Source organism: Corvus hawaiiensis, chromosome 18 (genome assembly GCF_020740725.1).
Source record: "Corvus hawaiiensis isolate bCorHaw1 chromosome 18, bCorHaw1.pri.cur, whole genome shotgun sequence".
NCBI classification, from domain to species: Eukaryota; Metazoa; Chordata; class Aves; order Passeriformes; family Corvidae; genus Corvus; species Corvus hawaiiensis.
The window spans coordinates 465,122-534,836 of NC_063230.1; the positions used below are offsets into that span (position 1 = coordinate 465,122).

At 55.6% G+C, this 69,715-nt stretch overlaps 1 protein-coding gene across 1 annotated transcript; it reads right to left on the reverse strand.

The window, feature by feature from the left end:
• Positions 1–8,171: 8,171 nt before the first annotated feature.
• Positions 8,172–58,901, reverse strand: RBM19 (RNA binding motif protein 19). Its single transcript, XM_048322855.1, has 25 exons — positions 58,792–58,901; positions 57,931–58,113; positions 57,357–57,488; positions 57,103–57,141; positions 56,412–56,616; positions 55,189–55,448; positions 54,646–54,714; positions 54,317–54,395; positions 53,549–53,620; positions 52,781–52,981; positions 52,067–52,197; positions 51,591–51,712; positions 50,759–50,855; positions 50,216–50,326; positions 49,546–49,746; positions 49,014–49,131; positions 48,634–48,779; positions 47,611–47,671; positions 46,162–46,241; positions 45,702–45,757; positions 44,263–44,379; positions 25,786–25,891; positions 20,348–20,468; positions 15,506–15,619; positions 8,172–8,566 (listed from the first exon to the last, which is right to left on the reverse strand). Exons 1-24 carry the CDS (start codon positions 58,825–58,827, stop codon positions 15,528–15,530), a joined length of 2,835 nt encoding a protein of 944 aa, XP_048178812.1. The 5' UTR covers positions 58,828–58,901; the 3' UTR covers positions 8,172–8,566; positions 15,506–15,527.
• Positions 58,902–69,715: the final 10,814 nt, after the last annotated feature.

Consider the following 69,715-nt stretch of genomic DNA (forward strand, 5'->3'; position numbering starts at 1 on the left):
CCTCCGGAGATGTCACAGGCCAGGAGGAGCTCACAGCCTTTAGCGCCTCAGGGATGGTGCAGACACAGAGCTGCTGCCAGTCACTGGCCCCAGCAGCAGCCCCTGGCTCCCTGCTTTGCTCAAAGCCTTCCCAGAAGCAGAGCTGGGCCCTCTCATCTCTGCCAGGGAGGCTGGCAGATTGGGGGCTCAGAAATCATGGAATGGTTTGGGTTGGAAGGGACCCTAAAGCTCATCCCATTCCACCTGTCCCAGGCTGCTCCAAGCCCCAATGTCCAGCCTGGCCTTGGGCACTGCCAGGGATCCAGGGGCAGCCACAGCTGCTCTGGGCACCCTGTGCCAGGGCCTGCCCACCCTCCCAGGGAACAATTCCTTCCCAATATCCCATCCAGCCCTGCCCTCTGGCAGTGTGAGGCCATTCCCCCATGTCCTTTATCAGCAGTTCCTCTCCTGTTTTCTCCAGTGAAAACCAGGGAACAGCACCATCCCTCAGCCACCTGTGACCCTTCCCAAAGATCAGCTTTTCCTAAGGCCACCACACCCAGCAGCTCCCCTTTCCATTGCCAGGAGGTTTGTGATAAAAACAAAGGCACTGACTTTCCCAGCTCCCTGCACAGGTATTTTCCCAGTGGGAAAATCCTCTCCACACCCAGCCAGGTGCTGCAGGCCTCAGCTGAGGTGCAAACACAGCTTTTCCCCTCTCTTTCAGGCAGGGAAAAGGGAGAAGCTGGTGCCAGGGATGTGACAAGGGCAGCCTTTCCCACAGAAGGATGCTCCAGTCCTGGGTGGGTATTTCAAATATCAAACTGAAAAGCTGAAAGGAAATAAAGAGATGTTCCCAGGAGTGCTGGAGTGGCTGCTGTGACACTCCTGCTGGAACATTAATATTTGCCAAAAATAATTTGTCTTTAATCAGACACAGCCATATATTGAGTTTTATGTCCGTTCTGGATCACTCTTTATTACCTTGGGCCGCTTCAGCTCCTCGATGCTCTGCCAGGGATCAGCATCCAGGAGGACGCAGGAGCTGGGGCAGGCGGCACCCAGGGGAGCGTCCCCAGGGCCGCTCTGTGCAGGGCGAGCCCCAAAGCAAAGCGCTGCTGGAGAACAACAACAACAACAACAACAACAACGAGCAGTTCTGCCTTTCTGTGAAGCGGCTCAGAGCTGGGGCTGGCTCAGGTGGAGGCCGCGGTTAATTCACGGCTGATCTGGAGCAAACCCCGTCAGTTTTTCCTCCTGGCCCCACCCACGAGTGTCACGTTCTGTCCATGCAGCGCTGCAGGACACCTTCCCAGGCGATGACAAGCCCGTTCCTGCCATGGGTTTGCACTTCCAGCTCGTGCCAATTAACGAGGTGTCACTGACAGCAGCCCGAGCCGGCCCCGCGCGGCCCCTCCTGCCCACACCTCACCCGCCTGCGAGGCTCAGCCAGCCCCTCTCCCCAAATGGGGGTGCCCAAATCCCAAAGGATGGGCTGGAGGAGGAAGATCCAGCCCCAAACCCCAAGTTCCAACCCTCTGGCTCCGCTGCCCAGGTTCCTGCCAGGAGAGAGGCTCCAAAGCTGAGCACAGCACCTTTAATTCAAATGCTGCTCCAGCACAGTGAGGAACAGCCCTGCTCTGCCCTGGAAGCTGGCGGGACCTTGCCCACGGAGTCTCCTGCTCCAAACCCATTTCCAGAGGCAGAGCTGTGAAAGGAGGGCTCCAGCTGAGCGGGTTGCTGTGGTCCTGTCTGACCTCCCTGCAGCCCTGAGCTGGGCTGGCTCTGCAGCCACACACAAGCACAGGAGCAGCGATTTTGGGCTGGCAGAGCCCCCAGCCTGCTGGGGTACTCTGGAGAGCAGCTCCAACCCCGCCCTGCCCGAGTGAGAGCCGAGCTGCTCCCTGAAGGAAAACCTTCCCACCACCCCAAACGTAACATCTGTCAATAAACCGACAGACACAGCCCAGTGCAGCGCCCCAGAGCTGGCTGGAGACACCACAGGTGATTTCGCAATCATGGAGATACTCAGCAAAACCACCCAGAGGTGGCCAGCAGCCTCTTCCAGCCCCCAAGCCCAGCCCTGTGTCTCCCTCACCCAAAAACACATGCACACCCAGAACCTGCATCACTTAAGGCTTCTCCTCCCGCCCAGCTCATCCTCCAGACACGCAGAGAGTCCATCTGAGCTGAAAGACCGCCAGAAGTGGGGAATTCTACAGCAGAGCTCAGAGCTTGCAAGACAAGGCCAGGCTGGAGGGGCTTGGAGCACCCTGCTCTGGTGGAAGGTGTCCCACCACGGGGGCTGCAATGGGATGAGCTCCAAGGTCCCTCCCAGCCCAAACCTTTCAGTGACTGTAAGACCCAGGCTCCCCTTGGTTGAATTGTTCCCCCAGCCCCACAGCTGAATGTACAGGGTGGCCACAGGCACGAAACAAAACTCGGAATATTCATGGCCAAGGCTCCCGCCCAGAGCAGTCGGGAGAGGTTTGTTGAATACATTCAGATAATTAATACATACAAGAACATTGCAATTCCCCTCCTTGCTGGTCCACAAACAGAAAGGAGCTAAATTCATTAGATTAATATTTGTTGAGACTTATTAGTTTAGCTCTAATTTCATGATCAGATGGCATTTCCAGGGAGTTGAAAAGCAAGCTCTAAAGATTCACGGGATCTAAACCATGGCACTAAAGAGCAAGGAATTTTAGCATTTTCCAGGAAAAGAGCCCGTGCCCCGTTGCTGCTTTGCTTCTAACACCATTCTCCCACCAGCCGGGCAATCCGGCACTCCGCTCCTCACTCAGTCTCAGCCCGGGACTCCGGCTTGGTGCTATCACAGCAAACAAACAGCTTCTCCAGCTGCCCAGCCTCCCCACAACGGGGTGGCCTCCTGGCCCTGGTGGTGCCACCACCCATGAGACCTCAGAATAAGGTCCAGATGCCTTAAAGTCATCTTCTACCTGAACGGGGTGATGACAGCCGGGCTGACTGGGGTGGTGTCCCCACCAGCACCAGAGTGACCCCAACCCCTTCGTGCTGCAGCCACGCGGAGACCTTGCCCCGAGATGAGGCTGTCCTGCATCCCATTACCTGGAACCCTCACCCCACAAACCCAGCGGTTGCGGTTTGGGCCTGACAGGAACATAAACCACGGCTGCCGACCCTGGCTCTGGCTGCGTCGCTCCATGCGTGGAGTCCTGCGAGCCCCCGGAGCCAGGGGGATGTATTTCATCCCAAAGAAGGCTTTGTACAGCACAAAAGGGCTTCACTGTGTGCACCAGGGAGCTGGAAGGAGCAAGGAGTGCTCAGGTTGTCCAGCAAAATTCCTGCCCGCAAGCAGCTCTGGATGCCGGAGAATTTCCCGGGCCGTGGTCTGGAGGTGGTGGGGAAAACCCGGACACGTCCCCGGAGGCAGCCTGGGGAAGGGCACTTCCCTTGGAGGTGACCCCGCGCTTCATCCCTGCTCCTGAAGGAAACTTTCAGGGAGGCAGAGCTGGCTCTGAGGGGCTGTTTTCTCCATCGGAGCACTGGAAAGGCCGAGGCTCTCGGCTGGTGGAAGCCACGGCAGAGCTTTGGTGGCTTTGCCCCGGCTGGGGAGACCCCAAAGCTCAGGGGACACTGCCGAGGTGCCAGGTCCAGGTGCCAGCTCCACTGCCGGGGCTCAGAGGCACCGTCCTCCTCCCGTGCCGTGTTTGCTGCGGCCAGGAGCTCCCTCTGGTCCCGGCCGGCCGGAGGGGTCAGCGCCGGCCGGGGCAGGTCCGTGCCGGGGTGACCCCTCGGGCCGGTCCCCGCGCTGGCAGCTGCCGGGTGGGTGACCCCCGCGGGTCCCCGCGCTGACAAAAGGCCTATCTTCTCTCCGCCTAAATGATTTAAATTCTAATCAAACATCATTTATAGCACATCTCGGAGCCGTCTCCCGGGAGCTGGTCCCACGTGAGCCGTTGCCAGGGCAACCGGGGGGTCTCATTTCAGAAATGTCAGATTGCATTATTGTCTTCACACTTCTCTGATAACCCGGTGTCTCTCCCTCTCCTGCCACCACCCCCCTCCCCGCCAGCCAGCCCCCACTCCCCGCCCTGCCCCGAGGAAATCACCGGCTCCGTTTCATTCCCTGCCCTGCCAGCACCACCCTCCCAGCGCGGCGTCCCCGCGGGCGCTGCTGCCGGCTCCCTGTTTGTTCGCGACGGGAGGGAAAAGCAGGACTGGGATTGTGTTGACCGTGCTGGGATGTGGAGCTGCACGGGGCTCCTTGCTGGCTCCCAAAAAATTAAGGGCAGAAGGGGTGGACAGAGCTCAGAGCAAGATTTTGCTCTGTCCAGGTGAGCTCCGCTCTCCTGCAGCCTTCACAAGGCATCTCCCGGCACATCCAGAGCAGGATCCAGCCCTGAGGGGACGCTGCAGCTTCTCCTGCCACGGCAGGGTGAGCACCAGGGCCCAGCCAGGTGAGGGGTGGTCCCATGGGCACCTGCTGGAGCACGGCTGCTCCTCTGGTCCTTGGTTTTCCCTTCCCCCCTTCCAGGGGAAGCTGTCCCTGTCCAGGGCGGGGGGGGGGGGGGGGGGGGAGGGGGGGGTGGAATCACCGGGTCTTTAGGGTCCCTTCCAACCCAAACACAAACTCCAGCTTCTCCTCATTCCCACATCTTCTGGAGGCAGAGCTGAGCTGCTCTGGCCCCCTCCACGACTCCAAGGATCCCCCCAGAGGTCCTCCTTTCCAGGTCCCAAAGGCCAGCCTGGAGCAGTGACACCACTGCTGAACCTTCAGTGAGGTCCTGCACTGCCCTGAGACATCCAACCCAGCAGAGCCGGGGCTGGCACAGCTGCTGGGAATGACATCCCGGGGGAAACCAGCCCTGGCAAAGCTGTGGCCAGGAACCAGTGATGGTCTCGTGACTCCAGGGACAAACTGAGGCGTTTTTATGATTATTCTGCCACAGCTTAGGGGAGCTGGGTGCTTAAACTGCGCCTGGTGGTGTGTTTCAGGCTGTTCCCTCCAGGAGCTGTCCCTGCTCGTCTCCCACACCATCCCCACAGCCCCAGTTCCGCTATTTTTAACCCTGTGTCCTGCTGGAGGGTGACAGAGCAGTGGTGGTCCCCAGGCACCGTCACGAGCCCACATGTGCTGTCCCACGTCCCTCCATTGCTCCCTCCATCCGCTTGATCAACCCCTGATGAACCTCCCAACTCTGCCTCTTCCCAAAGAACAAACCAGCCCTGGCCCAGGCGGTTAATATTTAACTGAATAAGGGCCATAAATATGGAAAATGGGACTTTTAATTAAATAAGCAGCTTTTAAAAGGGCCCTTGGGCCGAAGAGGCTTTTGTTTAAATATGATTGATTTGACACGTCCTTTCCCTCCCGCTTTCTCCCGCTCGCTCCCTCTCCTGCTCGGTGCAGGGATGGGAGGGAGGCTGCAGCATGGTCCTGCTGCAGGACCCTCCTCCTGCCTGCTCCCAGCCAGGCTGCAGCCCCCAAAACCTGCCCACAGCCTCGGGCACACAGCTCCGAGAGGGTGGGAGCCCTGGGATGGGCACCAAGCAAGGCCAGCTCACTCCAGCTCATCTGATTGTGAGCTCTAACTGGGAGCAGAAGGTTTTCCCTGGCTGCTGAGCCACCCTGGGCCACCTCAGCTGGTGAATCCAGGGATACTGGTGATACCTTGCACCCCCCGGGGCAGGATGTGGCCCCCCTCACACAACTCTGTGCTTTCCCCATGGTGGGTCCCTTACAGAGGCGATGGAAGGGAAACTGAGGCAGGGAGCAGGGAAAAACTGAGGGGAAGGGACTTCTCCCAGTGCTTTGGGGCTGGATTCAGCCCCCCCAAAATCTCCTCACGCACACACAGACTCTGGGAGCACACACAGAGTAAAAACAGGTCTTAGTAACTCTGCTGTTCCCTGACGTTTGGGCATTGCCTGCTGGAGCAAGTGGCACTAATTCCTCCTTCCTAACCCAGGCACGAGGGGAGCAGGGGGTTCATGGAGTGCCAGGGGCACCGGCGTGTTTCCAGACCTGGCGAAACCCCGGGGAGGTGCTGGGGTGCGGGCGGCCCTGCCCAGAGCAGCCCTGTCACCCCTGAGCAGGCTGAGCGATGGTGGTGGCCCCTGCGGCTCCCCTGGCTGCTGGGAGCATCGTCCGGCCTGGCTCTGTGAGAAACAGGAGTGGGGTGAAGTCATGGCAGGCTGAAGGTCAGGAATCACTGGGAAAAGATGGGAAAAGGACCACGGGATAGACCAGAGCTGCAGGGGAGGATGCAGTGCCCATCCCTGGCTCCAGTGGGGCACAGAGAAGCTGGGAGAGGGCACAAAGGATGTCCCCAGAATGGAATGGCCTCGGGCTGAGGGACCAGGAGAAGAGGCAGCCCAGCGAGGGTCGCTCTCAGCTGGTTCCTCCTGAGTGTTTCCCCCCCCGTGGTTCTCCCAGTCCGCCCCCACGGACGGCCCAGGCCCTGGGCTGCCTTCCCTCAGCGCTGCCCTGGCAGGTGTCAGCTGAGAACTCAGTTAATTCTCTCCACAAACAACTCGGGGCAAGCAAAGCACTCCCTGGGCCCAGACCTGTTGCTTCGATGGGATTCCATGAGTGAAGATGTGAAAACGGGGAAAAAAAGAGGAAAGCACTAATTTGGAAAAGAGCAGGTAAGGATTCACATCATTGTGGGTATCCTTGGGTGTGAAAATGCCCAGCACGAGATGCCCAGAGCCAGACTGTGCTGCTGAGGGGCCTCGTCCCACGGAAATGTCACCGAAACCCCCTCGGGCTGGGGGGGTCCAGTGCTTGAGCTTCTCCCTGGGGCTGAGCACCCTCCATGGTGACACAGCTCAGGGATGTGCCCAAGTCTGCTCATGCTGGGGTCCCCAAAGGTCTCTGGGACCAGTGCCCAGCAGTGGCAGCACAGGGAGAGCTGCTGGCACTGCCGGACACTTCCAGGCACCCTGGAGTGACTCCAGGTCCTAATCCTTCAAACCCCTCACTAAACTTCTTGTATTTCCCCTTTAAAGCACCCAAGCACTGCCTGGATGAGTTGGTGATGAGCTGCCCCCTCCCAGGGCTCCTCTCCTCCCAACCCCCTCTGGCACCCCCGGTTTTGGGTGCCCATTCCGAGGCACTGCAGGGGCCTCATTTCTCTCCCTCTGAAATCTGGGCACGTCTCAGCCCTGGGGTGCGGCTTCTGAGCAGCGAAACACCCACGAATCCTGGTGTTCCCTTCGTCCTTGGTGCTTAAACCTTCTCCCAGCCCTTCCCTCGGGGTGCCAGGGACATATTTGGGAAGGGAGGCTCGGGAGATGGAGCCTGGGGACAACCCTGGCTAGGGGTTTCTCAGCTCTGCTCATCTGCTGGAGCCCCCTGAGGGTTTTAAGACAGTTTGAAAAGCAAATCCTAAACCTATCCCAGCTTGCATCCAGCTGGAGATGGCAGAAATCCACAGCCCATGGGCTGGGAAGGGTGTCCTGGACGTCCCTGAGCTGCTGAGTCCATCACACGTGCTGTGGCTCCCTGCCTGGCCCTCAGCAGCTCGAGGGCATCACTCTGAGCCCCGCTGACCTCCAGGGTGCTGATGCCGAGGGCTCCCAAAATCTCCCACCCCAAACCCCGAGCCAGCCCAGCTGAAGTGCTCAGCCCTGATGGAATCAGAGGCACTTTCATGGATTCAGGCTCAAATTAACCTCAGTGAGAAACAAGCGCGGCCAGAGGCTGCGCGCAGGGGGTCTGATGCCACCAGCACGGGGCTGCTCGGGGGGCTCGAGGCGAAAGGCAGAGCTCCTCCTGGCAGTGCCGAGATATTTATTTAGTTCTTTTTAAAGAAAAAAGCAAAAGGAGGGGAAGGGGGTAAAAAAAGGCCCCGTGTTTGCAGCCAACACGTGTAATCTGTTGCAGCCCTTGTCAGACAAAACAGTTTTGCCGTAAGACAGCGATTCCCAGAGGGGAAAGGGGCGAAGTGAAAATACTTTATCAGCTGCCTACATATGTAAAGCAGTACCCTGGTTGAAAAGCAAAGCCTCTTTCCCTTTGAAAGCTGGGAAGGGAGAGACGGGAGGCGACTGCCTAGGAGCGGGGACAGGAGTGACACAGGCACAAAGCCCAGCACAGCAAACCCCAGGCCTCCCCCCTAAAATGCTCTTATCTCCCTGTCGGCCCCAAAAACTACCTGGCTGTGGAGAAGGAACAAAGCCAAACAAAGCCCAGACGTGGCTCAGTTTGGCAAACTTAAATAGGGTTTTTAATGTACAGAATGTGGTTTTTAATGTACAGAAGTGATTTAATTCAGATGTCAAGAGTGGGTTCTGTCGGAGTCCCCGGGTCAGCAGGAAAGTGTCCATTGCTCCAGGCTCCTCTTCCCCCAGGTTGGGCTGAGATGAAGGCAATCACATCCCTGCCTGGATTTAAGAAGCGATGCCCAGGAGCTGCCAGCAGACAAGAGTTTCCTTCCTCTCTGAAGTTAAAGCCTGTTTCAAAGGCTGGGAATTCCGGGACCTGGACACACGGCGTAAATCAGCCCTTGGGCTCACAGGACGAGTGGACTCTGCTGGCAACAAGTGGGCTGACTCCTCATGGAGGCTTCTCCTGCTCCATCCATCAGCCAGAGACCTGAGAAGATGGGGAAAAAAAAATTAATTCCATGTAGCAGCTCCCTCAGCAAGGCAGCGAGGGGACACGAGGGGACACAGCCCTGGATGGAGGTGCCCAGGGGGGCTGAGATCCATGGATACGGATGCACAGAGGCAGGAGGGAGGTAAGAAATGGGATGGGGGAGGAAGGGGAGCAAAGAAAGGAGGGAAGGAGGAGAAGGGCGGGCAGGGAAGCGGCGGCGGGGGGAGAGGGAAGGAGCCCGCGTGTGCCCATCTGGGCGATGCATCACATTGAAATTGTCCCGCATTAAAAATTCACCAGCCAGTGAATTTTCAAGGGATTTGTAGTAATTAGATGACAAAATGCTGGCAAATCTCAGGCTTGCCAAAGATGTTACTCAGGGGTCAAAGACTCGACACTTTTGGCTGGGTAATTTGTAAGCGTCAATCACACTCAGCCATCAGAGGGAAATGGGAGATCCAGCGGCTGCATCCTAACGAAGTCCAAGGCTCTGCCTGCTGTGACCCCTCCCGCCGCCCCCGGGCCCGCAGACACCCAGCTGACACCGCACTGGGGTGACTTGGTTCCTCATTTTTTAACTTAAAATCAGAAACTTCCAGGTCTGGTTTTCTAGCAGGGATCCCTGGCGGGAGGAGCTCCCGCTCTGCGCTGCAGTGCCTGGGGTGAGGAGCTGCCCTGTTCATCCTGCTGGGGGCACAACGGGCTGCAACCCCTGGGTGATGCCTCTGCAGCCCCGCACCGGTTCTGCCACGGGGCTGGGATTGCTCCCGGGACAGTCCAGGATGGGACACTCCACCCTCCTGCTTCCTGGGGCTGACACACTGGGCTGAGTTCGGCTGAAAATGGAATTAAAGCAGCTCCTGCCCATAATCTGCCCGTTCCTGCCTCCCCAGCGGGTGTCACGGAGACCTCGGAGCCACCAGAGCCACCCCATGGGTTGTCTCTGCCTGTGCTGGCTCTGTTGAAAAGCCCAGGTTACTTTAGATCCAGCAGGACACTCCCAGCCCTGCGCTGAACCCCAGCTCACCCCACACACCCACCCAGAGCGTGGGGGAGAAATTAAAAGGTTTTCTATGTCATCAGCTTAAAACCAGACCTCAACACACAAAAATTAATGCTTTGCCCAAAACACCAGAGAGATCCCTGCCCCAGCCAGGTGCGAAGGCTCCAGTGTGGGCTCAGCCTTGCTGAGGCTGAGGTTAAGCCTGGGCTTTGCTGCCAGGTTTTGTGGGCAGAGGATGGCTCTGAGGGGATGGCTGCCTACCCAAGATCTCTCCTTGGAGACATTTTTGCCTTTTGTGGTCTGGTTTCTAAGCTGATGAAGTAGAAAAGCTCTGGACTTCTCAAGGGGAGAAAAAAGCTCTGGACTTCTCAACAGGGGCTACAAATCTCCAAAAAGATTTGGGGTCACCACATGTGTGAGAGGCAGGAGCCTGCTTTTCTCTCCACCTCTCATACCTTATAAAGCTGTCCTGGTTACCCCTGCTGAATCCCAGCTCCAGTTTTGGGCTGTGGGGGATGATTTAAGCTGTGGGGAAGGCACAGGGAGGTGCCACCCATCAACTCTGAGGTGCTGAGGCATCGAACAGCACCCATCACACCCCAAGGGAAAGTACTGCCCATCCCAAAGCCTCTTCCCACCTAAAGAAGCCAAGTATGGGGAAAAGGAAGCTGAAGGAGGTTTGTTGGCCCCATCCCTCCCAGGGTGCTGGGAGCATCCTTAATCCAGTGGTGTGGGGATGGGAGAGAGGGGGAGAGGGCGGGAGAGGGCAGGAGGGGAATCGCCTTTGGACAGAGCTGCTGTGGTTTGGTTGACTCCAGAGCCATTCCTTGCTGCAGGACTGGGAGAGCTGGAAAGGGAGCCAAGCAGCAGCGTGGGGCTCCCCAGCCGCCCCATAGAGGGGAGCTGAGGGGACCGGAGGGTGGCTGGAGGCCCCTCCTCAATTTCAAGTCATTTAGCAGCTGTGAACACCTTGCAGGGGCAGCCTTCCTCCAGCTCCCCATCAGCGGCACTTCCAGCTCCTACTCCACGTACTCCAGTAGCCCAGACCATGGGCTGAGGTCTGCAGAGGGGCTTTTCCAGGGTTTTGTCTTCACTCGCTCCAAGAGGGCCTTCAGGTGCTGCTGGAGGAGCATTTGCTGGGAAGCAGCAGGGAAGGGCTCTGTCACTGCTCTGTGCAGTGCTGAGCACTTGGCAGCCATTCCCTGCTCACAGGGGCGTCCATGGGATGCTTCCTCCCCGTCAGACAAAGCCCCCCAGCCCCACCCCACTGCACCTGAACACAGCTCCCACCACAGCCCCGCTCGCTCCTGCAGGAGAAAAGTAAACAGAAAATGCCAAATTTTAGTGAACGTGAAGAAAACCTTTCCTCCCCCAGATCACCTCTCCTGACACACACCACAGCCCCCATCACCCCTCTGCCCCAGCAGCTTTGCTAAACCCCGAGCTGGGGATGATGTCACACGTGGGGACACTGGCTCTGTACCCCCTGGCCCACCACGCTCCTGGGGCTGGAACAGAGAGACAAACCTAATTACATGGCACTAATTGTGGCCCATGGAACACAAGGACCGTGCTCCTGCAGGTCCCAGGGGAGGTGAGGCACTCCCTTCTCCAGGGTCCTTCCCACCTCCCTGCTCCTGTGCTGGCATCACTTTCCGTTGTCACCGGTTCAGGTGACACTGCGCACACCCCCCCAGCCAACGCCTGCTCCTGCTCTCTCTGCCTCCCTTCCCAGCTCCAGTTTGGGGTGAAAGCCTCCCTTATTAGCCAGTCTGGATCCCTATTTACTGTGAGTTACTGAGCCTGATTATTATTCATGGCTGGCGAAGGCTGAGCTCTCAAGCCCGGCCATGCAAAGATTTCTCTTCCTCTCCAATGCATGTATTTAGAGAAAACAGGAAGCAGAGTGCCTCAGCCAGGGAAGCTGCACGCTACCTCCTCCTCCTGCTCTATTTCCTGCTGAGGAAGGTGCTGGTGGCTGCTGGAATGTGGTGGTGGACGCTGGAATGTGGTGCCAAACACTGGCAGAGCTGTGAGCCAGGGTAAAGTCCAGATGTGTTGGAATATTGGTCTCTTCCAACTCAGCTTCTTCTGGGATTCTGTGATTAAGGAGAAGCTCCCCCAATCTCCAGCCAGCATCCAAGCCAACTCTCTCAATTTGCATTTGCAAATTCTTCCTGAAGTCCAACCTGGACCTCCCTCTGGAGATTCCAGGGCTCCTGGAGTGAGCAGCAGGCAGGACACAGGGGATGCGAGATCTTCCTGCAGCCCTGGCAAAGGGTGTGTGAGTTGCATTCACGATGCTTGCTTGGCCCCTGGGAGGAAGCCCAGGCAAGGTGGGACTAAAGGAATGAGAAAAGCTGGAATTCCTGAGCTGTAGGCAGGGGCAGTGCAGTGGTGATGAAAAGAAACCACAAGAGCTCAGAGATGCTGCCTGCCCATCCCTGCCAGCTCTCCTGCCTCCTCCCCTGGGACAGGGAGGAAAACACAGACTGGTCAGGAGTTTTCCAAAGGGAACGAGTCACTTTGGGCACTCACAGGGCACTGTGGCACAGCAGAGGGGCTGGCAGTGCCCAGCAAACCCAGGATCCCTGGAGATCCTCCATGCCCTGCCTTGCTTTGCCGGCCGTCCCCGTAAGGAGATAAAAGCCCACACAGGCCTCTGGCAACAGGCAGCAGTGAGGGAGAGCTGCTTCTACATTAAAACCCCTTAACCCTCCCATTCAGTGAAAAAGCTGCATTTGAATAATATCCTAATCCAATTGCAGAGCTGGCCCTGGGGAGGCGGATCTGGAGGGTGCCTGGGGAGCAGCTGCAGCCGCTGCAGCTCCGGCTCTCGTCCAGCTCGCCGGGGTCTCACCCTGGATGGAGCTGTCACAGCCTGACAGAAACTCGGGGACAGAGCGCTTCAGCCTGGGCTCTGCAGGCCCCACAGGCAGAACTGAGTGTAAACCACTGCTTTCAGCTCTCTGGTGGGGAGAGCAGGGGCTGAGCACAGCCCAGACGCCCCAGAGCCCAGCTGGGCTGGCTGAACCCCAGCTCCTGTCTGCAGGGCCAGGGCTGATGAGTGACTCAGGCTTGGAGCTGCTCATCCTCTCTGCCACCAGCACAGCCTGGGGACAGCCAGACTCCCACCCCAAAAGGGACACCCAGATGAGCGTCACCCCCTCCCTGTGCCCAGCTCTGCCCAGGGCAGCTGAGGGGTGACAGGCACACATGGTGACAACGACCTTGGGGTGTCAAGAGCCAGAAAAGAGGGGGACAGGGCTGCAGCTGATCCCAGCCCCGTTACAACAAGCAGTGTGCAATCATCAGGTACGGACAAAACCTTCCTGAGTAACAGAAAAGAAACTCTTCCCCCTCCCAAACCAAACAAGAGCATTGCAGCAGCACTGCCGAGGTTAAGGACCAGAGGGAGGCTGTTCCCAGCTTCAGCTACGTGGACAGGTAAGAGAGTTTGCGTTATTTTATCGTTAGGATTGTTTCAGATCGGGGGAAGAAGAAACCCCAGGCAGTGGGGGAGTGCTGAATTTCTGTAGAACTACTGAAGCGATCATTTGAATTCAGGGTAATTAGCAGGTGTGTGCTCGTTCTCAGAGAATTGCTGCTGTAATTTTAGGGGTGCAATGTGTGGGATTCTCAACATGTAACCAAGAAGGGGAGCAAGAGTTAACTCCAACTGTTCTCCAGAGCTGGGATCAGCACTTCCATAATTAATGTCCAGGCACACATGTATCTGTACACACATACACAGCCCCCCCCGCTCACATCAAACAGATTTCCTTGATACCAAATTGCCTGAAAAATTAACCAATGTCAAACTGCTCCACAAGATAAGTATCATTAAGGGAAAAAGAAAATCTTCATTATGTTTGAAGGTACAGGGGAAAAAAAAACCTTCATGAATGTTTTCCAGCCTGTTCCCAGCCTGGGAAATAACATGTTTTAAAACATATCAAAGGGTTAAATTAATTTTCATTAAAATTTAAATTTGAGAAGGCTCCCCCTCTTCTTTCCTCCCTCCTCCCCCTTTGAACGTTTGACTGGCAACCATTTCATATTTCAATCTCGGCAGAACAAATTGAATTAGATGTTGAAACCAAACTCTGCTCTGTTCTCTAAAGCCTACATGCTCTGCTTGTGCTAATCCTTTTCGTCGCCGCTGCAGACCTCAGAGACACTCAGCAAGAAACCTGCCCTGCCACAAAAGACAATGAAGGGAAAGAGGGGAAAAAAAAAACCAAACCAGGATGAAAAAAAACCCCACAGGAAAATCCAAGCCCAACCTGCAGCACTGCAGAGCTTTGCTGAAACCATGAGCTGGGTGATGCTGGAGGGGACCCTGCCCGGCTGCTCTGTCCCCTGTGCTGGGCCTGGGCTGGTCCTTCAGAGCCAGGGTGGTAAAACATCCCTGCTAAATCGGATTTAACTCAGCCAAGGCTGAAGTTCCCCCTGCAGTGACCCCCGGGTGCTGAGCTGTGCCAGTGCTGGAGCAGGTGCTGGCAGCAGTGGGAGCAGGGGCGGGAATGCCACTCACCAATGCCAAGCAAGAAAAGGGGGATGGAGCTTGTCACCACTTCAGGTGACACTGCCACCCCCTCTGGCAGCGCTGCTTCCACACCCGAGCCTCTGTCCCCACCTGCTGCAGGGCTGCTCTGCTCTACAGGACGAGGGTTTTACACAGAGACATCCCAAATGGGTATCCTTGAATTCTGCTCTGTCCCCTGAGCCAGCCCTGCCAGGTCCTGGCAGGAGTGGCTGGGGTTGGGTCTGGGAAGCCTCTCCATGGCAGCAGCAGGGCTCTGGAGCTGCAGCACAGTTTGGGGCAGCAGCAAGGGGTGTCACAGCTCAGGTCCCTGAGCAGGAGCTCAGCCTGCTCCTGGGACTGCACCCAGGGCTGTGCAGCCTCAGGCCCAGCAGTGCTGAGCCCTGTTTTGGGGATGGACACGTCTGTGAGCACAGGGCTGGGCTCCGAGCAGCGCCGTGGGTCCTGTCCCTCCTCGGGCTGGAGAAGGGGTTCACAGCACACACACCTGGGGGCATCCCGGCATCAGAGCTGCTCCAAAGGGACAGATGTGATCTCAAAGCCCTGGCACTGCATGGAGCCGGCAGGGATGGATTAATGCAGCTCAGATGCTGTGGCTGGTGAACAGGATTCCTATCAGACATCCAGGCTTTCCACCGTGGCCACAAACACACGCAAGGGACACCACCAGCCCATCTCACCTCTCTTGAACCCGCACAGGGTGAGCTCGGGGCTCTCAAAGAGATGTGAGGGGCCGCCAGGGCTGCAGGGTTTGACCTCAGGGAGACATTTCATCCTGGCTCCCTCCTGCTGTCCCATATTTTCCAGCCTTGAGATGCCACTCCAAGGCACACCAAGGAGGAGCAATGCCAGCCAGGACTCACAGACCTCGGAGTGAGGTGCCTTTGGAGGGAGAGAAGCCATGGAGGTTTTGGTGCTGGCAGGGAAAAGGCCTTTGCCAAACTGTCCGTGACATGGTGGCAGCTGCAGGGTGGTGTCCAAACGGGCACTTTGATTTTTGGCAGCCCAGCTGCTGTCCCCCAGCCACAGGGAGGGACAGTTCACACCCTGACAGCAATTCCTGCTGCAGCAAGCAGCAATGCTGCTGCCTTCCCCCATGGGGATGCCAACAGCCAGGGGAGCTCACAGAGCACACCCAGGGCATGCCCTCACCTCAGCATGGGGCCCAAACCGAGCCCAGATCCGGGCTGGAACTGCTGGGACCACAGCCTTGAGCCTGTGGGGTGACGGGGGAGAGGCAAAGGGTAGGATCCCTTCCTGGAGGCTGCTGAGCCTCTGGAATTGCACCTTCTCCTGCCTCTGGTGCTACCGACCCTGCAGCAAGCCAGGGCATTGTGACCCTTAAGGCCAGCTGTGCCCAGCCTGGCCCCACTGCCCCAGGACCCACCTCACCAGACCCCAGGCAGCTGTTAGATGTCCTCATCTTTGTTATCTTCCTCCTCTTCCAGGTGCTCCATGATTTCATTCAAAACCTCCGATCGTTTCTTCTTCTTCGGGGAGTCTGTCCAGGCCCGGGTGGGGGCGAAAGGGGGAAGAAGAAAAGCAAAAATCACAACCTGGACCCACACACAAGTGCCTAGGAGGGGCTGAGGGGGCTGGAGGCAGCAGGACACCCTTCCAGGTGAAGGCATAATCTACTCCTCCTCCCCAGCCAGGTCCTGGCAGGAGCTGGGATTCCAACACCTCCCACCCGTGCTTCAGTTTGGGAGCAAACAGCACCCAAACAGTGCTGGTGATGCCAGCCCTTCCTGTCGACCCCAATTCACTGTGGAATTCACAAGTTCCCTGTGGAAAAGTGGCTGCAGGACTAACCAGGGGTTCATTCAGGCTCTTGGCAGGACACAGCCCCACCAAGATCCTTGCTGAGACCACCCCATTCCAGCAGCCCAGCCCTCATCCCTCACGTCAGGCGGTGATGTCCCTGCTTTGGCCCTCGTGCCCCACACCACAGCACTGCCCTGTGACTCCTGTGGGACACAGCACCATGCACACACCCTTCCCAATGGATGCAGGAGAGCGGGGAACCCTGCCAGCACCTGTCACCTGGCACCAAGGTGACAAAGCCATTTGGTCCCTGCTCTGAGGCTGGCACCCTCCTTTACGCTGGGCAGGCAGTGCCCTCCTGGCAGGAGCCATGGCACAGCCCCCTCTCCCCCCCGGCTCCCCAGCAGCACATGGTGAACAGCTGTTTAAATCCTGCTTTCAGACATCAAAAGCCTCGCCGGGTTTCTCAAACAAACAAACGTACCATAGGACTAAAGAAAAGGTGTAAAATAAATAAATGGAACAAGCTGTGCATTTTCTTTTAGTATTACAGCTGCTGCGGGAGATAAACAACAAGTAAATGTCACAAAACATCAATACAGAAGAAATTAACCTGACAAAAGCTCACATCCCCCCCCTCCACCTCCCCCCAACTCCCAACAATTTTGCATTTCTGGAGTTCCCATCTAATGATTTTATTTTTCAATTAATTCCTTGACAGCGAGCCAGAACCTGCCTCCCTTCTCCCTGGGGGCTGTGGGGATGGGCAGCGGGATGAGGGTGCTGAAGGACCCGCTGCCCTCCCAGCACCCACCCCACTGAGCTCAGGGGGACACAAGGTGCCACCCCAAGACCCTCCAGCAGCTCTTCCCAGTTGGGTCACCCAAAGGCACAAGGGATAACCCACCCTGGAGGAAGGTGCCAGCTCAGCAGTTCTCCCTCTCCTTTACTCTGCTCCCAGCTCTCTTGCTTTGGAATGGCATCGAACACGGTCTGATCTCCCGAATCCACTGTAGGAGCTGTGTCCTGCACCTGCCACCCCTTCCCAACCAGACCCTGGCAGGCCCCACACGGAGATCCCGCGTGAGGGATCCCAGCCTGTGAGGCTGCACAGCCGAGGAAGAGCTGGATACAGGATGCTGTGCACAGGGAGCATCCCTCAGCAGAGCGGGACCTGCCGTGGCATGGGCAGGGGGCTGGCAGGGAAAATCCCCCCCTGCACCCTCAGATGCCACGGGGGGCACCAGGAGCATCCCCCTCTTGTCTGACAAGGGGAAAATAAAAACCCAGGAGGGCGGGGAAGCGAACTGGGAATTGGTTCGACTTCCGTTCTGCTGCTCCAAGCTGGTTAAGGTTTGCCCGCTAACGATCCCATTTGCTTCCTTTAAACAATGGGCAAAACCGGCGGGGGTGGGCCGGGAGGGGGATTACCACGGGATTAGAACGTGGCAGGGTTGCGGATGCCACGCTAATCCTGCAGGGTTTTACTCTCCGGCTCCGGCATGTGTTTGCATTAGTTACAGATGCTCTCAGAAAAAAAAAAGAAATTAAAAAAAAAGGAAAGGAGAAAGGAGAAAAAAGGGAGCCCAGGGGCTGGGAGGTGAGGGAGAAGGAAAGCGGGGGGTCTGCGGCCAAAGCAGGAGCGATGTGACAAAGGCGATGGCAGCAGGGAAGACTTTCCCACCCCGCCAGGAGGACCAGCACCGTGCCTCCCCTGGCAAACCCTGCTGCCAGCAGCAACTGCAAATAACCGGGGAGGAGCCACAGCGGGGCTCGGCCGCTTCACCGCCACCCACAGCCCCCCACGACTGAACCCCCTCCTCACACACCTCCCTCCCTAGAAACCCCCCCGCAAGCCGCTCCTCGCCCTCCCGGCGTGGCGAAATTCCCCATCTGTCAATTTAATTCTTTGATCGATGGCGAGGAGCAGGACGAGCGGCCCGGCACAGCTGGCTGCCCACGTTAGCCCCGGCAGGGCGCACGAACACGAGTCGATGCCAATTTAGAGCGATTGGGAGCCAGCGCCGGCCCCGCACGGCCCCGGGCCCCGGAGGCCGCGCAGGGCGGGGCGAGTGCTCGCCCAGCCGCCCCCAGCTCGCCGCTCCTCCAGAAACCCGGGCAGGAACGGGGGCGCGGCTGCTCCAGGCCTTTGGGGAGCCGCGGTTCCGTGCTTTGGGGACTCGGGAGAGGCGCAGGGGCGAGCCTGGAGCGCTCCTCCTGCACAGGGCACAGACGCATGGCTGCCCCCGCCCCAGGGCTGGCAAACGCAGCTGCAGGGCAGCGGGGTGCCTTGGTCACAGAGCCACAACAGCCACCCTGCCGGTTTCAATGGCATCAGCGACCCTTGTTTTCCAAAGGGAGGATCCCCTGCCCGAGCCGGGGCCAAGATGCTGCTGCTGGCAGGGTTTGTCACCTGTCCCCGCCCTGCTGCGGCATTCGCCACAACCCTGCTCCAGCTTAGGGGCTGCTCTAGAGGATCCAGCTACAACTGCGGGCCAACCTTTCCCTGGCTTCTCCTTCTCATTTTAAGAGTCACTAAATTTATCCTGAGCAGCATCAAAGCCTCCCCTGTCCCTGTCCCAGCTCTTGGGCTCTGCAGCCACCTTGCAGCAGTGGGTTCCCCAAATGAAAAGTGGGGTGCAAACAAAACTCAAGGTGTTTTTTTTTTTCTAATGTAAGACCTTCCTGCCCCAGGATGAAGAGCAGATACTCTCAGAAATGAGCCAAAAGCCTTAAACCTTGCCCAGACTGTGCTGGGAGCCGGCACGGAGTGCAGGGCTGAGGTCCCAGGCCTCAGGGCTGGGCTGTGGCTTCACTCCTGATAGAACTACTGAGCCCACCCGTGGCAGTCCGTGACCACTCCTGGGCTCCTTGCTTCCCCCTGGAACATTACAAAGCCTCAGAACAAGCCATAAAGAATGACCTGAAAACTACACGAAATGAGAAGGAAGCCTATTCCATTTTATTGCATCTATTAGACCTATTGAAAAGATGGCTCAGAAGTGGCTTGATTGCCATGACAAACGCCTGCATAGAGAAAAGATTTGGGAGAGCAGACCTCTCCTTCACAAATAACAGCGGAGACCTGGAACTGGGAGCCCAATCTCTCTAAATGGCCTCTGGAAATAAGGTGCATAATTGTAGCAGAGAGCAGTCAGTGGCAGGACACGTCTGTCACAGCCCAGGTCGGGACTTGGAAATACAGTGACAAAGATGATGGGGCTGACACTGGGGCTGGGGACATCACAGACCTCGGTCTTGATTGTTTCCTGAGCCCTGAAGACCCCAAATTATCTTTTCTTTCCCATTCCCAGCTCGGTCCCCAGAGGGGCCTGGCCACTGGGGCCTGCAAAGCTGTGGGAAGACCCTCACAGTTCACCTGCACTGTGCTGGGAGAGGAGAACTCATGGGACAGCCACAAACAGCACGGGGATGTCTGAGCTGCTCCTGTGCCTTGTGGGAAGAGGAGGAGAGTGGGGAAACGGGTATCAGTAAGAAAAAGCCTGGTTCTGGTCTGTGTCACCAGTGAGAAGAGATGCGTGGTCCCAGCCTGGCTGTTGGGTGCTGTGTGTGCTCTGCGTCCTCTCCATCCCTGCTCCGTGTGGGAAAACCAGCCTCCAGCTATGGCAGGGAGGAAAGCTGAAGGAGCATCCCCCTTCCAGGGGGCTGGAGGCAGAGTGCTGGCAGCCTTTTTTCCCCTCTCTATCCCTCTGCACACCCACAGAAGGGACAGGGGGCAGCTCCCTCCTCACCTCGGAGCCACGTTCCTGTGAGCAAGCACGACGAGTCCTCGCTGCAGTGCTGGGTTCTGGGTTGGCACATCCCCCCTCAGCCCTGCCAGCACCCAACTGCAGCTTCCCCTGCCTGCAACAACCAGCCCTGGGCTATTTCAGGAGCAGGCGGATCACTGGATCAGTCAGGATCACTGAACAACCGGGATGTGCTGCTCCTGCCAAAGCCTCGGGCCACAGGCACGTGCTGATGGAGAGGATGCAGGAGGAAGAGCATTGATCTCCAGCTTAGCCCTGCAGCCCAGGGGAGCCCTTCCTACATAAATATTTGCCAAGCAATGCATTTGTGCCTGTCGATGGCTGTCGATAGGAGCCTGCAGTGCTGTCATCTGCGGAGCCGTCACTCCCAGCAGCCTGAGCCAAGCAGCCCCTTCTGCATCCCAACCCATCACCACACGATTTGTCCTTCTGAACCCGCGTGCTGCCTGCACAGAGCCTGTCCCCAGCTCGGGAGCACCCAGGGGAGGGAGCCAAGGCGCTGTGGCTGGCAGGTGGCACACGCAGAGTTAACAGCTCACAGGCAGAGCTGTCAGACAAAGCCCTGGCCTGGCTGCCTCCTGCCTCCCCCCACATCCTCAGGCTCCAGCATCTACCTGCCAGCCCGCAGCACGTGCCAGGCAGGGCAGTGCCAGGCGGGGCAGGGCCAGGGCAGCAGGAGTTACAGCAGGAGTTACCGTGGAAGTGCTCGGCGGTTCTGCGGCGCAGGGCCTCCAGCGTCTCCTCCGTGTCTGCCCACTCCAGCACCAGCCTGCGGCCGTACAGGTGAGTGCTGTGGCACAGGGCGTTGAAGGCTTTCTGCAGAATCAAAAAAAGAAAAAAAAAATATTAAAGGAGAAAATAAGAAAAGGCTTATGGGAGGAAAGGCAAAATTGTCCCTCCCTCTGCCCTGGAGTGGAAAGGCCACCGGAGAACATCCTGCTCTGAGTGCTCTGCTCTGATGGGGCAGGATCCATCTCCATCAGAGGCTTTGACTCGGTCATTTATCTTCTCTGTGCTTGCAGCAGAGCAAATTCCCATCACCCTTCCGGCAGGCTGCTGCTCGTGCGGGAGCGGGCTGGAATCAGCACCCTAAGCTGGGAATGCTGCAGCCTCTGGAGCCTTGGAGTAGCACTGGGTGGGTCAACAGCAAACCAGGACCCTCATGGGCAACCTCACAACCCTCTAGCACCCTGCTCTCTGCTGGAACACAGGAAAGCACAGCTCAGGTGTGAGAGAGAAGCTCCTTTCTGCTCTGGAAGCAAGTTGGAAAACTGCCTTCCTCCTGCCAACCAGTTGGTGACTTGGCCATGGTGGCAGCAAATGTGGCAGAGCAGAAGCCAACCCAGAAGTCCTCTGCTCTTTGTGCCTGTGGTGGTTTGCCGTGATGCAGAAATCCAGATTTCCTCGTGTCAGATCCTGTTTGACAACACCCATACAGCTGTAATCTCTGCGTGATGTTGACTACAAACATGCCAGCCAGCCCAGAGCTCAGGTGGCTTTCTCTGTCTGCAGGCAACCAGCAGGGACACCCAGAAAACAGTGGCTCAGTCCAGGCAAGCTTGATTTTGCCTTTGTTTCCCACAGGATTTCAAGGAAACTCAGGACTGAGCAGGATTGGGCCCACAGTGCAAATACACAAACACGCTGGCCAAAGATTTTTATCCCCAGGGGCCCACAAAGTGCTCCACAGGAAAGGCTGGGCACAGGCAGAGAGAAATGCCCAAAATGCTCTTTTAAGAACCCCAGCTAAGGCTCTGGGCAGAGGGACTTGTCCTGCTTTGCTGCCCACAGCTGCTCCTCAGGACGCTCCTGGAGCTGCTGGGCTCCAGCACATAAAACCACATTTAAAACCCCCCATTTCAGTAACCAGCACCCAGCAACCTGAGTGTTCCTCTCCTCCCAAAGTCCTGTCACTCACAGAACCCTCGTGCTATAAAACAGAGCTGACGAGCACCAGCTTCCCCTGCTCCATGGCCTGGGTGGAATTCCCACTATCCCACCACCCCCAGCTCCCGGGGTGACCCCAGCAGGGCAGAGTGCCCCCTTTTCCAGGGGCACATTCCTCCTGGAAGGGCTGCAAGCTACAGCTGATTTTATTTGCTGCTGCTGCTGTGTTTTCAAGGCCTATCTCCCAATTAGCAGAGCAATGTGTTGGCTTAAACAAACACCCTGGGGGAGGGAGTTGTAAGGGCTGTTTGCATTGGCACCAGGAGCCTTTTGCAAAGCCTGGCACACAACCCACAGCTCTAAACACTGCATTTCCTTTGTTAATTCCTAGTTCTGAATTTCTCCTTCCCACAGCAGCAGGAAGAGGAAGGTTGGGTGACAGCACACAGCCCATCCGCGCTCCACAGGTCACGGAGGAGGGCAGACCATGATGAGCGTGGCACTTGGTGGGCTCCGCTCCTCCGAGCCACTGCTCTGCCACCACCACCTCCTCCTCATGGGATTGCCACCCTCTGGTTTTGCTGGCAGCCCTGGGAAGGGTCATGGAGCAACAGGGAAGGCAGATGCTGCCATCAAGTTGTGTTGTGTGCAAGTAGCCCACTGGGTGAGGCACATCTGCCACCAGCTCGGTGACATTGGCCCTTCCTGGCCAAACACATCCCCAAAAGGAGCTCGTTTGCACCCAGGATGAAGGAGAGCTCCAGCCTGGACTGGGATCTCTGCTCCCTGTCTTCCAGCTGGGAAGGCAGAAGAGAAGCTGCACACTTCAGGTGACAAACACAAGGATGTCACTTCTTTGGAAACGAGCTAAAAGACAAAACATAGCTCTTCACTGCTCTGAGAGGAATTAAGACTTTTTCAGGGGGAAAAAAAAAAAGAGAAACCACTGATGATTTAAAAGACAAAGGGATGAAGGGGAGATATGCCCTCCCCATACATCCACACTGCTGGAAATCTTCCAGGGAGAGGAAGAAATCTGCCACTGCTGCTATTGCAAATGAAAAGATAGGTAGGGAAAAAATATTTTAATTAGGTGACAAGTACGAAATGAGGAGAAGCAGGCTGGCTTTCACAGAAAGCAGGAGCTATTTTTGGGGTGCAGCTCCTCTACCTGAGCATCTGCCTTCCCAGGACGCCTCTTTGGAGGAACAAAGGGGCCAGAGGTTTGTGGAATTGTATCCAAATGAGGGATAAAGGGAGGTGTGGTGTCTGCCCATCCAAGGGAGAGACTCCCCACAGAAGACCTCCAATTGCCAGGGCTTCACATCCTCCAACACCTTTAAGGGGCCACAAAAAGCTCCTTTTTAAATGCCCAAAGCCGATTCTGATGAAACGGCTGCATTTGGTAACCCAGCCTCTGCCAGGCCACACCAAAGCCTGAAGATCCCTGGCAAATCTTCTCCCGGACCTCATTTGCTTTCCAGATGCTTCAGGGGTTGCATGAAAAGCCTGTGGACTTCTCCTCCTGGAGAATAGGATGTGAGCATGCTTAAAAATGCCATTTCTGGGCGTTTTTTGTGAAGTTTGGTTCAAGCTGAATGTTATGGCTCAGCGTGGTGGGAAAAAGTGGGGAGAGGAAAGGGAGAGGCTGGAACAGCAGCTTAAAAACGTCTGTGGGATTCAGAAAGGGAATTTCCAAGTGAAGAGGTGGCTGATAAACCCCCATGAAAGCCAGGCTGCTGGGATGAGGCAGCCAGAGCTCTGAAGCAGAGCCTGCTGAGCCGGGAAGGCCGGGAGCAGCGTCTGTCAGCCCTGGGTGTGACAGCTCCAGCCCCGGCCGCTGCGCTCATCTGAGGACAGCGCTGCTCTGCCTCCAGATTCCCCCTTGCCCTATTAAATACTCACACCAAAGAGCCTCCAGGCTGGAATCATTAGAGGGACAAAGGGTCAACAACATTAGGAGATTGATAAATATCCCTCCCTCGCAAGAGCCAGTCCCAGCTGAGGATGCTCTCCGCGATGCCAGCTGCACGCAAGGATTTTTCCTTCTGTGTGTGTGCGCATTTTGAAAACGTTGGCTGCCTCTCCCAAATGGGCAATTTCTATTTGGAGACCAGATGTATTTTTATATCAACAGGGGAGAAAAGTGGGAACTCGGCTTCCAGTTAATAGTTCAAAAATAAAAACAATTCCGCAACAATTCTGCACAGGGAACGTCAGGAAATGGTGAGTGCTTCCTTAGCTGGAGTTAATTTGGTAATGCCAGTGGGTCTGAGTTCCAGGGGAGGCTGAGAAGATCAAACCAAGCCTGATGGGGCAGATCTGCAGGCACAGCCTTGGGGAGATGGGAGGGGGAGCCCCCCATCTCCGTGCTGGCTGTGGAAAATCTCCATGTGTGCTCCCACAGCAGCCGTGGTTGTTCAGAGAAAAAGACAAACAGGGGAGGTCACAGGCTTTAAATGCCCAACAAAGCCAGCCTAACTATTCTATTACAAACCCATCATGTTTTATAAGATGCTTATAAGCAATTTCCAGATTACCACTCTGAGCAAAAGCGTCACTGCCAGTCAGAGCTATTCAGCTCAGAGGTCTCCAGGCCCACTCCCCTCCTCTCTCATTTCACTCAGCAATAAACTCTAAGCCAATTATGAGCGTGTTTACAATATTCAGGATCCTATTCATCAATACACTGTGCATCCTTTTCCAGACGGCCAGTGGAGTGTACTTGATGTGCCACTTGTGAGACAATTAAATCCCTCAAAGAGATGAGGGTGGAAAAAAAAGATGAAGAAGGAAGAAGAGCTGCTTTGCTGGGAAAGAAGAAAACCCCGCTGAGAGCTCTTCCACAGGGCAGCTCTCTCCCTGCACGCTCCCCTCCATGAGCTTGGGGAGCAGTGCCCTGATCCAGAGCCCTGCCTGGCCCTCTCCCCTCACCAGAGATGGGCTCCTGTCACTGAGATTCCCATTTGTCCAGTGCAGCTGCAATCAGTCCCTGAGGGATGGAAAGGGACGGGAGGCAAACACTGAGCCTGTGCCTGTTTCCCCCAGAAAGCAGCAGAAAAGTGGGTGCTGCCTCACACCCCCCACAGCCAGGTCCCTCTGTGCACCTTTCCATCAAAAGCCTCCAGTTTCTCTGGGAAAAGATTAATTCAAACCCCAGGAACAAAGCCTGAACGACCGTGGAGCGAAGCAGAGGTGAAAGCAAAGCTGCTTTGAGCAGAGCCACGGGCACAGCTCGAGGTACAGGGAGAGGAACCAGGCTCCTGGGGGGATCCCTGCACCCCCAACTGACCCCCAGGGGGAGGAGGGAAGCTGAGCACAGGGAAGTTTGAATTAGGATCAATACAGGACTAACAAAGAAACTCCATGTACTGTGTTATACAGGAGGTCAGGCTGGAAGGGATGATCTAATAGTCCCTTGTGATCCTGGATCAATGAATGCTGTCTAAAAACATAAACACAGGCTCTGGCTGGCTCCCCCTCCTCTCTTCCTCATCTCTGCTCACAGCCTTGAAAATCTGGAGTTTTGGGGGGTCACGTGGTGCCTTCCCTTCAGCAGTAACATCGTGGGTGTTGTGCTTGCGACCACTCCCTTCCAGACCCTGCACAGATCACCAGGAACCAGCAGCAGGATGGAATGCACCCTGCTCCAGAAACTCTGGCAAAGGGTAAGAGCAGGATACTGTCAGGCTGCAATCCCCTTGCTTCTGCTAAAAGCATAGAACTTAAATATACAGGAAAGCTTCCAAAAATAAATGAACTGGGCCAAGTCATAACTACTGTTCCTCTGGTACAGTCACTGGGAAAGCACCAGCGCAGCCCCTGCTCCCAGGGCGCTCTCAAACCACACAGAAGAACTGGTGAACACGAGCCTTGCCCAGGTTACAAACTAGGAAACAGCCACAATACCCAAAACTGCCCTGATGTCAAGGCGGTGGCGGAGGTGGGACATGCACAGAGGTTTCCTGGTATGTTAATGTTGGGTCAAAACCATCCTGTCTCACCTTGCTGCTGACAAACCTGAAAAAGAAGCTCCTGTCCTTCTGTATTACAAGAAATTTGAGTTATTTTACCAGTTGCACTGAAATTATCCCCATTATGGCTTGGGTTGTGGGTTTTGTTGCTGCCCACACAGCCTGAGTGCAGCTTTCCTGGGGAATGGCACCAGCCTGCCCCAAATCGGGGGGGACAGAGCCCCCTTCCCCCCCGGCTGGGGCAGTGCCAGCGGGGCAGCAGCACAGCTCACCTTGGCATCCTGCTTGGTGACGAAATCCACGAAGCCAAAGCCCCGGTGGGATCCTGTTCCTGCCATTTTCTTGGGCAGCCGGACAGTCTTGAGCTCTCCAAAGGTGCTGTGAATCCAAGGAAAAGCAGAGACAGCGTGAGGTGAAGGGAAGAACCACCCCTTTCCCACACACCTCGGCAGTGCCCGCTGCAGACCCACACTGAGTGGGTCTCTCCCATCGGGTGAGTCCTGCTCCAGGTGTCCTGCAGCCACTCTGCCTCCCTGCAAGCCCCATTTCCCAAGCAAATACCACCAGCTAAAACCTCAGCTTGCATTTCAAGGATCACTCTGGATATAAACCTTAACAAGACAAAAACCTTCTTCACTGTAACTGCTTTGCTTCTCCTGCCCTCAGGAGATCCAGCCAGAATGCCAGGCCCTGCTCAGGGCGGGCAAAGAGCATCTCCAGGTTACCAGGGCCGCTCCAAATCCCACCCAAACAGATTTATTTGCACCTTTAAAGAGGGGCTGGAGTGCACAGGATACAGGCAGGACACAGAGCGTGGTCCCACAGGGAATTGTTGTTTCAAGAATAGCTCCTCCATCCCCAGAGGTGTCACCCCTCCCCTCCAGGGATCCTGGGCATTTTTTATGACTGGATTTCCTCGCTCTAACCCTCCAGCCTGTCCCCTCTTGCAGCCTCTGGGCTGGAATAAACTGGTTTTATTTAAGCTTTCTGGATGCACAAAGGGAAACAGGCGAAAACTCCATATCCAACAGCATTTCAGGCAAGTTTTGGAGTGTCAGTGGAATGGGGAGGTAAAGGGGTTCCTGTCCCAGAGAAGGAACTTGTGGCTGGAGCACCAAAGCACGCAGCCATCCCACTTTGCCCAAAAAGCCTGGAAGCAGACCCAAAGGCAGCACGTGCCGGCCACCCCTCTCCAGTACCAACCCCTGGAGGAATTCCAGGACAAAGCCGACGCTTCCCCTGCTGCCGAGCTTCTGCTTCCCCTTCTCCTCCCCTCCCCTCCCACCCATTTATCTAACACATATGCACAAACTGCAGGCAATAAATATTTAACGTGGCCCAGGTCTGAAGAGATGTGTTATTTTATTTGAAAATCTCCACACAGGCGTGCATACACAAAAGGAGCCTGGGATACGGCGGTGCCAAAGAGCACCCGGGAATAAACGCAGTAAAGGCCATAAACGCTCTCGTGAAATGATATAAGCTAAATCCTGGGAGTTAACCTGCTGCACTGGCAGCATGACCAGGCATTCATCCACCCAATTTCCTTAGGCAACGTGGTGTGTAAATGCACCATTATGAAGCTTCGAAATGAATCCGCACGTCTCGCGCTCGGTGCTTTCCCTCCCGCTCTCCCTCCTGCCCCCTCCGAGCTGGAGCTCCGCAAACAAACAAACAAACGCGAGCGCAGGAGAGGGAGCAGCCTCAGCTGGGGGCAACGCTCAGAGCCGGGAGCAGCAGGAGCACCCTGTGGCTTCCAGAGGTCCTCCTGCAAGGGTGGGGGTGACAGGGACTGCCAAGGTCCCTGGAGCATCTCAAAGGCCGCAGTTGGGCGAAGGGAGAGGCAGCGAGAGCTCCTGAGCCATGGAGGTGCCCATCTAGCCAGGAAAAATGGGGGGCAGGAGCCATGGGCATGCTCCAGTATCTCTACCTCTCTCTCTCTCCATGAAAAATATCCAGGGCATTGCCTGGGGCAGCAGAGTACCTGCTGAAGGAACAGGAGCAGAGCATTTGCTCCAGGGGAGGGCTCAGACAGCGCTCAGTCCGTGCACTGGAACACCAACGTGGCCTTTGGACACCAAGAGCCAACACACAGGACGGGCTGAGAGCAGGATGGCTCTGGATCCAGGGCGCCAGGGAAGCTGTGCTGACCCACAGCAGCCACGACAGAGCTGGGAGAAAGTGGCTCTTCCTTCCTCCCCAGCCACCCAGACTGGGAGAGGTGTGGAGGCAGTGGAGACCTGATCCAGATCCAGAGCAGAACTGGCGACCAGCTTTTCCTGGGCAGTGGGAGCCAGCAGGGGCTTCCAGAGGGATGGATCCAGGGGTGAGGGGACAGGGCTGACCCCGGTGGGGCCGTGCAGTGGAGCAGAGTCCCCCCCACTGCGGTGCTAATTAGAAACCACAACACAGCAATTACCAGCCCAGGAGCTGCGAATGAAGCGCAGAGCTCCGGCCTTTAATGTTCTCCTCTCCGGTGCCAGGCACAGACTCACACCTCTCTTTTCCAATTATTGCTTCTGGATCTGGGGGGAGAGAGGGGCAGAGGCAGAAGGAAACCCAATTACCCCCCGCCGTGCCAGGCTCCCGTGCCCAGGGAAGCCAGAGGGAAGCCAGAGGGAAGCCAGGTGCTGATGCGCTCGCTCCCACTCCAGCTGCACCCAGGCTCCAGCACGGCCATCCACGGGTTGTGCCACGGGCAAAGGCACGGGAGCGGGGATGGGAGGAGGAAAAGGAGGGAGCACCTCACCCCAGTGACACCGGAGCAGAGTGACAAGGGAGGGGAGAAAGCAGCGTTTCTGTAAGATCCCACTGAGCTGTCTGAAATGGGCTCCCAGGGGCTGGCATGGCTCTGGAGGCGGGGGGAGCACAGCAAGTCACGGCTGGTGTCACTGCCAGCTCCTTCCCCTTCCAGCACAGATGGAGAGAAAAAAACCACAGGCGCCCCAGGGTGGGGGTTCCCCTGGGTGCTGGTGCCTCTCTCCTCTCAAACTGGGCACAGATCAGCGACCCTGCTGCCAGCACGGAGCACGGCACCAGGCCAGGCTCCTTCCCTCAAGCAGGATGGCTCACAGGGACGTTTCCTGCATCAGTGAGGGTGAAACCAGAGTGGCTTCTGGATTTACACTCACCCACCCATCCATACCTTCTCCAAGTGCTCCTGAGCCCCTGCACTGGGCCTGAAGGACCTGCTGGCTGTGGGAGAAAAGCCCTTTCAATCTCGAGACACTGACTTGTTTGCAGTCAGCCTGGCTTAACTTTGCACAAGACTTAACCTCAGTCCCTGTGAGCCCACCAGACCCCCAGGGCCGGCCTGGGGCTGGATTTCTGGCAGGACAGCCCCGCAGCTCCTGGTGGCACCACACCGGGATGGGATTTCACCTGTAATGAGTGTGGCCAAGGTGTGCAGCAATCCCAAATCTCTTGTGAAACGACCCCCCTGCCCATGCAGCTGCTCACAATTAATACAGGAAGGTTTGGGGGGGCCAAAAGCAAAGAGTTTTGCCACAGAGGCAGCAGGACTGCAGAGCCCCTGGTGACCTGCCATGCACATGGCTGCTCCAGCCCCTCCCGGCTTCCTGCCCGTCGATCCATGAAAAATGGTGTCCAACTATTTCAGAGCTATTCTCTGAAATCCCAAGAGGAATCAGGACCAGGAGGGCAGGGCAGAGGTGTGGGTGGGTGCAGAGGACGTGGCTGTGCCCGGGCTCCCGTGGCCCTGCCTGCCTGGCAGATCTGTCCTCACACCTCGCTCTCCCAGGCCTGGCACGGCTTCCTGCTGCTGGCTGGGAGGGATGACAGCCTCAACAAACACTGCAACTCCTCTTTCCTAAATGAGAACCTTTGTTTTGTGCCCATCCAGATTTGCTGGGAAACCAGAAAAAGCCTGTGCTGGCCCTGGCTGAGCCACGATGCACAGGGCTGCAGAACAGACAGCCAGAAGCTGACACATCACCCATTCCAAGCTCGGCAGGAACACAGGGTGCATCCCAGAGGTGCCGAAGGGACATCCCCTCCCTCCCACCACAAGAGGAGCAGCATTTCTCCACGGCATTGCTGGCTATCAGCTACTCTCCCGCTGCTTTGGCAGCTCTTCCAGCTGCCATCCTGCTCCCCTGGCTGAACACAGGGAGGAGAAGGAGATTTCTGCTCCTCACTGCAAGCTGGCTGCAGGTCAGAGGAACATCACTCCTTGGGCTTGTAATGACATCCTTCTGGCATGGGCCAGCTGGGAGGCAAGTCCTTTGCCTGCTAATTATAGGCTATAATATTGCTATTAAACAGCACATTCCAGCTCGGGGACAACACACAGCTCACGTGGCTTTGCCTGCTCACCAGAAGGTGCCTGCACAGCCATGGGACACAGGAGCATGGGGATACAGGTGGGCTCCAGAAAACCTCTTCCCTCCCCTTTCTTCTTCCCTGGTCTCCAGAAAACCCCACAGCCTCAGGCAGCCCTGACAGCCACTCGTTCACGGGACAGGGACCTCTGGATCAGGGCAAACGTGGAATGAGAGTGGTTTGGTTGGAAGAAACCTTAAAGCCCATCCAGTTCCTCCTCCTGCCACAGCTTCCACTGTCCCAGGCTGCTCCAAGCCCCGTCCAGCCCGGCCTTGGGCACTGCCAGGGATCCAGGGGCAGCCACAGCTGCTCTGGGCACCCTGTGCCAGGGCCTGCCCACCCTCCCAGGGAACAGTTTCTTCCAAAGAATTTCTTCCTAGTAAACATCTCTCCAGTTGGGAAGTGTTCCCTCCATTTCAATGCCTTTGCTGCCCCAAAGAGCAGCATTTAAACTGCCAGGTCCTCAGGACAAGCCCCGTCCATCACTGAGGGATATTTTCAAGCCCCAAACACACAGATGTGTTCATCACACTGATCTCGGTGCACCCCAAGCCCTGAGCTGATCAAGGACTCTTGGGCTGCCAAGTTCTGAGGGGGAAAGCACAACTGACACCACGAATGTGGCCACTGCCCAAACCACAGAACATCCTGGAAAACAGCCACAAAAATGACCCTCAGCATTCTGCAGATGTGCACAGAGAGCCCACTGCACAGAGCTGTCCTCAATCCCCCTCTCTGGCTTATACTCCTTCAAGAAAAACTAAACAGCAAAACCACGTTGAAAAACTGACGATGAAAACCTTTATCAAGGCTGCCAACCTTCTCCTGGGTTGCCATGTACTGCCACCATCTCCTCCTCCTCTCCTCGCCGCCCTCCCATCCCGAGCCCTGCCCAAATCCGCCCTTGTGACTGCAGGCAGCCCCAGGCCGGAGCTCAGGTGGCTGAGCTGGCAGCGTGCCCGCTCATCCCAAACGGCTCTGGGCAGGGATGGCAGCCCAAAAGAGACACAAGTCCTGCCCTCCCCTCCCTGCACAGCCTCAGCCCCGGGAGCAGGCTGCAGCCACACGGAATTCACTCAGTCCCTTTGCAGTGCTCCTCTTCATTTTATTCTTTGTCCTCCCTCGCCCCCAAACAGGACCTTCCCTGCCCCCAAAAACGATGGCCCTGCCCGTCTCTGCCTCTGCACCCATTCGCTAATGATAAGGGGGAGGGAAAAAAAATACAATGATGGTCCTTTTTTTCCTTTCTTCCTCCTTGAGGAAGGCAGGACCCTGGCAAATGGTTTTGCCCCTGGGCTGAGCCATGGCCAGTTCCACCTCCTGCATGAGGGAGTTAATGGAATATGCAGCAGAAGGGCCCTCCCGCCTCCCGCTCCAGGACTTCAGCTGACTCCAGGACGGCTAATCCCATTACAAGAAAATAACGTGGATAATTCAAGCTAATGAAATCGTTACAAGAATGTGGACAGCCAGGGGTGGACATTCAGAGCCAATTTAACACTCCTTGGTGTTGTTATCCCCAGCACAGGAAATATCTGAAAGGAGGAGGGGAAAGGGAAGGAGGGAGGAAAAAAGCCTTCCTCTCTTGTTAGCTTAAATCCTGTTAGAGAGTTCAGGAACTAATCTGGCACCCATCTCCCCTATTACCCATTATCATCATCATCATCATCAATAACGTCTTCTTCACCTCTGCAAACCAGCAAATGAAGGCACAGAAAGACCAGGTGGGAGGGAAATCTCTGGATTCTGGAGCCAAGCCAAACTGCGGCACCCTCCAGCTCCGGTGGAGCCAGGGGTGCAGGGATTTGGCAGCAGAGCAGGGGTCCCAGTGTCCCCCCAGCCCAGGGCTGAAGTGACAGCAGGAAGCAGGTCCCTGGTGCAAAGCTGATCCTTCATTCTCTGTCCTGCTGGATGATCACAGCCCCTGCGCCATCCATGTGACGAGCCAGCGGGACAGCCACGGCTGCGCCTTCTTTACTCCACAGACCCGCAGCTTCTCCAGCTTCCCCTCCTCTTTGCCCAGGAGCAGCCTCTGTGTCTGGAGGCCCCTTGATCTGCTGCTGCCGCACAACTGGGTTTTGCTTTATGTGATTTCTCTTTTTCCGTGCCAGCCTTGTGCTGCCGCCTGCTCCAGGCCACGGATCCCTGCCCGAGCCCAGCTTTCTGGGGAAGACCTGTCCTTGCTGCCAGAGCCTCCTGGGGCAGGTCTGAAGCCAGGCTTCCTGGAATAACAGTGCTGCAAATGGAGGAAGTCCATGAGATCCACTAGGGAACAGTCCCAGGAGGCTGGGCCGGCTTTCAGACTGCCCTCACTCCCTCAGGGCCTGCGGAAATCTCCAAGTTCAGCTCCTCCCGGATTTATCGAGTTTTGGCACGGATCTTCAAAGACTACTTAGATGCCCAACACTACAACTACTGCACAGACCAGGGACTGTGTGGACATGGATGTGCTTCTTCCAAGGAGCTGGGAATTTACCCACGAATCCCATTTTTAGCGGGCAGAGGCAGCAGGATCAGGAACACAACAGCTTTGGCCCCACAGCAGGAGGCAGCCTGGGGATATTCCCTCTCCTCAAGGTGCTGGAGCAGGAGGCAGCGGCTGCTTCCCGTGGCTTAACTGGCTTGTTTAAAAACACAGCAAAACATTTTATCCCTCCTCGATTTATTTTCCTTAACAGTTGCTTATGAGGGACCTTATCAAAAGCGTTCTGAAATTCCAAGTAAATTAGTCATTAGGCAGGTTTTCAGAACAGTAATTAGGCCACTCCATGCCCCTGATGTATTATTTACCTGAGAAGATCTACATAATTAGGGCTCTTCTTTATAACTGGTATTACACACACTAAATTCTCCTCCAGTCTATCGTGTAATTACGCAATTAGGCCTCACGCTAAACAGAAACCAATCCTGAAAACCAAGCAGAAAGAAGAAAAAAACCCAACCTCACAACAGTAATTATTATTTTTTTAAATCCTCCATCAGCAGCACAGCAGCAAGTCTTAAATTTTAATATCCCTCCACTTAAGTCATTCCTAACCAGGTGCTGCAGCCAGGTTTGGTTTCTTAATTTTGCCGTGTTTAATCCACCATCAGCAGAGGATGATTTAAAGGCTGGTGGGAAAAGGGGCCTTTCCCTTCCCTGGATTTGCTGTGCTGGCAGGAGCAGCATCATGCCCCTGCAGCCTCTCCCTCTGTGGCTCCTCAGCCCCCTGCTCCTCCCAGCCCACGAGGATTTTTCCCTGGCTCCTGGAGCAGCCAGGGACCGCTGCTGTAGTGTGACCGTCACAGCCATTCCGCCCTCCAGAGCTGGCGACCACGCTGGAATTTTAGAATTTTAGTGTGGAAGAAAGGAATGAGAGCCCTGCAGCAGGAGAAGAGATGTGCAGAGCCCCACCCAGCAGCCTCACACGCCTTTAGGATGGAGGGATGGACACAGTCAGCTCCAGATTCGTTCCCATTTTTCTCCTGGTCCCACTGCAAAGCGAGATCCCGGGATGGCCCTTCCCACCCGGGCCTGCCCCTGGGGTGCTGCACACGTCCTGCTCTGTTTCCTGCTCCTTGCTGATGGAAGAGCCTGCACCACTCGGGTGGGAAATATTTTTTAATCCACTTCTTGCCATAAACCTGTTTGAGAATCAGTCCCACCAAGGAAAAGCACCCAGGCCTCACTGACACCTCCTAGAGAAGACACCTGCCTACTATCCACATTTATTGCCACGCTTTGAAGACAACGATGGTTCAGTTTGCTTAAAGCAGGGACAGGCTTCCTCCTGAAATCTTACACCTCAGGGCTCACAATTTCCAGTTCCCAAGGCACAGGGGAAGGTGCAGAGCTGGCACAGGGAACACCACAAGCTTTAGGAAGCCCCAGGTTTAAGCAGCGCTGCTGAACTTGAACACTGATATGAGCTTGGGAGTTCAAAGCCACCCCAAAAGAGTTTGAGCTGGTGGCTCAGAGGATTTAAAGATAACTGGTGGATGTGTGATGGAAGATGTCATCCCAAACCAGGATGGAGGTGGAAAACCCACTTTAATATTGTTCAGGTTGTGTTGCTGCTTCTCTTCTCTCAGGGAACCTTACAGAGCTCTGAGCTGGTTCTGGTCACAGCAGGGCTCTGTGTGTGCTGTCATGGGCCAGCCCTTCCTGGGCTCTGCCACTCTCAAATTCCCCATCCCACACCTTTCTTCTTAATCCTACTGTAATTACTATTATTTTTTTTTTGCTGGGGGAGACAAAAGGCACTCAAGTCTGGTGGAGAAAGGAGCAGTTCTATCAGGACATCCTCCCCCACACCACCTCCCTGCACCACACCAGGAGCAAAGCATGCTCCCCTGGCAGCTGTCCCTGAGGTGCACAAAGGCATGAGCCCTACATCCCAACCCTCCTGAAATCTCAGTCCTCGCACAGCCTTCAACAAGAGCCCCCCCAAAGCCCTTCTCAGAGCCCGCACTCCTAAGCCACAATTCTCCCAGCACGCAGCACCTTGTGGGACCACGGCTTAAGAGCCACCAAGTCACTGCCCTGACCACCAGAGGGTCAGGATTTCAAAGGAACCTGCAGCTCCAACAGCGCTCAGATTTGGGGATTTATCTCTCCTGGGCTCTTTTGAAAATCCTGATCAGAGCGCAGCTCTGGTCAAAAAAAAAAGTTATGCTAAAAATAGTGCTCACAGGAGGGTCTGGTGCAAATCTCTGCTGCTGGAGGGTTCTCGTGAGCCAGCTCCTTTCAAAGACAAGAGGAAATCTGTACAACTGGCAAAGCAGGAAACACAGAAGGAACCCAAAGGTGTAGCCAGAGCATCCTTTGGAGAAGGCAGCCTTGCTGTTAAGATACCAGCTGCATCAACAACCCCAAAAATACAAAAGTAGATCTCATATTCAACTGTAGAACCTCCTGCACTGAGCTGGAGAATAAATATAGAAGCAAAGAGGTATTTATAGGCACACAGCTATTTTAACACAGCTCTGCATTAAAGAGAATCCTTATTTAAGTCTTGCCCCTGCAAAGCTGCAGGATGACTTAGAAAAATAACCTGATTAATTATTTTCATCAGGAGAACAGAGAAACACGGAGGGAAGATCAAATGCACACGAGGAGTGCAGCAGGAATGTGGGAGCTGCTGCGGTGACTCAAACACAACGAGGGTGCCGAGCTCTCCTGGGCCCAGGCTTGTCCCTGAGAGCCCAGGCTGGCCACATGCACCATCTGCCCGGGGGCAGAACAGGACAAAGCACTACAAGCAGGCACAGAACAGCTCCTTGGTGAGGCAGGCTGGGAGCCACCACGCTCCAGAGCCAGCGGAACATCTCATTTCCTCCTGCTGCTGCAGAAGCCCTGTGAGCAGAGGTGTATTTCCACTGCTACCAGTCCAATTTGCCCATCCTGTCCCCAAAACTGGAGGTGTGGCTGTCACCCAAGCTACCACAGTGGCTCTTTTCCTGCTCCCTTTGGTTACCCCTGCCATGACCACAGCACCTGCTAGAGCTCAGAGGTGGCTGGGATTTGTCTTCACAGGTCACCTGGAAAAGTCCCAAATGACAGCAGGACAGGGAGCGAGTGATTGGTGCCAGCACCATCTGAGCCACCATGGGATTCAGTGATGATGCTCCCAGCCCATTTCAAGGAAAGCTCATCGCTCTGCACCCACTCAGAAAGTGCTGGATGAAGAGGACAGAGATTTCACAGGACCACTGAATGGTTGGGGTTGGAAGAGACCTCTGGGAATCACCTTGTCCCCTGCCAAGAGCTCCAAGAAGGGTAGCCACAATGAGAGAAGAGGGGAAGGGATCATCCTGCCTTCACAACCCACAGAACAATGCAAGCACGCACCTGGAAAGAAGGTGGGACGGGCTCTAGGGGAGGGAATAATAAAAACGGCAGGGGACAGAGCAGAACGCCTGCCACGGCGAGCGAGCTCCAGCCAGGACGGGCTCAGGAACGCTGAGCGCCTGTGGGAGCTGTCAGAGTCCCAGCTGATGGCAGGAAGGCCCTGCAGAGGTGACAGCCCTGGCAGACACAGCGAGCAAGCAGCAGAAAAGGGGGAGAAACCAGGCAGGAGGCAAAGGCAGCTCGGGGTCTGTGCAGGCAGAGCCGGGCTGTGCTTGCTGCTGTTTAAAAACGGAGGCAAGTGGTCAGAAAGCAACTTTTAAGCTGAGCACAGGTAGGGCAGGGCAGGGCAGGGCAGGCTGGCAGCTTCCCTCCCTCCCTCCCTGCTGCAGCAGACCCAATTTCATGGGGTTTTTGCACAAGCAGCGGGGTGGAAAATGATCATCGGCGCTCCGCAGCTCCCCCCGCAAGGTGAGCGGCCCCAGCCCCACCTGGGTGGGTACCTGGGCGAGGAAAGAGGCCACCAGTGAGCTTCCCCGAGGGCAACTGTGGGGGGGATGAGGGCCACCCACGCTCCCCCCAGCCCCGTCACCCTCCCGGCTGCTGACGGGAGAGACGGCGCAGTCCTGCGTGACAGCGTGAAATTAATATGATTTTGGGGGAAGTTGGCAGTGAGTAATGAGCAGCTGAAACACCTCGTCCCCACCCCCTCGCCCCCCCAGACTCTTTTAACCCTTCAGCTACTGGATTGGGATCAAAGAGTGGGGAGAGCAAGAGCTGGGTTAAAGTGAAGCAGAGAGGGGCCACGGAGCCCACCTGGAACTGGATTTACAGGTGAATTTTGGCACAGATCAGTGGTGCTGCTTGTGAGCAGGCCCAGCCTGCTGAGATGCAGAGATTGGCCCTCCTGGGCTTGGAAAAGTCAACATTGCTGCTTTTCCAGATGAGGTTTCATAAAGAGATGCCAAAAAAAGAGAAAAAGATGAGGGGTGAAGGGGGCCCAGACCTGTCCAAACACCCCTGGGCAAGTCCCAGAGATCCTCGTGAGGGGACAGCCTGGTGTGCACAGACCACTGATGGGCAGCAGGACAAGAAGTGGCTTTCCCAGCTTCCCTGGTGTCTAATAAATGGGAATGTGGGCAGAAAAAACATCCCATCTTCACAGGCAGCTGATGATGGATGCCCGGTAAGGGTCAGTCCCACAACAGCACCTTCCTGAGAGGACAAGGCTCCTCCTGTCCTTAATTGCAGCAAATTTAAGATCTCCTGTCCTCTGCCAGATGCCTGGAAGTGCTCAGGACACTGCTGGGGGAGGAGGAAAGAGAGGTGAGAAGACAGATGGTCATCCTGCTGTGCCTTCCCTCGATTTCTTCAGGAAGAACAAGGTGCAGACAGAAATGCTGCTGGCACAGTTCAAAGGCCTGGGGCACAGGGACTGCCTCAGGAGAGGCGAGAGACTGGGATGGAAGGGCCTTAATTGCAATCACATCCCAAGGCGTAGAATCCACTGGATTGGGAGAAGGAGAAAGGCTGCAGCAGGCTCGAGGTTAAAAAAATAATGATGCAAACAGAGATGCAAATAAAGGACACGATGTCAGCGTGAGGAGAAAGCTGTGATTCATTAGAGGCTTGTTCAGGACCTTCTCGTGAAGTGAGACTAGAAAATACCCACACAAGTGAAAGACAGGGGGGTGGAGGGATCAACAGCACCGTGAAGGAGCAGCAGCTAAGAAATCCAACAGACAGAGGAATTTTAAGAGCAAGGAAATAATCATCCTGACTGTGCCTTGATGAAAGGCTGAGACACAAGCTCAGAAATTAGTCCAGCATAATTTCAGCATTCCAGATTGTGCAATGCCCCAGCTGCCAGCCCCCAAAGGGCCAAACTCTGGGAATGAACAAGGACTGGCCACAATATACGGCAAGAAAATAGCATATTTTTCCTTTCTTACGCACTTACCGTTCTTAATTCAGACAAGAAGCGACCTTATAACATTAAGAACCCCGAGTGGGATATTTCCAGGAGACAGCACAGGCAGGCTTTGGCTTTGCTCTCTATGGAGAAGCACCTGCCCACAGATGACGTTTTTTTGCACTGAAAAAATGGCAAAAACCCCAAAGCAGAAGCCCAGAGTGGCATTTGAACATGACATTCCAAAAGCAGCCCCGTCCCCACCTCACTCCACCTCCCCGAGCCCCTCCACGCTGCTGAGCAGCGGAATTTGTGTGGAAAACTAATTAAAGTTCCCTCGGGAAGCTCGGCTGGGTGCCCTGGAGAGAGGTGCTGTGGCAGGAGAAGGGAGGAAGCAGCCCAGAAATTCCCTTCGTCTGCACAGGGACAAGCCCAGGCTTTGGGAGGGCAGAAAAGGGACCTGGGGCTGTGGAGTACACAGAGAGCAGAAAAGGGGAAAGAAATAAATACAAAAATCAAGGATGTAATGAATATTCAAACCTGGGAAAGGGATGTGCTGAAAAAAAATCTTCCTTCTGCTCTGGGGAAGAGCCACCTTTTAAAGCAACCTTGCTAAGATAACAGAGAGTTAAACATTTCCTTATCTGTGTTAAACACCTTTATGATTCAAACTGCAAACCAGCACTGAACACCCCTCTCCCTCCCTCTCCCCCAGCCCGTGGCTCGCTTTGGAGAGCGGCCAAATTAAAGTGGCCACTGCCATTTCTGGGCTCTGAGCATGAACCCGATTCTGCCACGTTTGGGTTTCCAGTATGCAAGGAAGAGGCTTGAAAATGGGAAAAAAAGAAAAAACCCAGATCAATTTATGCTGTTTGAGACAGTAAGAGAAATAAAGCAGCCCAGTAGATCCCTGTATGCCCCCCTGGAGCTCACGAGGCTGGTGCCCATTCCTGCAAGCTGCTTCCCAAGGAGCTCCCATGCCCTGTGTTCTCCTGTGCAGCATCCCCTGGCACTGCAGCTCGGGCATGGAAATGCACCAGGACTGGGAGAAGAAGGCTGCGAGGATGCACCTGGGATCAGCTGGGCAGGAGATCCAGGGCACAGTCCAAAGGTGTGGGAGAGCAGAGGGCACGGGGTGGCTCAGGGGGGCACCCTGTGCCAGGGCCTGCCCACCCTCCCAGGGAACAATTCCTTCCCAATATCCCATCCAGCCCTGCCCTCTGGCACTGGGAAGCCATTCCCTGTGTCCTGTCCCTCCAGCCCTTGTCCCCAGTCCCTCTCCAGCTCTCCTGGAGCCCCTTTAGGCCCTGCAAGGGGCCTCCAGCCCTTCCATCAACTTTGTGGCCTCCTCTGGACTCGCTGCAGCAGCTCCACCTCTGCCTCGTGCTCCCCTTGCAAACCAAAGACACCCTAAAAGCCCCAGTGGGGCCAAGCTCTTCAGCCTGGACAGAGGCAGCCATCAACCACGCAGCTTCCTGTTTTCCAAAAAGGAAACTAAACACATCCAAAGATGCTGTTTTGGCAAGAACCTTCAAAGAATGTGGGTGGACAGGGCCCCACAGCCAGGGTGTGGCAGGGACAGAGGCACCCCAGGGTGCCTCAATCCAGAGGAAGAGCCTGGGGAGGGCTTTGGAGATCTCACGGACACACTTATTTCCTGGAGATCATGATTTTGTGATCCCACTCACCACCAAACCCAACTCAGAGGCATCCTTACAGCTGCCATTGCACATCTGAGCACTGAAACACGCTCTGGTTCCTGCTGCCTGCACTGTTTGTGACACCCTGGTCACAAACACCTGGCTTGGGTGCCTCCAAGCAAGGGACACATTCCACAGTCCTCAGGAAAAGCCAGGAAGGTGGGATCCAAGCCCTGGTGGCTGGGTGCAGGGTGCCCAGCTGCTTCCCCAGGGGCTTTCTGCTCCTCCAAGACTCATTTTTGGGCCCTCTCTTCTTGCAGAGAGGGCCCTGGGACAGGCAGAGGCACCAGCACTGTGGAGGAGCTCAGTGATCCCCTGCTCCACCTGGTCCTTCTGCTGCTCCACCACAGTGGCAGCTCTGTCCTGGCTCAGATGGCTCCTCCTGGCTTCTCCCACACGGCACCCGGCACCTGCAGCCCCTGTCCCGCCCCCAGCAGCCCCTCACACCTCAGGGAGGTGCTCACTGTGACCTTTGCCGCTGTCCCCAAGCTCTTGGGCTGTCTGACTGCAGGGGGACAGCATGGAGACCAAATTCAAGCAGCAGCAATCAGTTTTGAGCCATTTCTAGCACAACATCCAAGGCTTTAGAAGTGGAACCCAGCAACCCTGACAGCACTGGGACGTTCTGTTTGCATGGAATGCTCTAATTAACTCTGTCCAGCACTCGCTTAACAAACTCACGTTTCCCCTCAATTTTTTTTCCTTCTGTGTCTTTCACCAGCACAGATTTTCCACATCTTCAACAGGGGAAGGAGAAATTGTCTCCAGTCATGTAGACTCCATTACTGGGAGAAAGGTGTGAACAGCAAGCACGTCTGGCAGACGGATTCATTATCCCACCGTGTCCTTTATAATGGGAAATGAAAAGCCCATTCTGGTAACTACACTTTATTATAATAGGTCAGGAGAAGTGAAAGGCATCATCTTATAAAATTAACTTCATAAAGACTGCTTCAAAAAAAAAAATCTCTGCCAGTTTATCCACTGCATCTCCCTGCAGAGATTTTTTTCGTCTCCCAGAAGGGGCTGACTCCCAAGTCTTGTCCCACTTCACTTTTCCCCTCCAGCAGAGGGAATGGTTCTTTTTCCTCCTAATCACGCCCAGGTGCTTGCTTTGCCAGGTGCAGTAACTACCACGCCTTTGTCAAGGCAGAGGAAACAGTCAGCAAAGGAGTTAAAATGAGAGCCACCCCCAAAGGTGTCTGCAGAAGCAGAGTCACATTCTCTGTAGCAAAGTCATACATAAGCTGTTCTCTGCTCTGCAATACCTTCAGCTGCTTCCTTCGTCAAACTAAAGCCCAGGCTCCCAGCTGACGATAACTTTGTGATCCAACAGCTTTGTACAGCCTGTCTGAGTGCAGCTCCTGCAGGCAGAGGCAGGGGACAGCCAGGGGGACGATCCAACACCTCCCACAGCCAGCGCTGGCACCTGACTGCCCTCGGAACCCTGCCCAGCTGGCAGGGGAGGGCTGAACTAACAACTGCTGCAAATTCAAGAGAAACCAAAGAGAAACCCAAAATGGAAAGTTCTCAGATATATTCTGCAAAAAAAAAAAAAAAAGGAAGAAACAACTTCACCCCCAGACACACAACTCCAACAACTGCATCCTGTACTCTGCCAAGCTCTGAGCACACCCTGGGCTGTGCCTGTCCCTCAGCTTGCCTTGGATTGGGCAGGAATCTTTTAAGAAGTGCTTTTCTAAGCTTTATAATTTCCCTTTTGAGGCAAATGAAACACACAGCTCCTCAAAACATTATAAAGCACCTGCAAAACAGCCTGATCCTCAATATTCATGGAGTTGGTGCACACAGCAGAGGAGGATGGAAGGGGAGGCTCAGAAACAAAGAGTTAATTGGTACTGCCAATGAAGGCTGCGTGGATCTCATGTGATAGATTCTTAAAGGAGCCCAATTTTCAGAAATTGCCAGCTCCAATCTGTGAAAGGGTGGCCTTTCACAGATCTCCAATTCAGCTTGCCACTAGAGTTCCTTTTGAAAAAAAGAAAAAAGTCTTGCCATAAAAGCCCCACAATTTGGGAGCAAAAATTAGCAGCCTTCATGGGATAGCAATCCCTTTGACTCTCCTCCCCTGACTGTGGCTCTTTGGGAAGAACTGAGCACCATTTACCTTTTGTTATTCTTCCAGGTAGTAAAGAGAAGAGTAGAATCTAATCAAGAACAAAAACGGGTGAAAAAAACACACCCACAAAAGCTGAATCTTCACACCTCGCCCAAAGGCGGCCCCTATAATGGAACAGCCTTTCTCCCTCCAAAGATGATAACACCTATCTCAAAAGAAAAAGATAAATAAATCCCTCGAGGGTGCAAGAGAGGCCAGAACCTCCAGGAGAATGTGGCAGGATACGCTCTGAACCGGTGTCACACCCAGCAAAGCCACTGGGCTGGGACGTGGGCAGCACCTGAGGCTTGTGGAGCTCTGCTGCAACAGGATTACTGTGCAGGCAGAGAACCTGAGCTGCTGAGCAGAGCACCCCTGACTCCCCTCAAACACCATAATTAAGCACCAGCACCTTTCTCCAAGCCAAGAAACAGAACTTGGTGTCCCTGGATTCCAAAATTAAGAAATTCCTCCAGGCTGTAGGAACACAGGCAATGGTGCAAGGCAAGGCTGAGCATTTCAGTGATGGATCCAAGAAAGCAATATCCAAAAGTGTAAAATCAGCCAGGCCAGGGATTCCCTGAACTGCCAGAGCTGAGCAGCCTGAAAAATCCACTATTCAGAACACCCAGCTCCTTGTTTTGCTGTTCCAGTGTCACCAACACCTCCTGCAGGGCCATCTGAGAGGGGGGACCGAGCTCTTTGGCAAAGCTCAAAACACGGAAAGATTTGTTTGGGGGGAAAAAACAAATACATATTATACACATATAAAGTGTAATAGGTATTTTTGGAAATGACAGTGGCATAATCTGTATTTTTCTGGGTAATACATACATAGAGACTGTGTGGATATATACAGTGTGTGTGTGCATAGTATAAATATACACACGTATATATAAATTAATACTTATTTACTTTAATACTTATTTACTTTAATACTTATTTTTCTCCTGCTGCAAGGTGGAAGGTGGCTCTGGAGCAGGTGAAACAATAGGGAAGATGCTCATCCTGTAAAACCTGGGCCCTGGGGCTGTTGCCCTGGGTGGTGATGCCTGGCTGAGTGGCCTGGCTGTCCCCAGGCTGGCTGTCCTGGGCAGGCTAAGAGTGCCCCCTGCAGCCCTACCAGCCCTTCCACTGCCAAAGGATTGTTGGCCATCCCCAAGAAATCCCCAACAAAAGACAAACTAAGACAGGTTCCTAAACGCAGAGAGAGCCCGAAGCCGCGGAGCAGAGGCAGCTGATTTACAGGCACACACAAAGCAGTGCAGGAGGGTGAAGTGTGGGGCAGGGCTCTGCTGTGCCTGGTTTTGGCTGCTCCAGAGCAAAGCAGGGATGGCAGGAGTGAAAGGAATGTGCTCCCCCAAGCTGCTGGCTTTTGTTTTGAGGATAAACCCCTGATTTCTGCATATCCTAGGTGAAGGAAAGGGATGCTCCGAGAGCGCTGTGACCAGCTGGAAGCTGCACATTCCCTGCAGTATCAATCAGATGTTCCTCTGCCCCTCCTCTCCACAGCTCTGAGGTGCCAGACAAGACAGGAGGGAAAAACCCACACCAAAAACCCCCCACAGTCTCTGTGCTTGTGATGTACAAAATCTCCCAGCGCCTTGAACTTCACCTTAGGCCCAGCTTTGCTGGCTTGAGCTTTACGAGGGTCATGTCTGCAGTTCAGAGTGTTGGGATCTAAATCAGCAGAGCCCCACATGCTAAGGAAAGTCAGCGTGGGGCCTGGAAGCCCAGGGGTTCTGCCTCAATCCCTCAGGGCAGAACTGAGCCAAAAGCATCCAAGCTACACAGCACAAGAAAAACCTTTTGCTCTTCCGGAGGCATTTTTTTTGTTGTGACCATCACCACACCCCTGCCCGAGAGCCACGGCGTGGTTTGCCCTGAGTGAAATCCCTAGAATTCAGCCCAAATGAGCGTTGTAACAGAGAGATTCCCTCACACCCTGCAAGGGATCAGCTGCCAACCACACAGGAACCACATCTCTACACAAACAAAGGAGGGAGAACTCCATGAAACCAGAAAACACAAACAAATCACTGCCAGGGGCTTTTCAGTGCATGGTCTGGGCAGGTTTCAAAGGGTTAAGCAACACCTCAAGTTTCCCCTTTGGAAAGAAATGCCCCAGCTGTGACAAAAGCACCCAGCTTGTGCCAGGACAGGCCCCCAGAGGCCACACCCAACGCAGCACCCAGTGGATGGCAGCTGGAAAAATCCCTCCTGCAAGCCAACAGCAGAGCAGGGAGCACCGCCTGGGACAGCGAGCAAACCCTCCTTGTCCTGGGAGCAGCAAAGATGGTGCTCCTTTCACAAAGTTCCACTCATTTTTCAGGATACAACAAAATCCCGGCACAAAAGGCTGAGGGCACGCAGAGGTGATCCCAAAATCCCTGCCCAGTGCTCAGCACTACCCCCCTCAAGTGTTTCTTGTCAGAGAGGGCACTACAGGCACCAAAACTCCACGTCCTGACAGGTATGGGGTAACATCCCACTGAATGTGTGGGGCACAAGTAATGGAACATCCACAGAGGGGAAAGCAAAGTGGAAATGCTCCCTCTGGACTGCAGAGCATGGGGAACGCTGCTGCACACCTTCCAGGAGGGGGGAGGGAAGAACATCCAAGGCTAAATCATTGACTCTACAGGGATGTCCAAGCTGTAGTGATTGGCCACAATTTCTATACTGGTGTAACTTCCCAAGCCATTTGTCCCCATACTCAGTAAAATCCTTGTTTTCTTCCACAAGGACAAAAAAACCTCACAATATTTACAACCTGAGAAACGCCCCACATGAAAATCACACCGGCTGCACCCCAGGGCAAGCCACAGACCCACCAAAGCTCTTTCCTACCTGAAGAGTTCCCGGATTTCCCTGACAGTGGCCTGGAAGGGGATGTTCCGGACCAGGATCTTGGAAATTTTCTGCTTCTTGGCAGTCTGTTTCCTCCGGGCTGGTTTCACAGCGGGCCTGGAAGCCAACAGGAAGGGCAGGTAAAGACCACGGAGCAGCAGAATCCCTTTGAACTGTGGCTCCCTCAGGACATGGAACGTGGAAAAATGAGGCACCAGCTCACACTGGCATCCTTGGTTGTGACAGTGGAAATGCCACATAGGCCACCAAAAGGACCAAATTCCAGTGATGTAAATCCTACATCTGAAAATGAAGTAGTCCCTCTTGCTCCAATGGAGGTCCTGCCTCTAACTCTAGTTAGTTTGCCACTAACTCATGTTTTGTCACCAAATCTTGCCCTTTAATTGTCAGGAGAGTGCACTAATGAATATGTTTTTATATATATTAGCTTAATGTGAGCTAACTTTGATTCTTTTTCTTCTTGGCTTATAAAACATCAAATGAAATTTTGTAATGAAGTATTAATTTTTTTTTTTTTTTACCTCTGGAGTTGTATTGCATTTGGACAAGGTCAGAATTTACCTAACACAAAAGACAGCAGCTTATTCCATAAAGCAGAGCACTTCCCATTGTGGGCTGGATACCTGCTGAAGGGATTTTCCAAATCAAACTGGATAAAAACGGTTTAGGAAAGAATTGAAATACAAAGTGCAGACACGGGGAGCTGTCAGACTGCTCGTGGGCCCCAGGAACCAGATTTTCAAACAAATTTTGACATTTAACAGATATCACCTCCAGCAGGGTTTCCAAAGTGTCTAAAGGACAGTGTTCAGGTGCCAACATTCAAATATCTGGATTAATTTGCAACTCTGCAGTTAGGATGTTCTGTGCTGAGTAAGAACTAGGAAGCAATCCCTAAAAACCAGGGCTAATCCCAAGTACATTCACCCACAAGTAACCATCTCCTCTGCGCCTGATTGCCCAGGCAAAAGGAGCTAAATCCAAACTTTTTTATCAAGCAAGAAACTGGTTTTGTTTGGATTTGATCAGAATATTATTCTTAAGCTCCTGTTCTCTCAGATGAACAGGTAAAAACTTCGCTACCCAGGGAAAATTTGTCTCCAAGAACTTTTCAAAGCCCCTGGAGCTGGCAGTGCTGCCTGAACTGCCACCAAAGCAGAGGCTTTTTCCTTGAGCAGGGAAGAAAACTCTGCCTGTTTCTCACTTTGGGCTCAGTTTTGGGGCCCTGCTCCAGGCTCATTCCTCATTTCTCTTCTCCTTTCAAGCAAAGCTGAGTAAAGCACAGCCAAGGCTGATGTGCTCGACAGCTGGAGCACTGCTGGGCACATCCCTCGGGGTGCAGATGTGGGAGAAGAAGGGAAGAAGCTCCCAAGGGTTACTGCAGCTGAAGTGCTGCAGAGGTGGGAGGGGAGCCTCACCTGACAGCTCTCTCTGAGAGCTTCACCTCCAGCTTGTGGCCATCCACAGTGCAGCCCTGGGAGTCCGAACAAAGGAAGAGGAAAAGAGACATAATTAACAGAAATAAACATACAGAAGAATTAGAAGTCAAAGCAGCACTAAATAAACATTAATCGGTGATTGTTCTGTGAGGGGGGATCCGGGTCGCTGCCCCCTGCAAGGGGCACCTGGTGGGAAACCTCATTAAAACCCAACCCTTGTACATCTCCTGGGAATTCCACATTGGATCAGCACTAGGAAACACCTCTCCATGGTCTTGTCCATTTACAAACCCTCTTCCCTCATAAACCTGGCCCATTTTAGAGGCTTCTCCACCTGCCCAGTGCAGCTCACAGCACTGACACCCTCAGCTACACCCTGAACCGCCAGGTTCATCCAAGCCTCTGGACAGAATTCCGGGCTGGCGAGGCTGGCACTCACCTGGAGCCGGCGCAGGGCTTTCTGGGCGCTCTCTGGCTTCTTGTACTCCACAAACCCAAAGCCCATGGACAGCAAGGTGCCTGTCAGAAGAGAAAGCAGTGACAACAGAAGATAGAAAAACAAACCAGGAGCAAGCACTGATTGCCAAACCTGGGGGGACAAAAGCTGAATATCCCATAGAAAGGGCCGGCCTGGCCATGGCTGGACTTGGATGCTCCTCAGGAGCACCCCTGGCTGAGTTTTTTGAGCAAGGCACTGCTCTGGACCGGCCAGTTTTGGTGCTGATAAGGTAACAGATGCTGCACACAAAACTGATCTTTTGCTTTGCATCATCTCAGTGCCACTTCCTTAAATAAAACACAGAGTCCTGCAAAGCAACTGCTGGGCACAGACAAGGGAAGTGATCCTACTGTGGGGACAAACCTCCCACGAGCTGCAGTGGGCAGCTGCCACTTCCACAGCCAGGGAGAGACATCCCTTCCCCTCCCTGCTCAGCAAAGGTCTGCAGCGCCTGCGGTCACACCACAGCCCTGAGGAACACACTGACTGACACAGGATTAACAGTGAGGGGACAAACCAACACCCCATGCTCGGCTTCAGAACCTCAGTGGTGGCAGAGCATAGAGATGGCCCCGGTGCCTGCAGGGATCAGGTGGTACAGGATCAGCCCACGCTGAGCAGTGCTGCCTGGCCAGACCCACCAGCAGAACTGAAGAACTCACGTTATTTCTTTATCTCTCAGTGGATCTGAGGTTTCAAGTATCCCATGGAAGAGGATGAGGAAAATCAAATTCAAGGGGAAATGCCACGAAGCTGTGGAGCTCCCAGAGAAGCCACAGCCCCTCCAGCCAGCACTCGCCTGGATCCAACTCCTCGGGAAGTGAGAGCAGCCAGCACAACAGGCACAGCCACTCCTCCCTGCAGCCTGGGGGGCTCTGGGCTGGCAGGGAGAAGGCAAACCAAGCCCACTCAGCTCAGCTCTCAGCCAGGCATCCTCGAGGATCCGGCTGTTCCTGGGATAGTGCAGGGTTTAATCACTGTGGGGCACCGGCTCCCGTCAGCCTGCACCCTGCTCTCTGCTGTGATCCTGGAGGAGTTTGGCTTCTCCATCTCACAGCCTGCACCCTGCTCTCTGCTGTGATCCTGGAGAAGTTTGGCTTCTCCATCTCACAGCCTGCACCCTGCTCTCTGCTGTGATCCCGGAGGAGTTTGGCTTCTCCATCTCAAGAGCCACATCTCCACAAATCCCACAACTGAGCTTAACCTGCCAGGCCGAACCCCGGGGTAAGGTTTGGCTTGCACCCATTTTGACAGGAACACTTCTGGGAGCATGGAGGATTTTGCCAGCAGGAACACAAATGCTCAGCCAGATGAATGCTGAAGCAACGCCACACCTGAGCCTTCAGCAACCAGCCGAGGGAAGGAATTGAACAGCAGCATCTAGAGTACCTGCTTTGTCTTTCTTCTTGGATATTGTGCAGCTCTTCAGGGCTCCCACTTTGGAAAACATCTGCAAGGAATTTGAACATGTGACTCAGTTCCCTTTGTCACAGGCTTTCAACTCAACTGACAGCGTGGCCCTCTTCCCCCCAGCACACACCTGACAGGCAGTGCAGCTGAGCCTTTTCCCATTAAATTATTTCTGTACAAATACACACACAGAGTTTTAAAGATACCAAGACACACGTTCCCAGAAATCCTCCACCATTCCCCAGAACCAGCGCAGAGATCTGAGATGCCTCTGCAGGAACACTCTGGATTATGAGATGCCCTCAGCCAGGTAGAGACCTTGAAGGTGGGCAACTCCTGTGATGTCCCTAGAACACAGCTCTTCCCAAAAGTGGGGGCTAGAGGGGAGCAAACTATTTATTTGACTCTGTTGTAAAGCCAGAAAAAGAGGGGACAAGTCCCAGCCCTCCTCTGGACAGTCACTTGTCCACAGCTGGACCAGAGCCTCTACAGAGTCCCACAGGTCCAGGATTCTCGGGCCACGGGATGTGGTATTTTACACAGCTACAAGAAGTGCCAGAGATGGGAAATTCCAGCTGCTTTTCCTTATTTTGGTGTTAACACCCCACACTGGGGTCTGCCACGCTCCCTCCCAAGTGCTCTGCTGAGGTGAAGCAGCACAAGGCAGCTCAATGTCAGCAGGAGCTGAGGTGAAAAGCACGTTCTGAAATCATGGTTTGTGGATCCCCTGCCTCACACACGGAGCAGCGGCAGAGCTGCAGCAGGGCCTGTCCCAAGGAGGAGCTTTACAGAAAACACGGGAAATCAGGAATGTTGGAAGACTTCTTACTGCCTCCACCTGTCTCTAGGTGGAATTAAACCCCACCAAAACAGTTCCAGATGCATTTGTCTTAACTGACACCTGGAGTGATGCTCCCAGTCCAACCCAGTGCTCTCTCATCTCCCACCAGGTCACACTGGCTGCAGCCAAACTCCTTTAAACACCGTGTCCTTATTGCTCACCTCCTTCAGGGTGTCTTCTGTGGTGGCAAAGTTCAGGTTTTTGATGAACAAGGTACACCCAGGAATATTTTCTTCTTCCTCCTCCTCCTCTTCCTCCTCCTCCTCTTCCCTCGCTGCTGCTTCCTCTGAGTCTTTTACAGCTTCACCTGAAACAAGAAGAATAAACCCAACTTTGTAAGATGTAACAAAGCCAAACTTTGGGGGAGCTGCCCACTGAAATTTTGGGGGAGCCCCTGGGATGGGGAGAAAGGTGGGGTTCTTAGGGAGGGCAGAGCAGTCCTCACAGCAGGAAGTCACCCAGACAAAACATATCCTGGGCCTTAGCACAACAGCTGAGAAACACAGACAGAGACCCCCAGCACGTCAGCCAAAGTTCTTACCTACTCCCAGTCCTGCTCCATCCTCCTCTTCTGCAACCCCAACTTTTTTTTTCTGAGGGGCTGGGCTGAGGAAAACACCCATGGGAGCCCACTCCAGATATAATGGCACAGAATGGAACTGGGAAGAGAAGACAGGAGAGAAATGAGCAGTGAAGGGCAAGGCCTGGAGGAAAAACTCTGCTCTCAGCACCATTTTCACCTCGGAAATGGGAAACAGCAGTGGAATAGCTGAGCAACCTTTTCAGCTGCCCAAACTCTGTCACAAAAGGATCCAGCCTCACACAGACCACAGCCTGCCACGGGTCACTGCTGGATGGTGAAGGGGAAAAGAAACCCTCCAGCTGGGTCACAGCCCCCTTCTCCAGCATCCTCTGCAGGCTGAGCCCTGCTCAGCAGCACCAGGAGCTCCCTAAATCCAAAGGGCAAAGGTGGAGCATCAGTGGCTCTGGGATAACACTTCCCACACTCCCTGTGCCCCTCGGGCTCAGGGCAGCCCTTCTGCAGCTTCCCACCTCACCAGGCAGTGCCCCACCTTGGAGTAGGCCAGCCTGGTGAAGGCTTGCTTGGCCTCTGTTGGCTCCAGGAACTCCACGATGGCCGTGATCCCTCCCTCCGGCAGCAGCACCCGGCCCAGGTCGCCGTGTTTGCCAAAGACCTCCTCCAGCTCCACGGCGCTCGTGCCCGCCGGGAGGTTCTTCACCAGGATCACCGTCCTGCTCCTCTCTCCAGCAGCCTGACACAGCCAGCAGGGAAAGAAAGGGAATATGGGATGTAAAAGAACAAACCCAGCAATCTTCTAACAGGAGATTTCAGATCCACCACGCTGTGCTCTCCCTCTGTCACCCCTTTCCAGGATCCAAAAGGGCCAACAGCCATTTAGAAAACACTCCCTGTGAGATGCACATCCCAGTTCCACAGATGCTCATGGACGGAGGTTTCAGCTGCAGACCCACCCTGGTGTGGGCACAGGGCTCCTTCCCTGCCTCCAGCAAGCTGACCAGCACCCTAAAGCCATCATATCATGGATTTCACCCATCCCGAGGGCAGCTGCATTTTCAAATGGATACAACAACTCCTAACTCATCAGGGATGGGTCAATCCTGCAGCATGCTGAGGATTTAATTACCAATTTCCAAGAGAGCTGGGAACAGCAGGACTAGAAGAGGCAGATCCCCACTGATGCCTCCAGCCGGGCCTCTCACCTGGCTGAAGGAATCCAGGCTGACTCCATTTTCCACGAGGAAGCGGCGGATTTCCTGGACCAGCTCTGTTTCTCCCAGAGCCACTCTCACTGCCATGCTGTCTTTACTCTCCTGCAGGCAAGAATTCAGTCACCTGCTGCTCCCAGAAGCACATGATGCAAAGGGAACGTGGCAGGCAGCTGGAGGGTAAAATGCTCTAGCTCCTCTGGAGCTGCTGGAAGTTTTGCTGTTGGAATCCAAATGCATCCCAAAGAAAAACGAAGGTTCCAGGAAGGATCTGAGCTTTTGGGTGTAAATTCCCACCAACCTGTAGTTATGTAGGAATGTGAAATTCAGGCACAGGAAAGCAGAGAGGGAAGGAAGGCTGGGGACCAGGGGATCAATGGGCTCAGACCCCACAGAGGAGCTGCAGCACCACAGCCTGTGCGGTGCTCATGGATGCACCGAAGCTTTTGCTGCACAAGACCAGGAAGGCCCTGGCCACAAAGAAACAGGCAGGGAAGCGATGTCCCACCCCAGCTGGTCCGTCAGAACCCAACTCACAGCATCCAGCACGTGGCTTTTGGGAGCGCTGTACCTCTGAGCCATGGCATCAGCCACGGCGCTGGTCCCCACAAACAGCGTGTTCCAGTTGTGGGAGCTGCCAAAGAAAACACAGCCAGCTCAGTCCTGCAGCCCTTTCTGCTGCTGGGGCCTCTCTAGGCAATGGCCCCGGGAAAAAGTGGCTCTGAGCACCACCGTGAGCAGGCAGGGTGAAGAGGGAGGGAAAGGAGGGTGGAACATCCTTAGGGAAGGGACAGGATGAGGGAGCTACAACTGCAGAGCAAAGAGAAAGCAGTGCAGGCAGCTGAGCTCTGCTTCCCCAGAGCTGACCAGTCACAGCTCTGCAGCTGCAGTTCAGGTGCTGGCTCAGAGGAACACACCTTTCCAACTGGTCTCCTAAACCCACAAACCCCCTGCGAGCAAGGTTGCACCCTTTTCCCTTCGAGACAGAAAGTATCAGATACTTCTTTCAAACTGACTTGTCACACAGCAAGAAAAAGCTGCTACAAGCTCTAGAAATACAGGTGGCCAAGCAGAGGAGAAAGGCCCAACTGACCTGAAACCATCCCCCTGAAGAATTACAGGATCAGGCTAACTTTTATTAGAGAAGGAACTCCTACACACACAAAGCCATTCAAGCCCTGTTGCTCCCAGTTTCCGCTGCTCACTGAACTACTGCAGCTCCTTGGGCAGAGGAGTCAGGGAGGCAAGAGAGGAAGGAAACAGAGCTGCCCAGCAAATGCTTTATCGACTTTGGGAATCTCTGCAGCCCCTGTGAAGACCCCAGATGCATTCCTGCCACATCCTGCGAATCTGGCAGCTTGTGCCCTACCTGGCACTGCTGGCTTTGTCCTTGGCCTCCTTGCGCTTTTTGTAGGAGGAAGAATCTTCTGCATCTCCATCTTCCACTTTTTCCTTTCTGATCGTGGAGGGTAAGAGATGCATCATTCTGCCCTGCAAGACAGGAAGGAGAGATCCAGCAGCTCTAGAATAATCCACAGATGTCCACAAACTAAGCAGAGTGGAGGAAGTTTCCTGGAACCTTTCCTACTCAGAGAGCCTTGGCCAAAGGAGGGAATTTTCCTTCCCAAAGGAGACACAACTGCAAGGCCAAGTGGCCACACAGTGTGAGACAGACTCAGGGTTTTGGTGTCCGCAGAGCTGTTCCAACCAAGCCACTCTACCCAAGGAACCTGCAGGAGAGCCTGAACCTTTTTAACAAAGCCCAGAAGAGAACTCAGCCACATTCCCAGCAAACATTCCCGCCAGCTGCAGTCCAAAGCTCAGGAAAAGCATCAGCTGCTGTACCTGGAACACCTGCCCATCCAGCTCTGCCAGGGCCTTCACAGCATGCTCAGGGATCATGTAGGTGATGAAAGCAAATCCTTTGGGTTTCTTGGTCAGTTTGTCTATGGGGAAGTGGATCTCCGAGAGGGGTCCTGCAGGAGGCAAGGCCTTGGTGGTCACAGATGGCCCTGCCCAGCCCTGAACTGGCACCACCCAGACACAACCAGGGCTGAGGGGAGCCAGGGAGGGCAGAGCAGCTCTGGGTGAGTGGTGAGCCACCAGCCTGGGCCAGGAGCTGCAGAGGGACAAGGTGGGCCCAGCACAAGCACCCCAAGTCCAGGTGTGGCAGCTCGTGGGCTCTGACAGGTGACACAAACCAGGCAAGCTCTGAGCATTTACCTTCAGTCAGGGATAAAGACTCCACAGCCTCACCCTCTCTGCCCCAGGACACCAAGATAACCTTAAATGTGTTTAATTTGGAGGTAGAAGAGGGAAACTTCAAACTTCCACTTGACATTCCAAACCTGGGGTGTATCTCAAGGATTCACCTCTGACCTGCAGGAAGCCTCCTGCCAAGCAGGCTCACGTCACCACACCAGGCAATAAAGATGATGGGAGCTGGGCCATGTCCAAGAGATGTGGGACATGGAGCTGTCCATTCCCACCCAGCAGGAAAACCTCAGGACAAAGGAAAGATGTTGCCCTGCAAGTTCCAGTCCCACAGCCAACACTCACCATACTTTGAAAAGATCTTCTCCAAGTCCTCCTCAGTGCTGGTGAAAGGCAGATTCCTGACAAAGAGTCTCCCTGATTCAGCCAAGTCCTCTTCTTCCTCATCGTCCCTCAGCCTCCTTTGCCAGGGCAGGCTACCAGGTGTGGCTGGAACGGTTTCTTTTGGGGCGTTCCTGCACTGGGAAACCTCCACACAGCGCCCACCTGAGCCCCAAACATACACAGAGGGACGCTGGATGCTGCCCTAGGCCATGGGCAAACAACATAAAATGTGCAAAGAGCCCAGGTTTAGAGCAGTGACACAATTACAGCCCCACAGGCTCTGAGCAGGACTCCGAAGGGGGAGGTGGGGGCTGCAGGAGCCAGTCTTCAGAAAAGCCAGGGTGCCAACAACAGCCCCCTTTCCTTCCAGAGCCCCAGCCTAGTCCAGGCAGCCATCCCCATTCTGCACACAGTACTTGCAAACAGCCTCTCCAAGGGTTAAGGCCAAGCCCAGGGCTCCAGCACAGCCTCGCAGCGCTGTCTCTACAAAGCTGGACTCACACAGGACTGTTCTGATACCGATGAGAAGCACCCCGAGCACACGGCCGAACATGAGGGCCCCGCAGCACCGCTCCCATCACAGGCCCGGGTTTATCCCATGTGGGCTAAGGCCAGGAACAACCCTCCCATCTGCCTGGAAAAACTCCCATCACAGGAGCTCCTTGTGCAGGGAACACTCGAGCAGCTGAGCTCCCGCAGCCACAGTGAGCAGGAACAAACAGCCCTTACCCAGGAATTCTTTTTTCCGCTTCAAGGCCCTTTGCATTTCTGCTTCACTCTTCAAGTCAACAAAGATGTAACCTTGGAGGAAGGGAAGGTTCAGCTGAGCACCATGTGGGGAACACACACAGCCACTAATTGGGTAATTATGGGTGAATTGGGCTTGCTTGAGTATAGATTCCTATAGATAAAGCATTCAGCTCCCATGAAGAGTTTCAACCCAGCCTGGAAATGGCCATGTCAGACTGGAAGGCTGCCTTTTCAAAGCTTATTCTCTGCACACAAATCTAAAAAGCCTGACTTAGCAGCTGGAGGAGGCTTTCACAGGTGCCTCCCAGAGCAAACAGAAGCTGCATCCGTTGTTGGACTGTTAAAGGGAAAGAGCACAGCAAAGCTGCTGCACACCCAGCCCATCAGGAGACCCAAAGGCTGCCCTGCAGCCCACAAACACAAATCAGCACAGTGCCCTGCTCTGCTGCAGCTATCCCAGAGGAACAGGCTTTTCCTTGGCATGCTTTGGGGTGTTTAGAAAAGGCCTGGATACAGATCAATAAAAAAAGGCTCCTGCTGCTACTCCTAAGGGAGCACAGCCAACATTACTGTGCCCAGGGCATCCTGTGGGCAGCAAGTAGGGCAGGAGAGCTGCAAAGTCACAGAAAGGTCTGGAAGAACCAGGCCATGAGCCAGGGATTTGGAACTACAGACTAAAAGAGCAGAGGGGTGATCGAGAGGTCCCTTAACTCTCAGATCCAACCCCCCTCCACACACAGCTCTTACCTGAATTCTTCCCCTGGGCCTCTTTCCCCATCCTGATTGCCACTGGCTTCAGAGGGAAGAAGAATTCCCGAATTTTTTGCTGCAGGAAGAATTAGAATTGGTTGGCTAATTTCTCAGATACAGGAAGCAGCAAGTTGCAGACTTTGGTTTTTCTCTATGAAACACCCTGTGCAACAAACAGATCTCTGCACAAGGACAGTCCAAAAGCTCCCCTGACCACCCACACAACCCTCAAACAGTGAAAGTGAAAAGTTTCTGCAAAAGTCTTGCAGAGTTACACTCTGAGACCCGCCCTGAGCCTCCCTCTCCAGCTGGGAAACCAAACTTGCCTCGGTGATGTTCGAGGGGGCCCCACGCAGCTTCACTGTGAACCGAGTGCTGGCTGCCCCTGAGCTGCCCTGAGGAGGGGAAAAAAAGGGGGGAAAAGGCTGAATGAAGGAACAAAAATCACAGCACAACCAGCTGGGCTTGTCCAACAAACAGGAGGCTCTAGAGTGGGAGAGATTATCAAGAACTTCTGGCAACCATGTGGGGCAGGAGGTGCCTGCTGAAGGTGCAAGGTTCAGCTGGGAGTGTCAAACCCTGGCACCAAAAACTGAGTTCTGGGGGACAGCATTTCCTGCAGACAGGGAAAAAAGCCTCTGGAAAGGGCACTGGCAGCACTTATCTGGAAGTGCCCCTTCTCTGGGAATTTAGTCAGCCCTGAGGAGATTCAGCAAAATTTTTAAATGGGTCACACCAAGAATGCCAGGAAAGCTGGTACCCAGTGGGCCCTGCAGCCTTCCCAGGCTTCAGCCCATCCCTGCAGGGGCTGACAGACACCTGCTATCATAAAGCTGCTGCTTTAGGACAGAAGCCTAGTTCAGCTGTACCTCCAGTGTGGATCCTTTCTTCTTCTTCCCCATGGGTGTTTCTTGCTCTGTTTGTTGGGCTTTTGGCTTCCCCCTTTTCTCTGGGTGGGTTTCTTCAATGCCCGAATCCTCCTCAGTCCCACTTTCCTCCTCCTCCTCCTCGCTCTCTGCTTCTTCCTCTGCACTGGATGAGGAGGAAGAATCCTCCACCACTTTAGATTTCAGGTAGTCCATATCTGAGAGCTCTTTGCTGGTAGCTGCCTTCTTCCCTCCTTTCTTTCCTGACAGAGAGGAGAGATCAGAGAAGTTTTTTCACACAGACACTGCTGCTGCTTTCCCCCCAGGCCAGGAAAAAGCTGAGAACTGCCACAATCATGACCATCACCTCCCTCTCCTCTACCTTTTCCACAGGAAGGGCTTGAGAACAGCAGAGCAATTTCATCTCGGCACTTCCAGACTGACAGTCTGGACTTCCAAAGCAACAGCTCACATATAAAACATGTTAGAAAGGGGTTTGAGGTACTGCAGGACAAACTGTTTTGTCAAAATTTTAACTAAATACCCCCAGCAGGCCTCAGAGAAGGGTTTCAAGTGTTTAGTTTGGACACAATCTCAGCTGCATTTGAGTGACCCAAAGAGATGAGGGGCAGCAGGGAAAACACCACTCACTCCACCAGAGCAGCCCAAGGCAATCCCTTGGGCAGGGAGGGAGAAAAGCTCCAATCCCACACGCAGCGCTGCTGCAGGGACACTGGATGCTAAAACACACACAGAGCCCGGACTTCTGAGTCCTCAGGATTAACCCTCTACTCCAGCTCTCCTTGCAGGAGCCAAGATCCTGAGCCCTGTCCCTTCCCATCAACCCTGCCAGGCCCAGATTCCAGAAACGTGCACCCAAGGCAGAGCAGACAGGTTCCCAGACACCCACCCACAGCTTCCTAAAGCAACAGAAACCACACCCAGCCCTGCAAAGCCTGGAGGTAAAGTGGCTGCAGGCAGGAAAGTACTTCAGGAAAGCTGCAGATGCTTGTCCTGGTACTCTTCCCCAAGGACACAGGGAAGGCACAAATGCCACCCCCTAATATCAGCCACTGCATTTCCCACACTTCCCCGAATTTGGGGAAACAACCACACACCCCCAGCACGCAGAAAGGTGAGGCCCCACCCTCCTGGTGAGGCTGAGCCCAATCCTGTCACAGTCACCGTGACCAAGACAAGCAGAGGGTGGCAGCTCCCTCGGGTACCTTTGATGTCCTCCTCATCTTCAGAGGGCCCAGCCCCACCCTCACTCAGCTCCTCAGACTCATCTGAATCGAAGTTGAGGTAATCAGCTGCTGCTGGCTTTCCCTTCTTGGGCTCCTCTGCCAGAGTGTCATTAGCCCATGTGGCCACCTGGGACCGCTTCTGGTGAACCACCAAGAACTCCTGGAACCTTTTATCTTCTTGCAGCTGTGAAAGACAAAAAGCAGACAAGCTGTGAAGGGAGACTCACAGTGAGCCTGAAATCCAAGACAACACCTCATTTCCAGCAGGGTAAAACCAAAAATCTCTTAAGGGGAGCTCAGTTTACACTGACAAGGAGATTAAAGTGTTCTCAAGGGGTCTCATTCCTACTCTTTTTTTATAATTGGTGTTTAGAAAGTACTTTGAAGAGGAAAACAAAACCATGAAAAGAGCCCCAGACAAGTCAAATGTGACAGAACTCACATGTGGGTAAGCCCCAGAACTGCTGAAACAGAACTGACCTGGATGCAGTGCATGGTCACACAGGAAGAGGTGACCATTAAAAAACTGCACCCCAGTGTTGGGGTTGTTAAAATGACTTTTTACAGCAGAACTGGGCTGTCCCAGCCTGAATCCCCAGCATGGGAAGTAGGACAGGAAGGAACTACTCAGCAGCAAGAATGCAGGGACTGCAACCCAACCTCAACTCACCTCCTTTAAGTTACCCACTGGATCCTTCTTCTTTTTATCCTTGGGGAAAAAAAAGCCCAGAAAGGTTCATTAGAAGCACAGGCAATGCCAGGTCACCCAAGAGCACAGCAAGCAGAGATCCTAAGGCACCAAGGAGCAGCACCAGGACTCCAGCACTTGCTGTGCCAGCTGCTCTGTTCCCTTCTCCCCAGCCCAGGCCACCCTTCTCTGTCACAGACACACAGCAGAGCCTCCAGGGATCAGGCAGGACTCACCTTCTTTGTGCCTGCAGGAGCTGCACTTGCCAAGGGCTTCTCGGGCTGCTTTTCTGAGGCAGGGGCCTTCTGAGAGTGCTTGCTCCAGGCTTTGGGCTTTGTAGGGTCACCAAAAGACTTGCACAGCTCCACCTGGAAGGAGTCAGGACTGTAATTAAACACATGGTCACCAGTCCATGCTGTAACTGCTGGGTAACTCCACTCTGTTACAGCCCTGATGGGATGGAGACTCTGCTGGAGCAACTTTTTACACACCTTGGTTTTAAAGGCACAGAGCTGCACATGCAATCACCGTGGGAAAGCTCAGAGAGGACACTCACAGAACCCCAGGATGGGCTGGGCTGGAAGGGGCCTTAAAGTCCCACCCCAGCCATGGCAGGGACACCTCCCACTGCCCCAGGCTGCTCCCAGCCCCAGTGTCCAGCCTGGCCTTGGGCACTGCCAGGGATCCAGGGGCAGCCCCAGCTGCTCTGGGCACCCTGTGCCAGGGCCTGCCCACCCTCCAGGGAACAATTCCTTCCCAATACCCCATTCCTTAAGAATCTCAGGAAGATATTTTCAGAGATCAGCTCACTGTGACTCTGGAAGTGTCTACGAAGCTTTTGTTGAAGTGGTTCAGGGCCGCCTGAGCTTCGTCTTCAGACTTGTAGCCAATGAAGCCGAATTTCCGGAACCTGCCATCCTTGGTGTACTTCAGGCAGCAGTCAGTGAGTGTGCCAAAGGCAGCAAACAGCTTCCTGAAGCGGTCCTGCTTCATCTGGGAGAGGAGAGAAGACAGCAGGAAGGGAAGTCAGCCCTGGAACTGACACAGAGATGCTCTGTGGACAAGTCCAAACCAAAATATTCTCCCTCAGAGGCTGTAGGAACCACGGTGTGTCACAGCAACAGTGATAAAAATGCCTCCGTCAGCCACCAAACCCCTTGATCTCCCCCCCGAACCCACTGCGTGGGGGTGGGGAACAGGGCGGGGTCCCGCCGGCACAGCAGCACCGAGAGCACAGCACCGACCCCAGACAGCGAGCGGGGAACAGCGACCACAGCGAGAGCCACTGCCCACCCTGAGGGGCTGCCACCTGCCCAGCCCATGCCCTCCCTGCTGCTTCCTGCACCCCAGGGCACCTTCCTGACTCCTCCAGGAGCTCTCCCACCGTCCCCTCCCCGAGGTGACCCCCCGTGTTCCCCATCCCAGGACCATGACTCCTTATCCCCTCCTGGCGCCTTCCCGGGGACATCTCGCTGCTCCCCCTCCAAAACCTCATCCTCCCGCCACTTCAAAGCTTCTCTCCCGGGGGGTCTCCCCGCTCTCCCCAGCACACACTCCCGTCCCTGCCCTGCATCCCGCTTCCCGCTTCCCCCCGCAGCGCCCGTCAGACCCACCCTAGGCCCTGCACACCCCTCCCCACCGGCCGACCCCGCCACCGCGCCGCTGCCTCACCCCGTTGGGGAGATTCTTCACGATAAGCCGCGACATGGCTGCGACAGACGCCGCGGAGGGCGCGTTCAGCGCCGCGCACGCCGCGCCGCGGGCGCCGCCATCTTTCCCGGGTCACGTGGGCTGTGCGCGTCAGCGCGCATGCGCCAGCGGACCCGGATGTTGGGCCTTAGCAACGGCCCCGTAGCAACGGGGCCTGCAGGGGCGGGGGCCGCGGGAGCATCACCGGGACACCGGGGACAGGGACCGGCGGGGAGGGGAGGAGGGGCAGAACGAGGAGGGGCTGAGCACCCCTGGATTTCCCCGAGAGGCGCAGCTGCAGCTCCCCGGCCTGTCCGCGCTGCTCGGCGGGGCCGCAGGAGGGAGCTCCGCGCCCGCCGCTCCCGGCTCCGGGCGGCCGCGGAGCCAAAGTCCCTCGGGAAATGTCGGGTTTGCGACGGGGGGGATGCCGCAGAGTGGCTCGATGTCACGTCTAAAAGTCACGGAGGAGCGAGGAGGGAAGGGGGACAGAGGGTCTGGCCCAGGGAAACTGTGGATCCCTGGATGTACTCAGGGTGCCAGGCTGGACGGGGCTTGGAGCAACCTGGGATAGTGGAAAGTATCCCTGCCCATGGCAGGGGATGGGAACGAGATCCCTTCAAACCCGAACCATTCTGGGACTCTATGAATAAAAGCAGCTTCCCTCCGAGGAACGGCTACATAGCCCCAGCCAGAAGATGGTGTGTTGTGAGAGCTCCAAAGGATAAAAGAGAGCAAAAGTCACGGAATAAATAAAATCCCTTGGGGGTTACTAAACACTGCAGGTCCTCTCCAACCTGAGCATCCATCCACAACTTCCTCATGAGGGGCAGCTCTGACTCGGCTGTGAGCAGGGACAGGAGCCAAGGGAGCAGCTGGAGCAGTGCCAGGGCAGGGTTAGGCTGGATATCAGGAAAAGGCTCTTCCCCCCCCAGAGGGTGGCCAGGATGCTCCATGACCCTTGTGGGTCCCCTCCAGCTCGGGATAGTTTATGCTTCCATGACCCATTGCTGGAGGCTGAGCAGGACTGGGGGGAGCAGAACTGTTGTTCTTGAAGCATCTCCTCCTGCTCACAGCCCCTCAGCCCTGCTCTCACACGAGCCTGAAATCCGACTTCACACCTTTATTCCCAGAGGAAGATGCTCAGGGCAGCTCTGAGCTTCAGCACCAGCCCTCCCCCCTTCTCCCCACAGCTTGGAGTTACCTCAAGGATAACCTGGAGCAATTCCACCCCCTCACACCATCTCCTGGTGCCCCTTTGGGGCTGGTCCAGCTGGCCGAGCCCTCCCCAGAGGCTGAAAGCAGCAGGGGGACAGGGCAGGAAGCTGTTGGGGGGAGGCAGCCCCAACCCAGCCCCATCACAGTGTCCTGGCAGGACTGGGGTGCAGCCCATGCTCTCCCCTCGGGGAATGGCAAGGGAAACACATTTTCCAGGGAGAGAGAGTGGAGAACGGCCAGGCTCAGGGCACGGGAAGCAGGAGAGGGTGGGGGTGCTCTGGGAATGCCCTCAGTGCCCTGCTCAGCCCTGACTAGGGGCTCCCAGGGGAGATGTTCCTGTGTCCCTTCCTCTGCCCTTCCCAGGGGACTCCGTGAGGAGTCACAGCACAGGGACCCGGCTCCCTCCCCCCCTTGCCCTCTGCTCCTGCCTCCTCCTTGGCCAGGCTGTCAGGGCTGTCACTGGGGATGCAGGCTGGCACTGACAGGACCCTCACGCCATCACTAACGCGTCCAGACCTTGCCCTTGTCACTCCTGTCTTCTCCAAGACACTTGTCCCCCATCTCCCTCCCCGTGTCCCCCTCACCTGCTGCACACAGCAGCACCCAGCTCCTGCCCCCACAGCACCAGCCTTACCTGCTCTTGCCTCCTGACAGAGAGACTAATCCTGGCTGCCTCTGGCCCTGCTGCTCTTTGTAGGGCCTCACCTCCCACCACAGCTGCACCTGGGGCTGCAATCTGCCTCCTCACTGCCTTTTCTGCCATTAGGGGTGATTTTCCCCAGGCGGGAGCTTGGCCCCCCTGCTCAGGTGCTGCAGCTGTGAGCCCTAAGCATGGCTGGGATCAAAAAGAGCCTCTTCTGCCCGGGGGGGTTTGGGGCAGCAGAGCTTAGGTGAGACAGGGCCAGGTACTCCACTGACTCTTGATTCCAGTGTCCATGCAGGAACGGGTTTGGTAAAGCCCAGGGAGATTTCAGCTCTGCTAAAATTGAAAACAGCTGATTGTATCCCTCCCCAGGTGCAAAGCCTCAGTACAGCAGCACAAGATTTGCACATGCTGACTTCAGATTTGATTTCCTTTGTGGCTTCTGCTCCTCTGGGTAGGTCAAGATTCTAAGTTTACAAATGTGAGACTGGGAGCATCTTTTTCTGGAGAACTGGGGATTTTAGGGGGATCAGAGAGGTAAGAGAGTTGCCCCTTCAGCAGGTGCTGAAGAAGAAAGAAAGAAAGAAGAAAGAAGGAAGAAGCGGCTGCAGAGCCTCTCTGCCCCTGGGCACGTGAGGGCAGGAGGCAGATGCAAAGGCTGCTGTGGTGTTTGGAGAGGTGCTTCTCTTGCTCTTTGTCCCCCATGGTGTCCAAAGGGGCACCAGAGGTTCCCCCCGACTCGTCCAGGTGCCACACCCGGCAGGCAGAGCTGTGACCCCGAGGCAGAGCAGCTGCTGTGCTGTGGTGTCCTGCCCCGGCCAGCCCTGGCACTGCCAGCCCTGCCGAGAAGGACGAGCGCAGCCCCGGGGTGCCCTTCATGCCTGTCGGATCGGGAGCGCCTCGGCCACCGCCGGACGCTGCTGGAGGTGAATGGGGAAGGTAAAAGATCTCTCTGAGCCGGGGTCACCTTGGCTGTGACAGGGTCCCCCACGCCAGGCAGCCTCTCTGGTGCTCACAGGACGCTGCTGAGCAGGTCTGGGGGCTCTGGGGGTTCTGAGTGTACCCACACCCTCCGTGGCAGTAAGCACTGCAGGTGCTCGGCTTCCTTGGCACCCTTGAGTCCTTCCCTTTTCTTCCTGATATGGGAAATGAGCGGAATTCAGCCTCGGGGGGTTCCTGCAGAGGGCTGTCACCTGGCTGAGGACCTTCTCCTGACTGAATCAACCCACAGATACCAGCGAGGACAGGGATGAACAGGACCCAGCAACACTCATGGCCTGGTTTTGGTGTGCTGCCCCTGCTGCAGGGGTAACATTATTTTAATAACAGCACCATAGAAAATCCTGCCTGAACCTCCTTGGTTCTGCTGCCGCAGACATTAAATTTTGGGAGGGGAGATGGCCAGAGCTCCTTGTGTGAGCAAATTGTCCTGACAGTCCTGAAGGAGGTAAAAGGCTGCTTTTAATGACACAGCTGGTGCTTGGGAAGGCAGTGCCTGGGACACTTGTCCCTACAGTGCTGCATGGGGCCAAGGGAGGAGGAGGAGGAAGAGAAATTGCCCTTCTGAAGAGCTTCATGCCTGGGACTCTGCCCAGCCTGGCCTGCCAGAGGCTCTGCCAGAGGGGCAGGATGCTGCAAGGATGCTGTCCTTGCCTGAGGGTGTGAGTGCTGCAGTGTCACTGTGGGCAGCACAGTTTGGCTGCCAACCACACCTCCCCTCACCTGAACCCACTGCCTCGGCCGAGGGCACCATCTGGAGGCGTGTGCCATGCTCCTGCTCTCTGCCCTCCTTTTACCTGCAGGTTGTCTGTGGAGATCTTGTCTTTCCAAAGCCTTGCAGCTGAACTGCAGCGCTGAGTGTCAGCAGATGGGAGAGAGGATGAGGAAGGGCAGGAGGGATTTCCCTCATCACATCGGGCACAAACAAGCTGCTGATGCCAGCGTGACTTGCCATGGAGGAGGATTCACCAAGGGTTTGGAAATCCAGATAATCCAAGTGCTTTGCATTACAGCAGCTGGGGGACAGAGGTTAAATCCTGTCCCTGAGCAATAATTTATCTGCCAGAACACGTAATGGGACCACCCTTGCCCTGGAGAGCAGCCACCACCAGAGCAGGTCTCAGACCTTCTCCTCTCCCTGTGAAGCAGCTGATGGTGGTGGATGGCAGAGCTGAAGGAGATGATCCTTGAGGTCAAATCCCTCCTGGCATCACTCTGCCCATCACAGCCCACATGCCTGCCTAGCAGAGCCTTCCGTGGTTCTCCAGAGGGGATGGGCTGGAGCTTGGCACTGAGCACACAGAACCTGCCAGGGCTGGAGCAGGGTTAGAGGAAAGGTTGATCCAGGCCCTCTCCTGGCCCCACCTGAAGCTGGGGGAGATGTTGGCTGTGTTCTGCCACAGCTGCTGCTGTCACCCACCCAGAACACTGTTTCCTCCCGGTGACAGATAAGGTCCAGCACCTTTTCCAAGCTGCCCCAAGCAGCTCTCCCTTCAGCCCTTGACAGGCTCCCCATCAGCCTTCCTGACGGGTGTGCATGGGACCCTCCATGAGGAGACCAGGGAGAGGGATTTTCCTGCTGCTGCCCCTTGCCCGCTCTCTCCTTCATCCATCACCCCTTCCACTGCCTCGAGTTTCCTTTATTTCTGTATTTTTGGGTGTGTGTGTGCAAATGGGCTCAGGGGAGGGTCCGGGCAACAGCTGCCTTTGATCAGTGCAACATGTGGGAGATGGAGCACTTCAGGAATGCCGACTCCTGATCAAAGGTGGGAACACAGTGACAGCCGGGACTTGGCAAAAACCCATCCCGGCTAATCCCTGCTGGGGAGCCGGGGGGTCGGCTCAGGGACCCACCCAGGCAGAGCCCGCAGCCCATCAGAGGGATGGACCCGTGCCCCGCAGGGTGAGGGAGCAGGGCTGCTCCATCTGCGCCAGGGCTCTGGCCCAGGGCTCTGTCCCGAGCAGGGCATCATCCTCTTTGCAACGAGAAACGGGATCCCCAGCTCTCCCTCGGTTCTCCATCATCCCTGCTCCCACACGCCGGCACCCTCCAAACCCTGCAGCTCCTGCAGCTGCTCCCTGGAGAGGGAGCTGAGGGGAGAGGGGGGCAGCGATGCCCTGAGGCTTTCAGCGCCTCCAAAAAGATGGATGGAAAGGTCACTTGGGAGGAAAAGGGAAGACAAATCGGCAGACACCCGGGGTTTGGGGCCAGCAGGGACACAGCTCCCAGCCCCTGCCGTGTCCCAGGTGTGTGGGTGGCGGTGCAGGACAGCCCCGGTGCCAAGAATGTCCCGTGTCGCCTTCCCCCGCGGCCGCTCTTATCTCCCGCCGGGCTTTCTCCTGATAATCCCGGTGGGAAGCCTGTCTGGAGGAGCAGGTGGACTCGGGCAAGGCGTTTGTCAAGCTCAGCCCCCCTGAGCTACACCCAGCCCTTCTCCACCGCAACACTCGCCTCTTCCACCCTCATGGGTTTCACTCCAGCTCTTCCCAACTTCAGCGAACACCCTCGGTTCCCAGCAGGAATAATCCCACCCCACGGGCCTGGTGCTTCCCGCACCCCTCGTCCTGCCAGGACACACCTTCCTCCTCCCCGTGGCTATTGAGGCTTGGCCGAGGCTCCTCTGCCATGGTAAAAAGGGAAGCTTTCAAAAAGGGCCGATAAGGGCGGCTCCCTCAGGGTCACCCCCTGTCCCCGGGCGGGGTCACGGGTCGCTTCCTCACTGTGCGGGGCCTGATAACGAGTCCATCACGGCCGGGGGATGGAGACAGGAGTTATCAGCAAACCCTGGGAAAATAAAGACATGGAAATGCTCCTGCAGCAGGCCGGGAATCCGGCAGGGATGAGCCCTTTTTTGGGTGGATGGAGAGGCTGGGGTTTAAGAGCTGGTGGAGGGGGCACAGAGGAAAGGGGCGGGGGAAATTGGGGAGCAGGGAGCAGTGGGAACAGAGCGGCAGCTGAGGGTCGGGATCCCGCATGGCTCCGGAGTGGTGCTTCCACAGCCGGCTGAGGGCACGGGGAGAGGCTCCCGGGGCAAGGGGGATGGCTGAGTTCTGGCATCGCCTAGATTGGGAAAACTCTCCAAGCTTATCAGGTCCAACCACATCCTTTAGTGCCGCATTCACCCATCTTTTAAATTCCTCCAGCTTTGGTGACTCCGCCACTGCCCTGAGCAGCCTCTGCAAGTGCTTGACAACTCTTTCCATGAAGAAATTTTCCTTAATATCTGACCTCAACCTCCTCCAGTGCAGCTTGAGGCTGTTTCCTCTCTGTCACATTACCTGGGAGAAGAGACCAACCTCCAGCTGGCTCCAGGCTCTGCTCAGGGAGCTGTGGAGAGCAGGAAGCTCCTCCTGAGGCTCCTTTTCTCTGGGCTGAGCCCCGCCAGGTGCAGGGGGCCCGTTCCAGACCAGGACAGGCAGCAGGCAGGGAATGAATAGGGTGCCCCTGTGCCAGACCCACAGAATGTGGGGCTGGGGAGGTAATGGGTCTTCCCAGGGAACCTGAAGACCCCTTGGAAAGATTTCCCAGAAAAATGAGGTCCCAGGAAGAGTAAATCAGGCAGGAGGGATGGAGTGATCAGTGCTGCCACGTCCCCACAGAGTCACGTCATGCAAGTCCCAGCCCAAAGGGTTCACCTGCCAAAATATCCCACACAAACCACGACCCACAGCCCGACCCACAGCCCCCACTACAGCCAGGTCCTGCACCAGAGCAGGGAGGGAAACTGAGGCACGGGGAAAGCCTGCTGACACTGCCTCCTCCCTGGACTACTTGTGCTCCAGCACGGGGGACAGCCCAAGGACCCTCACTTTTGTGGAGGTCATGGAAATGGCCAGAGGCTTCCCGAGCTGCAAAATCAGCCCTGAGCACAGGGACGCGGCTGCTCCATCCCATCCCAGACGGGCAAAGCAGAGCTGACAGCCGGGTGCAGATGAGGGGAATTTCGGAGAGGCAGCAGTGAGGGACAGGCGGCTGCGGGAGGGGAGGGGACAGCCCGGGCGCTGCTCAGGCTGCTCCGAGGCAGCACAGGGTGACAGGCCACCGCTGACACCTCGGGAGGGCCACACTCGGTGACAGCAGCGCGGGGAGGGCCCGACATGACGGGGACGGCTGTGACACGAGGCCACGGGGCAGCCCCCACCCAGCACTCGCCAGCAGCCCGGCTGAACTCCCTCCTCTGCCCCCCACCAGATGTGTCCTGCAAACGCTTCTCCCTCTCCGAGAGGCTGAGCGGAGGAACATTGAAGCACCTGCCTGCCTCGGCCGGGAATCAAAGGCCCCGGTGCTGGGATCCCTGCATGGCACACTTATCCCTGGGGAAATGCCAGCGTGGGAATGTAGGGCACCCTCTCTCCTCAGGGACCCTCCGTGGGAGCAGCATGCAATTGAAACAAGTGAGGCCAGATGGTTTATTAGCAATTACAGAGCTGGGAGCTGACACTCTTCTCCTTCTGGCTCCAAGGCTTCAGGAATGGGTCCATCTCAGAATGTTTCACACACACTCCCTGGCAATGGGGCAGGAGAGGTTGGATTTATTTGGGGATGCAGCACTCTGACACCACAGCAGTGAGGCTGGTGAGTGGAGAGATGGGATTGGAGCGGATTGTGGCGTTTAGGAGGCAGATAAGGGAGCAATGGAAATTGTCACCTGGGTTAATAGTCACTTGTTTAGAATCATGGAATCATTAAGGTGGGAAAAGGCCTCCAAGATCATCAAATCCAGCCTTCAACCAAGCACTCCTGAGCCAGTTCTGGAATTTCAGCAGTGGGGGCTCTGTCCTCTTCAGTGGTTGGGCACCACATTGCAGCTCCTCGGCACAGGTCTGGTGGGAGCAAACAGGACTCAGCAGCAGGTTCCCAGGGGAGGAGAAACCTTCATCAGTGCAGCTCATTAGTGCCTGCAGACGTGCAGGCCTGAGGCTGCCATGTCACCTGGAGGGCGATGATGAAGTCTGGTTCTGTAGAGGGACTCACCAGGCCCCCACGTGTGCAAGCAGAGCTGAATTCTCCGCATTTGTTGGCCTGTTCCTCCCAGATCTTTGCACCAGCACTGGGAGGTGACCTTGGACTTGACCAGGATCCACACAGCGACACCCTCCAGGCTGGAGAGCACAGCAGGACCTGCAGAGGACTCAGTTTATCTGCTGCCAGCACTCATCTGAGGCCATAATCCCTCTTGGGAAGAGCTGCACCCCTGGGCACAGCCGCAGGATCCAGGGAGGAGCCGCCATCCAGCATCTCCATCTGCAGAGTCCCTCCCTCTGCCATCCCAGCCACGCCTGCAGGGACATTTTGGTTGGGAGGAGAGGTTTCATCCCCGTTGGGGAGCTGTTATTCCCCTCTGGGCAGAGTCACTTTTCTCCCTCCTTTCCCTCGGTCTTCAGCATCACTGCCCCCAGAGCGCCCACCCGAGCTGGTGGGGCTGCCCCCGCAGCGTTCCGTCCTCCCCAGGGCTTGCAGCCTCCAAGTGAGACTTTCCCTGGACACCTCTGGCAGTTTGTTATCCCAACCTGGGCTTCCCCACAGCTGGCAGGGGGAATTTTAGTGTCCTTTTGTGCTGGGTGAAGTGTTGCAGCAGAGCAGGTTGGCTAGGGGAGTGGAACAAGCTGTTCCAACAGGGGAGAGAGCTCCAGCCCTCCTCCTCCTCCTCGGCTTGGCAAAGCCCTGTTCCATCCCCAAATGCTGCCAAGGGGCATCAAGCTCCCGACCAAGCCCAGCATCCAGGTGGGGCTGCAGAGGGGCACGGGCTCCCCGCGCTGCCCTGGGCAGAGCAAAGCCTCGGTGAGGCTAGGTGCAGGTGGTTTGCTCCGAGGTGGAAAGGATGCTCCACACAGCTGGATCAGCTCCTGTGGTCCCCGAGCTCCTGCCTAGAACGGGTTTGGAATTCCTCGAAGCAGGCCCTGGCTGTGGGAGAGCACGGCATGATCTGTGACCTCGTGCTGCTTTCCCGAAACAAACGCCTCAGTGCCAGCAGCGGCGGCCGGGCACCACGGTGAGCCTCGCTGCCCTGCGTTTGGCAGGAGCAAAGAGCCTTCTCCAAGCCCAGATTCCCCTGGAGGAGGAGCCTCTGGGACCGCAGTAAAGCCAAGCAGAGACACCAAACGTCACTTTCTAATTTTTTTTTTTAATTTAAGGGTGGTGCTGCAACTGCAGCTTTGCCTCCTGCAGAGGTTTGTTTCTCTGCTGGCAGGGCTGGGTGCTGGAAGCTGCCAGGCAAGGGGCTCTCCAGCCACAACTACAAAGCAGGCTGACACCTCTAATGAATTGCAGTAATACCAGCTCGGAGTGAACTCTGAAGTGCCTGTTTACACAATCACCGACCTCCCCTCACCCCGCGCTGGGGCCAGGCCCCCCTCCTTGATGGATCACAGCTGAATGCAGGCAGCCCCCGGTGTTTATCATCTCCCAGCCCTGCGAAGGGAAGGCATAGCAGCATTTCCTGGCACTGCTGACAATTCAATACCCAACCAACACTTGCTCTGAGAAATGCCCCTGCACTTCCCTTGGGAGCCCCAGCTTTGCTGGGAGGGCTCTGTGCACAGGGGTTTTGCAGCATCAGGCACTGGGACGCGTGGGCAAGGCCCTCTCACGGAGCAGGGAGCAAGGCCAGCCCCTGTGCTCCCCAGTGCCCTGCCAGGAACTGCTCTTGGCCAGGACGGCCCCTGTGGGGTGTTATTCTGATGTTTTGCCATTTTGGCCCAGGAATTTTTTCCATTTTTCCCGGTGTCCTGGTGCTCAAAAGCTGCCAGCTCCTGGGTTCTCATGGCTCAGGGATTGCTCCCTCTGACAGGATCCATGCCAAGCTGGAGGGAACAGGTTCTTCAAGGAGCCCTGAGCTCCTGAGGGTGGGAAATGGGTCTTAAATCAGTGGAGTGGGGGAAAAAAAAAAGCCAACAAAGCAGCAGGTTCCTCCTGTCCCACCTGTAACACTTCCAGAGCTCCCCATGACAGCCACAGGCATCTCCCTCTGTCCAGATCAAAGCCTGCTCTGTGAGGGGGCTGGAGATGTGTCCCCAGCCCTCAGATGTCCCCAGCCCTCAGATGTCCTCAGCTCTGCTTGGGTCTGTGCCCAGCAGAGCCCAGGCCTCCCTCCTCTCTGCTGGTAGAGCCTGGGGAGCACCACAAACCTTCCCACCCTCTGGGAATCCCATCCTTTACCTCCAAGGCAGACCTCCATGGGCTTGGAGCAGCACACCCATGGGTAGGAGACCACAGGAGCCCCTCAGTGCCCTCTCCTGCCCCGTGCCAGAGCCACGGCAGTGCTGGGGGTGGGAAGCAGCTGCAGCATCACTGTGCAAGAGCCAGGGACAAGGCGAGGGGAGGGGCCATGGTCCCAGCGTGTGGCGGCCCTGAGCAGCCAGAAGAGAAGAGTTTGTTGGGAGGATGATCCGGGGGATGCTCAGCCTGGAACGCGCGGAGGAGGAAGGGTGGCCCCGTGCCACCATCCCCCGCTGCTCTCACGTGTGCCTGTTTTAGCTCTGCAGCAGGGGACTGTCTCTAATCCAGCCAAGCTTTCCTGCTCAGAGGATGAGAACTCCAGGGCTGGCCCCTGGAGGAGGCACTTCTCCGTTTCCCTGCTTGCCCTCCGCCCTCTTCGTTTTGTTCCAGAGTTATTTTTGGCAGTAAAAGCTTTTTTCTTCGCCCTTCCCCTGGCCCCCAGCTCTCTGCCAGGCAAAGTGGCATTTTAAGCCTCCTGCCCACCCGAGCAGAAAAATGGTGGCTGAGGCAGGGTAGAGTTAAGCCTTTCCATCCTTCTCGAACCATTAACTGCCCATCAACTCAGCTGCCCGGAGAGGAGCTCTCAAAAGCCTCTGTGGGGACAACCTGCTCCCCCCACCAGGGGTTCATGAGGGCAAGGAGAAGCACAACCCCCAAAATGGGGTCTCACTCCATGTCTCCTTCCCTCCAGCACTACAAAATCCCCTCAATTAATTCAGCATCGAAGCACCTGCAGTCCCCCAGCAAATACAAAATCCCAGCTGCACTCCAACTCCTGCTCCCACCGGGAGCTGGGTGAACCAACAAGGTCCTACCCCAAAAAGAGACTC

Bases quoted from the DNA above. Each gene is read 5' to 3' on its own strand.
- RBM19 (XM_048322855.1), bottom strand. From the start codon at position 58,827: ATGTCGCGGCTTATCGTGAAGAATCTCCCCAACGGG. The intron at 57,142-57,356 runs GTGAGTCCTGCC...TTTTTCCCCAAG, and splicing joins CTCCTGCAGGCACAAAGAAG to GATAAAAAGAAGAAGGATCC. The intron at 50,327-50,758 runs GTGAGTTGGGTT...TCTTGCCTGCAG, and splicing joins AAAGCCACGTGCTGGATGCT to GAGAGTAAAGACAGCATGGC.